Here is a 72,089-nt window from a genome sequence, read left to right on the forward strand (position 1 = left end):
GAATCTGGTGGTCGACCTAAAAATAAGACATCAGTTCACACCGGTAGAGTACCCTCTGGCCAATGGATAGGTTGAAGCTGCCAACAAAGTCGTACTGGTCAGGTTAAAGCATGAACTGCAAGTTACAAAAGGAGCCTAGGTTGACGAGCTCCCTCAAGTCTTGTAGGCATATCGGACTACCCCCCTTTCCACAATGGGGGAGTCACCCTTCAGACTAGCCTATGGTATAGAAGCTATGATTTCTATAGAAATTGCTGAAGAATCACTGAGAGTTATATTCTACAATGAAGGGGCCAACACTCAGACACAAAAAGAAGAGTTTGACCTTCTCCCCGAAGTCCGAGAAAGAGTTTAGATTAAGGAGAAAGTCCTAAAGCAAAGGATGGCTCTAAGGTATAACCAGAAGGTGATCAAAAAGAGCTTCGCCCCCAACGACCTCATTCTGATATAAAATGTCATCGAAGTGCAAAAATCAGGCGAAGGAAAGCTAGCTGCAAACTGGAAAGGACCTTACAAAATAATTGAGGTCTTAGGCAAAGGTTACTACAAAGTGTTCGATCTCCAAGGGCGGGCGCTTCCGAGGTCTTGGCACGCATGTAACCTAAATAAGTATTATAGCTAGATAGCAAACCTTGTGCACTGGTGTACTCTTTTTCCCCAATTTTAGGTTTTTTAACGAGCCACCAATACAAGGGCTAGGGATACTCAAGCCCCTAGTACTTAGGTTTGTACAAAGAAATTTCTTGACTATTAATAAAGATTCCTACTTCTTCCTTCGAAGGTTTCCTATGAAAAACGCATTAATTTAAGCTCGACAAACCGCGAAAATCATTGCCCGATCTAAAATAGTCGGCAGATGAAGCGACAAGGTACAAGTTAATGTAAGAAGTTATATAAACAACACGTGGAAAATGATCTCAGTTACTAGGTCGAGTGAAAAATGAGCTATAGAAGTAACTTAGTAAATGCCGACTACCAAAGTCGGAACTATGAAAGGAAACTCATAACTTAACAAAGTTGCTAAGATCAGTAATCAAGCAAACTATATTTAGCATCAAGGACTTAGCACTCGCTTAAAACGCAGAAAGGTTCTTCAAAATGAGCTAAAATTGAATACTACTTTATAGAGTTGTAAGAAAGCAGCTATAACAAAAGTAAAGTGTTCAAAAAAGCCACTAAACTATCATAAAATGAAAGTATCATAAGACCCAAAAGCCGGGTCATTTCAAGCATCTCAAATAAAACCAATAAAAATTCTAAGATTTCTTGCCAAGGAGCGGGTTGAGGTCCTCGCCGGTCTAAATGTCTTTACCTCTTATAAGAGGAGTCGGGGGATGCATAGAGACCGGGACCGCCGAGATAGGACCAGGAGGCGAGGAAGGAATTTTAACATTATCAACCTCAGCATGGACCTCGGGATTTTGAGGAGGTCGGCTACCCTGGGACTTCGGGTCAAGCTGAGGCTCTTCACCATCATCAGGAGCTGGAACAATCTTCCCGTCCAGAATGATATTGTCTTGAATAAACAAGGAAAGATCAAGTTCAAGAGCAAGGACTTGGATTTGAGCCTTTAAATTATTAAACATCTCATCCATCCCTCCGACCACGTGCTCCTGAAAAACAGCGTAACTCTCCCTGGCCCTCTGTTTCACCCCCTCAGCCATAGCCTCTATAGAATCAAGGAAGCTTTAAGTGGCACAAATAGGGGTTTTTCTTAGCTCATTAGCAAGAGAAATGCACACTCCCGCCATCCGAATACCGTTACGGGCTATATGGCTGAGATGATTTTGAATAGCCACATCATCCATGTTTATGTGGTTATATTGCACGATATTCTCACTCCAAGTCAACCCGTCAAATTCTTTATCGTTAATGCTCAACTCCCCAGTAATCTTTTGTTTTTTGGGAGGAGGCCCTGAAGGCAGGTCAGAAGAAATTAACCGAATGGAAGGGGTTGGGATGAACTTTCTCTAAGCTATGGGGCCAGGATCCGACTTCTTAGGGAACGGTCGGGAGGAAACACCTCCAGCCTCCTTATCCTGAAGGCCCTAAGCCACAACCTTTTTTCGAGTTTGGCGCAGATATTTCATGGATGAAGTCTTGGAAGCCATGGTCTCTGCAAAAACAAGAGGCATATTAAAACAACAAAATACAACTTAAGAAGTCATAAAGGCTAGAGGTCAGAAGACTACCTAGCTCGAACTGAAGTTGACCGGGATCACCTAAGAATCTTTTTGTATCTAAGTGAGGAGCTCGGCCCCAACACGCTTGCAACACGTCCACAAAACACTTCTCGACTTCATCTAGCTTATCTATAGTATATTTAGATATCACAGGCTCCTCTTGCCAATACAAGGAAAAGGAAGGCTCATTGTTCTCATCTAAATAGAAAGGTTGGACACCCTCTAAAGACCGAATTTTGAAGAAATAATTTTTGAAGTCATGAAAAGATTCATCAAAAATGGAGAAAACATTTCTGTCTCAGACAGTGCGAAAGAAAAACCAACAAGCTTTTCCTTTCGTCGTTCCAGATTTGGTCAAGACGAACAGGTGAAGGAAGACCTTGGTAGAAGGTCGGACATCAAGTTCTCAGCAGAGGAGCTTGAAAATCTTTAAAAAGGCCCAAGAATGCGGGTGAAGCTAAGAAGGGGGAAACATTGCAAACCCAAAGAACGTTTGACTCAAAAAAGAAAGGACGCTCTGAGATATCTAAGGGGGAAAAGCACACCATCTCTTGAGGATCAGGCACAACTAGCTTATAGTTCTTTTCGTCCTCTCTATTCTCATATATTTTATGGTGTCTACAAAATTTTTCACAATACTGTTTATCAACTATGGGGACACAAGAAAAAATAGATGTACCTACCCAATTATGGAGACTAGGAAGAACCTTAGTCGACATATTGAGGACAACAGAGCGTGACATAAAAGCTATACCTACAAATGCAAAGTGAAGAAGTCGTTACTAATAGAGCTCAGGGATCATCCAATACAAGTCGGGTAAAAACAAACAAACTAATCAACATAATTTTTTCAACTCTTCTACACACAGAAAGCCTCGAAATGGTGTCCCTCCTATTCTATGAGTACCTACAACATCACATGGCAGGGACACCATTAGGGGAAACATAAACGTAATTGATAAACCAAAATGATTACAGTTTTCAGCAATTTCATAAAAGCAATCCAAGTCAACAAAACGAAGCTTTTAACAACATTCCAACAAACAAAGAAAATTTTCAAGAAAGAAATAGCAAAGATCACCATCAAATCCAAGTATCGACAACAACCAATCAAACAACATTACTAAAACCATTCAAAATAAATGACAAGGCAGACAGAAACATGAAGCTACTGGTAACATAAATAGAAGTGCCAACCTTGATGGAAATGGAAAGAAAGAAAGGGCACGTCAAGTGAAAAAAACCACGAACGTTCCTCTCCTCGTTTGCAAGGCAATGCCTTCAGAGAATCCAAGAAGGAGAAATCTTGGGGCCGAAACTGACTGGAAAACAGAGGAAAGAAAAGAGAGTATTTCTTGCGAAAAAGAAAGCAAAAATCAAACAAAGACTTTTTCAGAAATGAGGAAAAATAAGAGAAGAAGAGTCGAAACCTTTTTATAAAAGACAATGGGCATTATGACTCCTTAACTCCTCGTAAACACGCACACATAATTTGAGGAAACATCCATGCCAATTTAGCCTCTCATTTAAAGGGAGGCAACATTCAAATTTTCAAACTCGTCGAGTACCCAACCTTCAGAAAGACGGGATATCCGACGTCTAAGCAGAAGCCACAAAATGCTTGAGGCCGACCTATAGAAGGCTCAAGACTCAAGCAGGGGCACTGTTCATATCCTGGCCCAATAAGCAAAGCCAGACCCAATAAGCAAAAAGGCCCACCAAGAAAGGTAGCCTTCGCAAACGTACCCGACCTTTTTAAAGAGGTCGGACCCTGCAAAGGAGTTCAACTTCTACTTGCCCAAGCAAAAGAAGTACCTCCGCGAATCTCTCCTGCTATCTTTATCTTCCCAAAAGGATAGGTGTCAATGAACTCCCAAGATAAAGGGAACGGTTATCCATCAAATAAAGATGTAACTACTCCAACAAAGGTGGTTATCAACTCTACTATAAAAACATTGACACCCCTCAAGTATAATTTACATTCCAATTTACAAAAAACTTGCCTAAAGTCCTTTCTAACTTAAGCATTGGAGTCTCTTGTAGGTACCACCCCCATCTCCTCAAGAGGAACTCGGTTAGGCGGCACCTCGACATCAACAAGTCGGCGTGCCATATAAAGGGATTTGGACCTCACGTTCAAGTCCAAATCAACGTTTCAGGTAACTCTCGGAACAACAACCATCCTAGTACCATATATGTAAGACCGTGAACTTTTGGGTATTTAGTTTTAAGTTGATTGGGATTAATTTTAATAATTCAAGAATCGTTAAAGTTAATTAAATTTGATAATTTAGGGTTTCAATCTAAATAAATTCAAATTATTGGAAAATAAGGAGAGTTAGGAATTTAAATTTAAATGTTTGGAGACTTACACTCAATTTTATAAATTAAATGAAACAAATCGAATTATTTGGATTGTAAAAAGGGAATAATTATTTGAGTTTGTGCAAGCCAATGAGTAAAATTATACACTATTTAATTAATTTCATTGAATTTATCAAAAGTCCTTCTTTGCCAAAGCCAATGTTTATACTATATAATTTTGAGGGGCATTAACTTGTGTTAAAGATCGGTTTAAAAATTTTTAAGTGTTGAAAGCTCAAATTTGCTATAGTTCCTAAACCAAAATTTAACCTTATCAAAGTTTGATAATAAAACATCACAATTAAAAACATTACCTTAGTTGTCAGAACCGAACAGTGATTAAATCGATCAAGCTATTGGTTTACTGGTTCAATCGATAAATTATTGGTTGAACCGAGAGAACCGGTCTTACATAAATAAAAATATGAGAAAAAGGACAAATAGGTCCTTGACCTTTTGATCCATGGACATTTAAGTCATCGAGAATTTAAAAATATATTTAGGTCCCTAACATTTTCAAAATCGAGACATATCAATCTCTCATGTTCACTTAGGTTTGTCAGACTCCACAGAAAAATCAAACGTGACTCCTGTTGTATTGACCTGATTGATACGGATGCACACGTGAGAGAGCGCTAGGGAAGCTATAAAAGGCGCTGGAGCATCGAAGACCTGCAGAATACTAACCCCACCGTAGGGCAGCCCGGTTTGCAGTTTGTAGTGAACCGGTCATTTTTGGCCGGTTCTCGATGGTTTGATCGCGCAAATGGTCCAAGCTTACAATCGAACCGACCATATTATCGGTTTACTGGTTTTTTGGTTGAACCGGCCAGTCTAGTTCGGTTTTACAACTATGACCAAGAGTTTTGATCTCGGGTCATCGTTTGTGAAATTTCAATGTAATGCATTGATATTGGTTAAGAAAGCAACTAGCCTAATGGCGTCGCATGTTGGTGTGTAGGTAGAGGACATGAGTTCCAATATATACTCCTGCACTTTTGAATATTTTTCAATATTCAAATATTCAAATGCTTGGGAGGCTACAAAAGGCGCTGGAGCACTGAAGTCCTGCAGAATACTGAGAACACCCTACCGTAGGTTTGTCCAGTTCACAGTTTGTAGTGAACCAGTCAATTTTGGCCGGTTCTCGACGGTTTGATCGCGCAAATGGTCTAAACTTTCATCCAAACCGATTAGATCATCGGTTCATTGATTTTTTGGTCGAACCGGCTAGTCTAGTTTGGTTTTTACAACTATGACAGGAGTTTTGATCCCAATTCATCGTTTGCGAAATCAGGAGTTTTGATCTCGGGTCATCGTTTGTGAAATCACAATGTAATGCATCAATATTGGTTATGAAAAGTCAGAATTTTTGCTAGCAATTAAGTTAAGAGGGCAAGCAATTGAAATATTGAATTGAAAGAAATTAAAATTACAATTAAAGAACTAAATGGCAAGAGGCTAAAGGCGGTTAAGAAAACTAAATATCAAACAAGTAGTAAATTACAACAATTTAGATAACAATTACACTGAGAAATAACTAAATTAAACTAAAAGTAATTAAGACAATCAACTAAAAAAAGAGATCAAATTCAAGTTCTAAAAAGCTTTGACTAGGATTGGGAGTTAATGATCATTATCCTTGTCATTAACCACAAATATAATTTTTAGGGGTCAAGCCAATTAGTTAAACTCTATAAATTGAGAAAAATGAATTAAGCTTAATTAATCTTAATTTACAAGTCCTGATCAACTTATTAATTGAATTTAATAAAAGATTAGCATTACGAAAAATAAGATTAATTAATAATTCTTAATTACCAATTCAATTGAACATTAATGATTTAAAATCACCCAAATTATCAATCCAAACCAAAACTGAAAATCTACGCCATACTTAGTTCAAACATTTTATCAAACGTATAGAATATATAAACATCATAAATTGAAATAAGAGTAAAAATACACCAGCTACTTCAAGAAATCAACAATAACAACTCAAACAGGCAACAATAGGACATAAAACATCATATTCATAAAACAATGAGTGTTATGAAGAATATGTATGATTCCTTCAAGTCTTGGCTTCGTATATGAGGGAGGAGAAGCTAAAATGGGCAAAAAATGAGTTAAAAATACGACTGCACATTCTCTTTTTAATGAGTTATGTGAATAGGGACTTGCGTACGCATGTGGGGCTGTGTATGCAGTTCAGAGTGCATACACAAGTGGAGCTGTGTCGTAGTCATAAACTTTTACTCCTTCATTTATTCATGAAATCTTCACTTTTTGATTTTTTTTTCCCATTTTTTCAAGCTATCTTTGCTTCCTTAACCTTAGATAACTTAAACAAACATATCAAGATATCAAATGGAATAAAAATAGAATTAATTTAAAAATTTTAAAGACCTAAAAATTATATTTTAATTAATTAAATTCAGCTAGAAGAAAATTCACAAGGTACATAATAACAAAAGAAAAATACAAGTTAAATTGATAAATCTCGTTCTTTCCATGCATAATGCCATGCATGGAAAAACTGCATCCGCAATCATTTATTCAAATGTTATAAATGATGCATCCTAGAAATTTTGCATTGCAAAATATTTCTAAAAAGGGTGTCCATTTTCCTTCTTATCGAGAGCTCTTATAAAAAAGTAAGTATAGGAAAAAAAAATTTGACTTCTTTCCACTTTAGCCTTAAAAAAAATGACAACAAAGATTATTTTGCTATTCTTGCTACAATATCCTCCTTTGTGCAAAATCAAAATGTGTGCATCTAAAAAAAAAGTGTTCACACAAGCATGCAAAAGGAAAGAAAATAAAATTCTTTGCGCAGTGTGCATATTATTTGTAACACCCTACCACACAAACTTTTATACTACAGTCGTAAGTCAAAGCTGGTGAGACATTACGACACAAAAAACATAAAAGTACGTACATAGTATTTGAAGAATAACGATATATTTAGGAGCCTGTGAAAAAAATATGACAAAACAAATAATCGCATCACAGTCAAACGTTGAAGATATAAAGCATCAATATATAGAAAATAGGAGAGATGGATACACACACATACAGGAATCCAAAGAAATACATAGTAAGCACTAGTCTCAACCTGTGAAGACAAGGCTGGCTAGAAGGTATAATACAATCCAGAAGTAAACAAAATACAACATGTTTCTCCATAAATCAACCTCTAAGAAGGATATACAAGTACGTGTTCAAAAACGGAGAATGTAAATACATTAAATACAAAATAAAATTCCCAAAAAAAGCAGTCTTTTCTTTCCATAGAGAGTCTGGCACACTCAAAGAGGTGCGTCATGTCCTGTATCTAAAAATAACAAAATTCGACAATGGATGAGAACCCGAAGGTTCCCAGTAGGGTAATAATTCTAAATAGAGACTATGTAGAAAGATATGAACCCACTAGGCAATCCTAAACTCCAATCAATACAAGGTTCAAGCCTAGGGTTCCACTAATCCCAACAGGGTGATCAGACTAAATCTCAGCTAAATTAGTGATTTTAGACTCTCAAACTCTACTCAATACAAATCATCTCATACTAGTGATCTGAATTCTCAACTCGAAACAAGTGGGACAAGGCCACAACCCTTACATCTACCCAAGCAACTCAAATATCAATCAAACTCATTTTCATCATCCAATCATTTAATCATTAACATCGCATCAAGAACAACCCTCAACATCTTCATTGCTAGCATAAAGGATCTATCAATTGTTCAAATACAAATAAAACAATACAGAGAATACACAAATAGAGAGAAGAGATAAAGCAAGTAGCTCAAATAGCATATAGATACAATTATTCAATAAGGCAAGCCAAATACAAGATGCACACCTAATCAATACACACAAATACAAATGATGCATGCCTGTCCTCCTGGTCATGAGCTCATGCGTTGGTTAAATTACCAGAACCTAACACATCTGGTAGCTTATCCGGATATGGAACACCATAACATAGAACAAGTGGGACTAAACCGTAACCCTTGCCTCTTACCCGCTTAACCTATAGCAAGTGGGAAAAACCTCAACCCTGCATCTTATCCAGGTGTCTCAAGTCTTAACGCAGAGCAAGTGGAACAAACATCAACCCTTAAGTCTTATCCAGGTGTCTCAAACCTTTACCTGGAGCAAGTGGGACAAATTACCACCCTTGCGTCTTACCCAGACAGGTGTTTAACCGCTTAACCCGGAGCAAGTAGGACAAAGCCACAACTGCTGCATCTTACCCAAGTGCCTCAAATATTAACCCGGAGTAAGTGGGACAAAGCAACAACCCTTGCATCTTACCTAGGTAATTAATCATATTCATATTCTTTAATCAAATTCACAAGCTATTAGATTTATTAGCCCCAATTCTTTACCAATTATTTTAATTCTATTAACTCGTGAGTGAGATGAAACCACCGTCCTTACCACGCGCGGGATAAAACCTCCGTCTCCAAAACTACACCGCAACCACGAAACAAGCGGGATGAGATCTCTGTCCTTGTCCAGTACAGGTGCCAAAGCAATAACAAAGAAGTATGCATGCGGAATAACATCCAGACCTTGCCAATCCAGCCATTTAGGACATAATCAATCATTATTAGTATTCTTAAGTAATTCATAAGTGATTTAACTCATTAATGCTAATTAGTTATCCATTTCATCAATTTGAATTTCGTAAACCCCAATCATGTATCAATTTTCTCGATTACAGGATAGAACCTCCATCCTCACCGTGGGTGGGACAAAACTACCATCCTCGCAACAATTTCATCTAGTGTACCAAGTGGTTATTTAGGAATCAATTAGTTAATCTCATTATATCACTTCCCAATGTATTCAAATTTTAATTATCGGTTATTCAACTCCATACGAAGGTTAGAGGGGTTTATAAATAGACTGAGGAGGCTAAACAGACAAAAACAGAGTTTTTGAAAAAATTAACACATTCATGCATACGTATAATTTTCAATTCAGGTTGGGGAATCATGTGTACGCATGACGTACGCATACACACAATTTCAATTTTGTTTCTACTTCATACATACGCACGCCCTATACATACGCGCAAGTCATTTTCATTCATTTTTGTTTTACCATTCATGCGTACGCATGACCCATGCATATGCACAAGTCCAATTTTTGCAATTCTGCATAATTCAATTTTTTATCCCTAAATTCAAACATCAATAACCTTTGCTACATTTATCAATTTCTATCCTTTCTTAAACTATTTTAAATATCTTTTCACTAGCTTTAATTTAAGATAAATTTCATACAAATCCAAGCTTCGAGCACCAAGTTATGACCTATCAAATTTGGTCAAAATTTTGTTTTTACCAATTAGCCAAATTGCCAATTTTCATTAAACTCAATCCAATTCAATTTCAAGCTACTCCAAAAATCATTCCATACATTCTCAATACTCATTTATCAACTCCTCCTTATTCGATACCAAATCAACAATTCTAACACAACAATCCAACTTCCCAAACTTCCATCAACAAATCAATCACACTACGTAAATCACCCAACCAAATCACATCGTTCCATAACCATATCAAAACATGACAATTATGTAAGTTAGCATAGCTTACCTCATATAGGATACCTCACCCTATCACAGTCTCTGACCCAAATTTTCACACCAATCATTATAATAACAACTATACCACAACATTTATATCCAATTTCAATCTTATCGTCATATAACATTCACCAAACACCCAATTCACATAATCATATTAAATCACAATTCATTTTCAACACACAACATTCAATGTTATCCTAGAGCAATTAACCTAAGTTTCACATAGTGTTACACAATATCTATCCGAAATCAAGACCCGTATTTTAATGACGGCAGTTTTCCACACTTGACTTTCCTCACCAAAAGGAATGGACCCAAGCTTGATCAATCCTCTCCAAACAAAAGCTTCACTAATTAAACAAAGCAATTCCTCTGCATCAACTCAATCCGAACAAACCCAACTTGCACAAAAAATCATCGAGCAACTCTACCCAAATCTAATTAAGCCAACATTACATATTTTTCAAGTTAGGGTTTCATACATAATTAGGGAAAATCAAAGAAAAAGAGTTTTCCTACCTTGTACCACGTGTTCATGGGTCAAAATCCGGCTAGAACTCAAGGTTAAGTTTTCAATAGTTGGGGGAAGCGCATATTTACATGCACTCTAATTTAAGGTTAGTTTTTGTTGGGCATGAGTCAACTTAGTTGGACTTATTTAGCAAAAAGGCTTGTATATATAGCAGGACTGGTATAAAAAATAGCTCTGATACACCTAGTTCCATTTCATGGGTGCTGCATTTGAAATGGTGACAAAATCCATTTTGCAGATGCTTTATGTGAATTAACTATACTTATTTTGGTAACATTTTTGCATTCTGTGTATTTAAGGAATTAAATTAGTTTATATATATATATATATATATAAATCCAAGAAAATTTTATTATAAAAATTCTAATATTAAAATCCTGTTTAACTGTAAAAAAAAAGCTTACTTTGACTGACTTTTGTTAATTTTTGGTGATAAAAAATAAATGTCAATAAAAATATTGTTAATAAAGCTAATAAAAATATTGTTAATAAAGCTTTTTAAACAATCAAATGGCTGTCAACAAGGTTGTGAGAACCGGATTGGTTATTGAATTGGTCAAGTGACTAATTCAATGGTTTAATGGTCTAACTAAAATTGAACCGTGGTTAAATCGGTTACACTAAAATTATATAAAAATTCAGTATATAATTTAAATATACCAAATTTTTCTTGCTCCCCTGGCCTGTTCCTCCAAAGGCTTCCTTTTTACTAATTTAATTGGTTAAGCTACATGCACAACTAAAATTTCCTTTTTTTATTTTAATTAAAGTTTCAAAATCAGATCAATTTCAGTACTGCACCATCCAAACAAAACAAAACAAAACAACACAATTTATATAAATTCAAACAAATCAACCTCCATAATTAATTAATCTCAATTCTCACAATAGTACAAAACACAAAATTACCCAAACTCCTTGTTAAGGCTGTTGGCGGTAGCATTAGTACCGGCCTTATCGGAGGCACCATATTTTGAAACAAAATCATCATTCACTCGCTCCAAAAGCGCAATAGGAACCTTACCTTCCAACAGATTCATCCGCAACAACACAGTAAGCTTAAAAAATGACAATACAGTATTTCAAATCACTCAAACACAATGAAAATTTCACCTAATAACCATCTGAGCAAAAATACATACATGTATACACAAAATTGAATAAGATGAAACAGATCTAGAGAGAAAAAAAGAGGAACCGAATGAAGCCATTATGGATGAGGAAGTTGAAGGTGTGATTGTCGCAGTTGTAGGTGAACTTGTTGGAGGAAGGAAGCTTCTGGAGGCACTGGAACGACGGAGAGGAGAACAAGCACGTTTGTGACGGCGAGAAGAACAAGGCTAAGTAGACGTTCACGATGCCAGAAGCTTCAGAGTTCAGAGTTCAAGACGATGACGCTGCTGGCAGCAGATTCAATCCGCGACAGTGGCAGCTGCTTCGATCCGCTGACAGAAGCTCTGATTTGGCGTCGATTGTGGTAGTGACGGTGGAGTTTGTTGGAGGAAGCTAAAAGAGGAAATTAGGGTTGAGGAGGTGAGGTGAGTGGTGATTGGAGAAGGTAGTTGCTAGAGTTTGTTTCAATTTGTTTATGAGGAAGGAAAGAGGTGAGGAGGCTATTGCGTCGTTTTGGGCTTTTCATTTTGTTTTTATTTTTGTTTTTGTTTTTTTTTTTTAAAACGCTGACGTTTTATGTTAAACAGTGAATCTGAGCTTGGAAAAATCGATCCGATTCATCCGGTTTATTAGTTATCTATCGGTTTGATCGATTTTTTATAAGTCGTTTTTAAAGATGATCGAATCGCCTAGAAAATCAATTTCTAATTAATCCAGTTGAATCTGTCGTCTAGTCCGGTTTTTAGAACTTTAACTGTCAAAGATACTTTTAAACATTTTTTTGACAATTATCGGCACAATTAGTCAAGAGTAATAAATATTTGTATGTTTAATAATTAAGTGGTTGTGAAAAAAATATGTACAGAATTTCTTGCATAATATTAATTTATAATAAAAATAAATACATTCTTTTAAAACAATAGTGACTCTTAAAATTGCTGGTTTTTGTTTTGGTGGTATACATAACAACAAAAATAGTGGGCTTTGTCTTTGTTGAAGATCATACCTTTGGCTAGCTATTAATTATAAGTTTTTATTTTGTTCTATTTCTTGTGTATCTAAAACCCAGACATTACACCTGTATTTATTTATACGTCAAGTCTATTACCAACAACTCCTATGACGAAAGTGTTCCGGCATTAGTGGTGGAATTGTTGTGGTGGCAAAAAAGAGTAAAAATGCATGCATGATTTACATTTGTCAAATTATTTCAGTTGCCATTTGCCAACGTTTTTGTAAAGACTGAAGTAAATGAGCATTCAATCCATCGATATGATAGAACAACCGCTTTCGCTTACTTTGATGGTAAGGCTAAGGCATAGCTAATATGTGGGATTTTTTATTTAAATAAATTAAATAAATATTTAGTTGCTGAAATAAATAATTTGTCTAAAAATTATTACGAAAATACACATCTTCCAGTCTTATCTCTAGAGAGTATATTAAAAATTTAAAAATTTTGTCAGTTAAAATTATGTCGCAATTAAAAATTTAATAAATAAATTATATCTCAATTAAAAATTTAAAATATTATTTAAATTGATTTAATGTAAATATTAAAAAATAAATCGTGGTGAATGAAAATCAATGAGTGAAAGAAGTAATAATGTTAACAGTAGAAATGACGTATTAATAATGGACAGATTAATGATATTATTTATGTGCTTTTATTTATTTTAACGGTTAGAAGAAGTAAATGTGTTATAGTGTTAACAATGAAAATTTTAAATTTAAATTGGTTTTTAAGAAAATAATATGCTGATTTTGAATAAACAATTTTAAATTACATGATACGTTTATCAATAAATTAGTTAAAACTAAATATGTTATTTTAAAATTGTTCATCTTTTTTATTATTTAAAATTGTCTATCTTTTTTAATATTTAATATTTTTTATTTTTAAGTGTTTGATTCCATTTAGATTATTAATATTTTTATTATTTTTAAAAATTATATTTTTATATTTATAAATACACATATTTCGTATATACTGTAAACGAGATAATTATAAATGGATCTCGTTTATACTGTAACGTATTTTTTCAAATTCTATATATCTAGTTTACAGTATAAACGAGATACATTTATAATACTATATAAATGTAAATGAGATAAAATCAAAAAGTATATTTTTGTAATAATTTTTATAATTATTTATTTTAATAAATAAAATATTTATTTAATTTATTTAAATAAAATTCCTAATAGTGTCATAGACTAATTTAAATGGAATGGGTTTAGTGGTGTAATTTTAGAAATAAATCTTTTTAATTGTTAAAAAAAATTAAAAATATAAAATATAATTTTTAATCTTTTATTTTTTTATTTATTTTTAATTTTATTTATAAAATTAATAGTGAGAGATTATATTTTATTTTTTTAATTATTAAAAAAATTGAGAAGATATATTTTCTATAATTTTAACGTTTATACGAAGTGAAATCTTTAGAAGTTAAGAATATTTATTTACTCTTATATAACAATTAAGATAGAAATTCTCATGAAAACAAACATATATAATTAATAACTTCAAATAAAAGTCAAAGCCTGAATATAAAGTAATTACATATAGACCATCATTATTGCTTGGGTCAAAATATGGCCTTTTTATTTAAATAAATAATTTATTAATTTTTAATTTGTATAAAGAGCAGATTATTATTTATGTTTTATACTATTAATTTCCTAAAAAGTATAATACGTGTGTAAGAATGCATTTTCATTATTTTAGAGACGATATATATAGAATGATAATTTTATTATATTTAAGGATTTAAATATTAAAAAAATTATGTTACGTCAGTCTTAGATATTAAAAAATCAAGAATTTGTCTCAAACTTGACAATACTCATATAAAGAAATGCACTAATTATTAGTCCAAAAAGAGAAGATAAGACTTATTAGCTAGCTAGGTTAAAGGAGGACAATAAAAAGTTCAAAATTTTTTTTTAAGTTTATTGAAAGGCATAAAATTTAAATTTATTTAATTAGAATTAAATTTCATATGTTGTTAGAATTTGTCTAAAAAAATTGATTTTATTTTTATTTGTTTGATAATATTTTTAAAAATTTAAAATTTAAATCAAATCTTATGTAATTTAATATGATCATATTTGATTTAAATTGATTATTATATCTTTAAGTATTTAATATTTAAAGTAAATCTAATCTAATACGATTAAATCCGATTTAAATTATATAGTTAGCGTTAATTTTAGAATCATATTTTTTATTTAATTTTAGATTTTATAATTTTATTTTAAGAAGATTTGATTCACTTTTAGATTAATTATTAGAAGTCTATTTAAGTTAATTTGTATGATATTATGCAGTTTTGATAAACAAATTTTATGAATGCATGTTTTATATATAAATTTTCTATGTATATCCAGTAGAAGTAGGTGATTTGTTTTGTTTATTGTTTGAAGAAATTAAAGAATGGAGCCTAAGGTAATTTTTATTGTTAATTACTTTTAGTTTTATCCCTTAATTCTATATTGTCAAGAATTTGTAATTTTTATTGTTAATTCTTTTAGTTTTATCCTTTTATTCTACATTGTCAAGAATAAATTTTTTGAAGATCTAATAAAAAAAACTCTCTTGATAATCTAAATTACTAAAAATAAATTTTTTAAAAATCTAATAAAAAAATCACTAACCAATTATTTTCTTATTTCTTTTATCTTTATCTTTTTGTTTTGGGTGCATCTTTTATTTTTTGTAAGTTATTTTTTTCTTATCAAATTACTTCATAAGAATTATAAAATTAAGAAAGAAAAACATAGTTCACAGGCTGTGCCTATGAAACAAGTAACTAATAATAAACTGTAGTCATATTGCATTGGCAATGCCTGCAAAACATGAATAAATCAATTATAGAGTCTAAGTGTTCGTAGTGCGGTTTGGTTCGGTTTTTGAAGGAAAAGTCATCCGATCTGATCGTTTAATTAAGTTGTGGTTCGGTTTGGTTCTGTTTTTTTTAAGATAATCCGAACCAAACCAAACCGATTAAAATCGGTTTGGTTTGGTTCGATTTGTTCAGTTTTTTCAATCAAATAAAAAAAATTGTACCATACTATTATGCAATGTCATAAGATTGAAATCAACAAGCCAAAATACACAATAGCTAACAAAGTCTTGATCTAATAAAATATAATGACAATAGAATTCAAATACGACAATTAAAGAAGTTTAATAGCTCAACAGTCAACACAACTGAAAATAAAAATAAATTGTGTTTAATAGCAAAGTTATGGTGTCTTCTCCAACAAAATAGCTAAAACTTCATAATGCATTGCAAATCAATCTGAAATAAAAAAAAAACAGTTACATAATAAGAACAACAAGAACAACAACAACAATAATAATTATAATAATAATAATAATATAAGGAGACAATTCATACCATAAAACTTAACAAGATGTACTTTAATCAGAATCAACACCAGAATCTTTTTCATTGGGATCACGAGTGGGTGCAACTTCTACAAAATATATAAAACAAGAAACAATCATAACAAATAATATATATATTAATAAAAACTAGATTAAAATAAAGAAAATTATAAGTAGAAACTTAACCATACCTAATTCTAACTTCTTCAATTCCTCGATGAGTTCCTCAAGGACAAGTTTTGGAGAGTTTCAGAGCCAATTTTGGGTACAAATTAACGCTTCAGCTGTCATCGGAGTTAGAGAACTCCTATAATTATTCAACACCCTTCAACAACGGGAGCTTCTTCAACAGCCCGCCTTTTCCCTCGACCTCTACTAGCAAGCTTCCTTGTGTTTCGATGAGGAGCTGGCACAGGAGGCAAAGCAGTCAGAGATCTAATGCTTGTTGATTCATTCGGAATAGGAACTAGAGGCAATCCAGTGTCGCCCATATTCTCACTTGAACTGACGTCAAACTACATAAACAAGCAATAACCATTAACCAGCAATAAACAAGCAATAAACAAAACATAACAAAACTTGATAATCTGAACTAGCAACAAACAAGCAATAACCAGCAATAAACAGGCAATAAACAAGCAATAACCAGCAATAAACAGCAATAAACAAAACAGAACAAAACTTGATAATCTGAACAAACAATGAACAATTAAACCAGCAATAAAAAAGCAATAACCACCAATAAACAGCAATAAACAAAATAGAACAAAATTTGATAATCTGAACAAGCAATGAACAATTAAACCAGCAATAAACAAAACAATCACCAGCAATAAACAAGTAATGAACCAGCAATAAACCAAACAGAACAAAACTTCATAATTTGAATAAGCAATGAACAAAGCCAGCAATAAATAAGCAATAACCAGCAATAAACAAGCAATGAACCAGCAATAAACCAGCAATAAACAAGCAATAAACAAGCAATAAACTGACTGATAATTTAGAAAATTAAATCAAGGACAGAAACCAGCAACTAAAGTTTAAATCAATAACCAGCAATAAACAATAAACTAATAACCCTAAACTGAACAATAAATCAGCAAGACCAAAATTACTAACAATAGACTGAATACATGGTAAACACTAAACAGTAATACCAACAATAACCCTAACCTGAATAAACTGAACAATAACCAATTAACCAGCAAGCAGCAATACCAACAAGGAAACAATGCATCAGTAAAGTTTACCTAAATAGATGGCTCGGGCTCCATATGCACTTGAATCGGTGGCTGGGTGGGAGACTTTCTGGGTGGAGGAGGCAAGGTCGGAGGTGGTGAGGTGACCCTACAGAACCCAGAAACGCTGCTGGGTGGAGGCTTTCTGGGTGGAGGCGGTGAGATCGGAGGTGGTGAGGTGACCCTACAGAACCCAGAAACGCTGCTGGGTGGAGGCTTTCTGGGTGGAGGCGGCAAGGTCGGAGGTGGTGAGGTTGGAGGTCCTGTGTTGGTTGTCGCCCGTGGCTGTGCTACCCTGTGGCTCTTGGGTCAGTGGGTGACTGGGTCTTCGTCTTCGTCTTCGCGGTGGGTGGGTGGCTCAGGCTGGCTTCGACTTCGAGTATCAAGGAGTGAAGGAGGTGAGATTTGGAGGAAGAGGAAGGCTTCGAGTATCAAGGAGGTGGGTGGCTCAGGCTGGCTCCGTGGGGGGTCTGGCCGTCTGGGTGAGTGGGCGAGATGTGGTGGCTCCGATCTGGGATTTGGGAGGGGTTAGGTTTCCATGGGGGGAGGGACTCGCGCAGCACGGCAACAGTAGGTAACGCGTTTGTGGGGGTGGGGTGGGGTAGGTAGTTTTAATTTTTAGGGTTTGGGAAGAATTGGTTCAGTTCGGTTCGGTTAGGGTTTTGGTGGTAAGAATCGAAAATCGAACCGAACCGCAGAAAAATAGCAAAACATCACTTTTTCGGTTGTTTTGGTTTTCGGTTATTTCAGTTTTTGGTTTTTTCAGTTCGGTTCATCGGTTTAGTTCGATCCGGATCGGTTTTGAACACCCCTAATAGAGTCTCTTCTCTTCAATTACTTATTTTTTTTATGTACGGACAGTTGCACGGTCACAAGACACTCTAATATGCAAATTTTAAAATTTTATAAAATATGAAAACATGCATATAAAGTATTTTTTAAATAATTGTAATTATATTTTAATATTTTATTGATATTAAAATATAAATTAATTTTAGTGTCTTATTTTAATTAAATATTTAAAATATTTTTTGTTTTAATAAATAATAATATATATTATATCTAAATTTATTTTAAAAATATATGTTAAGAATAAGATTGGACATGTTTCACGTAATAATATCTAGGTGTGTCTAAACATGTTTGAAATTTTTTTTTTATTTTTTATTAAAAACAGTTGGACACAGCAAACATACATATCGAACGAGTGTCAATGAACGTCGTGTCTAAAATGTGTCTGATACAAAAATACGGCAACTCAGCGAAGTGTCTGTATTTCATAACTTATTTTCTACTTTTTCAATTAATAAAAAAATTTTAAGTATAAATATTAATAAAATAATATTCTCATTTGAACTCAAATAAAATATGTATAAAATTAAAGATAAAACTAATATAAATAAAAAATATTTTATTTTAATTCAAATTTTAAAATATATTTATTTTTATAAATTTATAAATTTAAAAAAAATCGACATTTTTTTAAATTTATTAAAGATCATCATTTGATTTATTGATATATAAAGAATTATTGTAAGAACTTTTGATATTGAAAGAGTGAATATAACATGTAGCCCTGGCCTCTAGAGTGGTATAGAAATTTAGTTAGATTTTTCCAAAATTTGATACTAATAATACGATCAGGACGATTGTTATACATTATTTATTTCACAAAGTTAAATAATAATATGATTGATATAATATTTTAATTATTTTTTAGATATAATATTTTAATTATTTTTTAAGTTATATATTGTATATATTTGTTTATTCGCTTTATATTTTTTATTACGATTATCTATCACTATCTTCGAAATATTCTTTTCCCCTTAATTTTGCCTTTTGTTCCTACAAAATAGCCCTACCTGCAAAATTAACCGACAATACACAAAAACATTAAATAAAATCTAATTTTTACACAAATTGAAAATTAATGAATTTTTTTTTATAAAAAACCGTCAATATATTATGAATATAATAATGCTGCTAAATTTTTTCCCACGTTACTTTATCCAAACCATAGTCAGTTAGTCACCTTAAATAAATGTTCATTGACTCAATTTAATTTTCAACTAACCTTTGACGATTTTTCCAGTAATTAATTTAAACAAAAAGACAAAAAAAAAAAAAGAAACATTACCCAAGTTCACTGTACAGCTATATATGTACATATATGCATGTATTTGTTGTATGCGAAGAAGTAATAAAAGGAGACAAAAACAAGATTCAAATTAAACAAGAGAGGAAATTACAAAGAAAGGGGTTGAGTGTGAAATTCAGCGATGCTCTCTGAAACGAAGAAGCCTACGAAGAAGAGTGGGAGGCACATTCTGAAACTTGCCTCGTTTCTTATTAAACGCACTCTCTCCAATGTAAAACGCATGCAGGTAATCAATTAATCACACTACCGTAATTAATCACACTGGCAAATTTCATCTGCTTTAAAAAAATTTAGAAAAAAGAAGATATATTTTTTATAAAAATGCTCAACGATGACAAAAAAAAATTAGTTACTACATCTTTGTAAATTATAAGTAGGAGCCACTTCCATAAAAATGTCTAAAACATTTTTTTTTAAATAATTAAAATTTAATATATAATCGATTAAATTGTTTTTTTTGTTAAATTAAGTCAAATAAATTAATTTGATAAAAAAATAGTGAATAAAATTTTGAATTGATCTAAATTAATATTATTTTTTATAAAAAATAATTACAATACTCTTATTATAGAAAATAATTAAAATATTCTTATTATATATATTAATTTTGAGAATTCTAAATTCTAGTCATTTTCTTCTCTGTCGTCGTAGAATTAGAATTTAGAATTTTTCAAAATTAATATATAGGGATATTTTAGTCTTTTTTATAAAATATTAATTTAGACCGATTTAAAATTTAATTTATTAATTTTTTTATTAAACTGATTTGTCTGGTCTAATTTTAATAAAAATAATATAGTTTAATTAATTATATGTGTTAAATTTTAATTATTAAAAAATATCTTTAAAAAAATATTTTTGACATCTTTATTTAAGTGGCTCCTTTTTACATACGTGTTACATAATTTTTTAATAAAATAATTAAATTTTTATAATGGAATAACAAAAAATTATAACGCAAAATTAAACTTTTTATAAATATCAAATATGTATATATATCGATAGTTAGTTAGTGGTTGATTTTTTATATTTATGTAGCATAATATTGTAATCTTTGTAAGTTTAGGTAGTCATTTGTTTATAAAAAAATATCCATAAAAACTAAGTTTTAAAACATCACTCTATATTTATACATATTATTTTAATTTATTTTACAAAATAATAAGTTATTGAAATAATCAATTTAATAATTAAATATTTTTATAGCATAATAATCAAAGTTTTTTTTTATCAACATCAATTATATATTCTTAGAGAAGTACTAGAAAATAGCTAATAAGTTTTGTGATTCGTAGTTATTAATTAATTATTATTGATATTTTTAATAGTATAAAATTTTATCTAATAATATAAAATTACTCACTTTTTTTTTGTTAATTAAGTGTTGTCTAAATTTTAATAAAAATACTGACTTCTTAAACTTTCTCTTATTCTTATACGGTAGTTGATTTTTAATATTTATGTAATATAATGATAATTTTTATAAATATAGATAGTTATCGTTTTATAAAAAATACTCCATAAACACAATATATATATATATATATATATATATATATATATATATATATTAGAATAGTCAAACTTGTGCACAGTGACATAATTAAATTTTTTCGTAGATACTATATATATATATATATATATATATATATATATATATATATATATATATATATATATATATATATATATATATTTTGTGTGATGACAAATTAATGAATAATTTTTAATATTAATTGAATATAATTATTTATTTCTTTGACCACACTGAATCACTAATTTCTCAATAAATTTTAAATACTTCAATAGATCATAGGACAGAAAAAAGTTAATAATTTTTATTCAACAACAACAACAAAGTCTTGTCCCACTAAGTGGGGTTGGCTATATCAATTAAACGATAATAGTGTGTTCTGTCATGTATCATGTTAAAAGAGAGACCATTTACATATAAATCTCGTTTGACCACTTTATGGATGGTCTTCTTAAGTCTTCCTCTGCCTTTCGCCCCTTGTCTATATTCCATCTCATCCACTCTCCTAACTGGATATTCTATCGGTCTTCTTCTCACATGTCCAAACCACCTGAGACGCGATTCAACCATCTTTTCCACAATTGGTGGTACTCCAATTCTCTCCCTTGTATCTTCGTTCCCTATTTTATCTAATCGCGTATGACCACTTATCAATCTCAACATATTTATCTCTGCCACACTCACCTTATGTTGGTGCTCCCCTTTAGCCGCCCGACACTCTGTACCATAAAGCATAGCCGGTCTTATAGCGGTGCGATAGAATTTACCTTTAAGTTTTAAAGGTACTTTTTTGTCGCATATAAAACTAGATGCACTCCGCCATTTTGACCAACCTGCTTGCATCCTATGATTTACATCATGTTCAATCTCTCCATTATCCTGTATGATGCACCCAAAATACTTAAAACTTTTAATTTTTCGTAGGATGTTTTCTCCAATCTTCACCTCTATATTAGAGTTTTTCTTTCTCGGACTGAACTTACATTCCATATATTCCGTCTTGCTACAGCTTAGGCGCAGACCATATACTTATAGAGCTTCTCTCCATAACTCTAACTTCTTATTTAGGTCTTCCAGTGACTCTCCCATAAGGACGATATCATCTGCAAAAAGCATGTACCATGACACAGGCTCTTGGATGTGCTACTTCCAAGGCTGACGTGAAAATGTATGGACTTAAAGATGATCCCTGGTGTAATCCTATACAGAAAATTTCTCTGTCACACCACTTTGAGTCTTCACACTAATTGTGGTCCCATCATACATATTTTTAATTGCACGAATATATGCGATCCTTACTCTACTCTTTAAAAAGTTAATAATTTTTATAAATAGAAAATAATTTTTACGAAAAGAGTAGTAACTTTAAAATTTATAAACAAAAATCTGAACCAAAAAATTGTTTATGCATGTATTAATAGATAATAGATTATAAATTATAAAAAATACCACGAAAAAGTTTTTTTTTTTTTACATTTTTAAGTTTGCATGAACCCAACAAAGTGTAAAAATAGAAGTTGTCCACGAGAATCTGCGAGAAAGGGACATTCATACACATAAAAGCAGAAAGCAAAAAGAAATTGGTGCAGAGAGGGTAATAGGGTTGGTAATATATACATATCCTCTCTTTGATCATCAACAGAAAATTAAGAGTGTAGAGAGAATATAATTTTCTTTTTTTTTTCTCATTTATATTTGAATCCTATTACCAAGAATCATAGGATATGGTTAAGGATTCATAAGTATCGTTTTCAACATGGTTTGACTTAAAGTCAAGAACAAATAACCATATAGTATATCCTTTAATACAAAGAGTAGTTTTATATATATTTGTGTGTGTTTTGGAAGAAATTAAAGAAAAAAGAGAGATGATGATGATGATGATGCAGGGTGAAAGATTGATGGAAGAAGTAGCAATCATTGGAGGGTTGATTGGTGTGCAGTTTATGGCGGCAGGGAACGCTGTTTTGATGAGCTTTGTTATGTCTTTGGGACTCAAATCTCTCACCATTGTTACATTCATGTCCCCTGCTACATCTCTTTTGCTCTCCCCTCTTGCCTTCTACTCTGAAAGGTTCTCCCTTTTTTCTCTCCCTTTTAATTTTCTCAAAATATTGTTATCATTTTGGAGATTTATTATTGTTATTAACTGCTACAGGAGCCTGTGGCCCAAGAAATTCAGTTCCAAGTTGATTTTGCGGTTGATCTTGCTTTCCTTGGGAGGGTTAGTAAAAAGATCTTTAATCCTTTAATTATGATTCATGGGTTACTCATTTTGATCTTCTACTTCTTTTTTCATTTAGTTTTATTATTTTATCCATACGGAAATTTTATGATCAGAGATACGTCATTAGTTTCATGTTTTATTGTCATACTTTATTAATTATTCTTGATTCCCTACCTTTTTTTTTTTCTTCCTTTTTCATAAGAAAGGGATTTGGGCGTGATAATAGTTGTTGAATTTGTAGAATCTTTATGTCTTACCAGTGAAATAAGTAAGGAATTTAACTAAACAAGCCAGATCTGAAAGAAAATTTAGAACCCTGCTAAAGTTGAAAAAGAGGGTTTTTCTGTGTGGGGGATAAGAATTAATTAAGACTAATTTTAGGAAGTTGCTGAAGGTGGATAGATTATGATGGGGTTTAGGGGAATATTTGATCCCCAGAATCTCTACAAATTAAATATTTGGGTATTACATCCTTAATTTGTGCGTATCCACTATTGATTTAGAGTACCAATGAGGTATGGGTTTAGGATAACAATAATACTCATCATATTAATTATGTAAAAGTGGTGGATCCTTTACATAGTGTCCGATAAGATAGGTCAAGACAAAAATGTGGTGAAGAAAAAGTGGAGACCCAACAATAACTATTCTTCTGTTTTATTTAACACCAATACAGATTAGAATGAGACAAAAAAATAAAAATTATAAATAGACATTATTATTTTTGTCCACCATCATAAATCGCCACCTTTTTCAACAGAAAAAGCTACGTCGGACAGAAAATTAACAGGTCAGCAGTCACCTAATTAATCAAACAGAAATATTTAGAAAAGAATAAAAACTAGCTCAATTTGAAGTTATCTTATTTTATATTTATTAATTAATTTTAAAATAAATATATAATTTCAAATGTTAATATATAGAATAAATAATTAAATTAGTTTTTTAAAAATCATAAAATTTTTAAATTAGTCCTCGTTGGTCCCAATTGGTGATTTTTAAATATTTTCGAATAATTAAATTTAGAAAATTAGAGTATTGTTAGAGCCATTTTTTACGTCGTTGGTCTCAATTGGTGATTTTAGAACTTAATGTGTATGGTGCGTTTGCAAGTTACTTCGTTGTTGCTGGATGGCTCGTCGACGAGGATCGTGGAGATTCTTTTACATGTTTTCAGTTTAACTCTGTAATATGTATAAATAAATTGAGAGTTATTTGATGGTATGCAGGACAACATTCCAGGTTTTGATGCTGAAAGGAATGAATCTAACCTCACCAGCAATGGGGACTGCCATGCCAAATGTTGCCCCTGGACTTATCTTCATCATTGCTTGGATCTTTCGGTAATAATATTTAGTTTTGCTAATATGCACACTCTGCAAAATTATTTTATTACCTTAGTCATTTGGGGCGGAGCCAGATTAACTTGTAGGGAGGGATTAAAATTTTTTTTACAATTAACAAAAAATAAAATAAAAATTATAAAAAAGATTAAATTAAAATTTATGCATAACTTATAAGAAAAATTTCCTTATTTTGTATGAGGCTCCGTTTCTATAGTCATTTCAAAAAAACAAAACAAACAGAGAAAACGGAGATTTCATTTGCATTACTTGTTATTTTTAAATTTTTTATACTAAAAAGTTATATATAATTAAATAATAAGCTTAATTTTGATGTCTTATAATATAAGACTGTATTATACTTCCATGCATCGAATTAATCTCGAAAATTGAATTTCACATCATCATATAGGCTTGAATAAATACTTAAATTAGTTCTTAACGAATTTTAGATAAAAAACTTTGGTCTCCAACTTATTTGCAAAAAAAAAAAAAAGAATGACAGAAGTAGTATATATTCCCATTTGCTAATTGAGAGAATTTTGATGTGAAGCAGGTTGGAAAAAGTGAACATAAAATCGACATATAGTAGAGTAAAAATCATGGGGACAATGCTTTGTGTGGTAGGGGCTTTTGCAATGAGCATAATGCAAAGCATGTCCACCAACGCAGCCAAAGAAGATGCAACATTAGTTCATTATATATCAGATCCAACAGCAGGTGATGTCTTTGACAAACAGAAGATATTGGGTTGCATCTATCTTCTACTCGCAATCTCTTTATTGTCAAGTTCCCTAGTCTTGCAGGTACATACTATTCTTTCACTTTTTAAATATAATTTAAATCATTTTTTAAAATTTATACCACTCCCCTCGCTTCATCCTCATTACTAGGGGCGGAGCCAGGTGGTAGGAAAAGGACATAGTCTCCTAATTTTAATTATTTACATGTAAATTATATGTAAATTTCAGTTTAATCCTTATTTAAAATTTTATTTTAATCTTAGTTTATTATATAAATATTTTACAATTGAAGTCTAAGCATTGCTTTTAACATTAAATTAATCTAAATAATCTAAATATATTTTAAATTATTTATTTCTTAATTTTGCATGCTTTTATTTATATAAAAAGAATAAAAAATAAAGTACTGGTTTAGTCTGAAATATTTGGGTTAAGTTCTAATTTTGTTACTAATATTTTGAAGCGTTTTATTTTTATTCCAAATATCTTATTTTGTCTTATTTTAATTCTTTAGTCAAAATAATTTTTTTTAAATTATTCTTTTTTCTTCTTAATTTTTTTTAGATAACGGTAAAAATCTTATAGTGGTCATAGTCGTGATTCTAGTTAATTGATAGTAAAAGTGACCAAAAAAATAATAGATGAAAATAATATATTTAGAAAAAAAGTTTAATTTTACCATAGAAAAAAAAGAACAAAATAAAAAGTTTAAGATAAAAATATGATGTTTTAAACGTTATAAACAAAATTAAAATTTAATTAAGATTTTAAGAATTAAAATAATATTTTATCTAATAAAAAATCAACATATTTATAGGAGAGAACAACAACTTCGTCAAATTCAAAAGAAATGTGTTATTTAATTAGTGCTCTCAAAAATAACCATGTAGTGCTTTTATTACACTATATATATATATTTAGAGTATGTTTAGTGATTCATTTGTCAATAGAGTACACCTATTACCATATTGCTACTGTGATTGTTGTGAATTGCTATTAATGTTTGTAGTGCCTGTTAATTAGTTTGAGAATAAAACTATGTACCAATTCACTAAAATTATTATGTAGCGTAAGTATATAAAACATTTCTTGCAGGCTTTTATTTTTAGAGATTTTCCGGCACCCATATCGATGTGCGTGATCACATCCTTTTTGGGCACGTTCATAACAGCAGCATTTCAATTCATTGAAGATCACGAAATCAAAACTGGTTTGGACGTTTTTAGTGCCCGAAACCTCATCATGTATTTTCTTCTGGTAATTTCCAATGTACTTTCTTTCCGATCATGTATTTGATATTGCAATTGGGTTATTAAAGTGATGAGAAATGCTACATGGCACAGGAAGGTGCAGTAAATGGAGTGTGCATAAGCTTCAGTAGTTGGGCAATAAAGAAGAAAGGACCAGTTTTGGTGTCCATGTTCAGCCCCATTGGCACCGTTTGCTCTGCCATTTTCTCTGTTGTTACCATAGGAGTCACCATCAGTGTTGGAAGGTACCTTCATCACATACATTATTATTATGAAAAATACTAGAGAATCAGTAGAATTTATTATTTTTGACTTGTAATTAGTTAACAATATTTAAAAATATAAACTAAAAATATATTGTTAGATTATTATATTAAAAAAATTGAAATGATAGTTAAAAATACTGACAAAATATAATAAATTCTGCTAGTTATTAAATTTTTTTTCTATTAGTGTTTTTATTTATTTTTAAATAATACAAAAATATTATTTATATATAAAAGATAATTATTAAATTAGTCACTATATATTTATATATAAATATATGTATTTAATTATTTTTATTTATATTTTGTATTTTAATTTAGTAACTAATTTTAGGCGTAACTCTTAATATGATTGCAAGTAATTCTAATGTGCCAACAAGAGTATCTAATACTTATTGAGTACAATTCTGCTATATTTGCAGCTACGGGGGAATGTTTATAATGTTCACTGGGCTTTACTTTTTCCTTTGGGCTAAAGGAAAAGAAGAAGACATCGAAGGCAGTGGTGGCAAACAAGGTGAACATGATATTGAGAAGCCTCTCTTAGAATGATGTACTGTACTAGGTTTAGCTTGCATTTCTAATTAATAAAGTATACTGTTAAAAAAAAGGTATACTGTAAAAAAGGACGAAAATAATGTATTGTAGGTGTTACATTCCTTGGAGAAACAGAAAAAAATAAAAGTCAAGACCATAGGGAAATATAGTCATCTAGGAATCTGTGATAGTATACTTATAAAAATCTTAATCTTTAATGGGCATGATAGAGTTTTATCCTTAATGGGTTTGATGGAGTTTTTGAATAGTGATCCAAAATATAGATTAGTTTTTTTTTTTTGTCAAAATTAATTTGCGTTGTTCGAGTGATCAGCTCAATTATCATCCATTTAAAGGTTTAAATTTTGATTTGTTTATACAATAATTTATTGGCTAACAACAAATTTTTAAATAAAAATTTAGATTCTAAGATAAATATTGTGAACAATTCAAAAAAAAAAAACTCCTGTTAGAATAGATGGTAACCAAAAATATATAAATAAAAAAGAATAAATATACATTAAATAAATAAATAAACCAACTTACACACACAGGGACGGAAGAGTGGAGGAGCCGAAAATTAAAATATTGTATAATCAAATATAATGTTATATATTTTTAATTAGTTTTCAATTAAAAAATTAATAAATATTTGTCAAATAAAAAAATTATTCCAATTTTTATAATTTTTTATGCTTTTACATCTAATAAAATATAAAATCATCTATTTTTAAATATTTTGTTAATTAATTTATTTTATTAAGTATTTATATGATAATACATTATATTTTTATGTTTTATATAATTAAAAAATATGACATAAAATAATACAAGTTAATTGCAACAACAATTTTGTTATATGAATTTAAAATATATTAAAATATTTTTATATAATAATAGGAGTAAAAATTAATTAAAAAATAAACAACTAAATAAAATTAGAAAAAAATAAAATTATTATAAATGATATTAAAGTATTTTTTATATGATTATAAATGTTAAAATTAATCTTAATAATAGAAATGTAAAAAAGATTTAAATTAAATAAAAAATACAAATAATATAAATATATGTAAAAAAATTTAAACCTTAATACATAAAGAATAGTAATTTTTTTTGCTATCACTACACTATTAAATTTTACTCTATACAATACATATATTATAATAGTATATGAGTTTTTAAAATTTGTTGGGGAGGCTAAGGCCACTACTTGCCGCCCTTTGAATCCATCCCTGTATATATATGACTTCTTATACAAATAACTTACAAATATACTAGACATACATAACATTACCAAATCATGGCTCCTATCATTTTTACAAAAATATATAACAAGATGAGGGAAAAACTATAACTAAGATATATATATATATATAACACAATCAGATGTGCAAAAAAAATTCCTTAAACACCTCGTCTGTCCTGAAAAAAAAAAATCTGTAGGGTGTGAAAATCTAACCATACGGTCTCACCAAAGAAGTTTCAGGATTGTCATAAGAAGATATATAAAAAAAAGAAAAGGACAAATTAGTCCCTGACCTTTTAACCCGCGGACATTTTCATCCGTGACCATTGAAAAATACTTTTAAATCCCTGACGTTCCTAACAATTAGACCGATCAGTCCCTCCGTCCATGAGCCACCATCAGATCGGACGAAAAAGGCTAACTTGGCGCCTCCTATGCTTACTTGGCTCAACGACGTTCCTATGTGGCACGTTAGTGGGATGAAGGTTTTGAAAATGGGACACATAAGTCCCTCTCACTCAAAACGACGTCGTTTTGAGTGCTGCCCTAATACTAAAATTCGTTTGGGTCGTTCCTTCATGGTGGTGGCTAGTGGTGAGGAGAAGACTTGTTCAGATTTCAGTAATGACTACGAAGGGGGCATCATCAACCTCAAGAAGAAGTGTTAGTGGAGTAAGAGAAGAAAATTCTGTTTCAAGCTCAATTCCATGTGGTGTTCATGCTGACCATCCAAACGACGCCGTCGCCCCAAGGTGTTTTTGTGGAGTTTATGCAATAATGTATATGTCAAGGACCAGCAGCAACTCTAACAGAATCTTCTTGGGTTGTCCATTCTATAAGGTAAGTTCAAAAATTCTGGCTTTGGTTTGACCTGAGATGGATACGGGCAGTAGATGATTTTGGTAATTTTGACAGGGAAAGGAACCTCATTGCAAATTTTTTGTTTGGATCGATGAGCATCTTGCCAGAATAGGAAGCAATTGTTGCATCTGTGACAGCAGACATTTGGTTGAGAAACATGTTGAAGTTGTAGAAGAGGAAGAAGAAAAAGAAGATGAATTGGATCATAGAATGGCTATTTTGGAGGAGAAGATTATTGCTTTGAAGAAGAAGAAAAACCCATTAGTCTTGTGTTTTTCTGTAATTATATTTGCTGTTGTTGTTGTTGCCTTTTATGTAGCTATTGCTTGAGAGATGAACTATAACAATCATGATAGAGAATGGTATGTTGTAGTTTTATCTTGTGTATTGAAACATGCCATTTTGGCAAGTTATGAGTACTGTAATTTAAATGGAACTGGAGTTATAATATCAGTATGTTGAACTTATGTTTTGAATATCTAAATAAACATGGAAACATTGAGGAATTAGAGGCAGTGGTTGCATACATAATTTAGAAAGAGGATGTTATATTGCTAAACAAGTTTTTCATAGCCATTGTTTACTAAATCTTCCCAAAATGAACAAGTCTTATAAACTGAACAGTTTGATGAAGCTTAACATGTCAAAAGTAAGCCTCAAACACAAAATACAAGGCATAAGCCAAACTGTGCAGAAATAGGTATAAAGTTAAATTGCAAAATTAACATAACTAAAAGCTACAAAGTTCTTCACTTCTTTGGCACAATGGTAGGCGGATTAGGGATGAATTTGAACAATCTGGTTGTGGCCGTGCTTACTGCCGCTAATGTCTCCTGAGTAGCTGCTGCACTTGTTCCTGGTAAAACTTGAGGTGGTTGTGGACCAGCGGAGTTTGGTTGACTTTGAGGGGGTTGTGGACTGGGGCATAGTAGAGCTGGTGGCCTGAATATCTTCTGCTTGGGCCTCATCTTCGGTGGAGTTGCTTGACTTTTTTGGGCCGCTATAGATGGAACTTAGAGTGGAGGTCGAAACGATGTCCTTCTGGTTACTGGTCCTGGCCTGACTTGGGGTGCTATTGGTGTTGCTGCCACAGGGTTGGAAGGACCTGGGATGACACCACTTGAGACCTGTGTTGAGAGCTGGGTTGACAAACATTGTAATTAGTCATACAAATTAGACAAAGTAGTCATTAATTAATCAATGATGCACATCGAACAGTTAGTAACTTACAGTAGGTGTGGATTGCAAACTAGGTATGTCATGATCATGACCAGATGGAGCATCTTGACTAGGTGGAGCATCCTGACCAAAATAGATAAGAAATCAAACAGATTACTCCTAATCATATAAGACAGCTTAGTAAATAAACATTCAAGTAAACACATAAACTCCTAGCATAGTTAAGAAATCAAACAGATTACTCCTAAAGCAAATTACTTACACTATCATTTGGAGCTGACTGTGACAGTGGGATGACTGCCATTGACTGAGATATAGAAGCTTTCTTGAGCTTCTTTGTCTTAGGTTTCCAATTGGGATCAGCTGGAGCGCCCTTGCATGTCTTGTAGTTATGTCCCGTTGAACCACACTTACTACAAGTGACTTTGAATGACCTATTAAAATTTTCTCCTTGTTGCATTATTGGCTCAGCTGGATCCTTCTGTCTATTATGCACTTTTGGCCTGCCAATTGGTCTCTTTATGATAGGAGGATCCGGCCTTGAATACTTAGTCCTTGTCCAGAACTCCTCACTTGGCACATGCTGAATACAATGAGCATATGTCTTGTGTATTGACTCCATGCATAACTATGGATGCACATAATCCTCTGGATGATTATGCCTCTTCCTTATTGCTGCTATGGCATGGATACATGGCATGCCTAACACTGAAGACAACATCATGAACCAGCAACTTAAAACATCATTCAGCCACATCATTGAATGAACCAGAAAACATCATTCAGCCAGCAACTTAAAATATCGAAAACCATATATTAAAACATCATTCAGCAAGCAACTTAAAATATTGAAAACCTATATTTAAACATCAATCAGCCAGAAACTTAAACCATATATTCGACATGTATTGAAATAATGCGTTAGAATAAATTAGAACTAACCAGTCAGCTGCTATTTGTTGCAGGAGCAGGTCTGCCTGATGAGATCAACGTCTACCTTTGTAGCTTTACGAGTAATTTCGAAACGCTTGCGTGCATCATCACCTGTCCAGTCTACACGTCATTTATTGCTAGGCCTTATTAGACGCTCCATCCTCTTCTGCTGAACTGGTGCGAGCTTTCCGTATAATCACTAAGTAGCTCTTTATGCTTAACCATTCTCCGCATCAGATAGCACCTAATTTCTTCACACATTGTGAGGATAGGCTTGCTTCTATAGTTGACTATCTTTGAGTTGAATACCTCACACATGTTATTTGTGAGGTTGTCCACTTTTGGCCCGTGGGAGAAATACGCCTTCACCCAAGTAGCTAGCTCAAACTTGGAAAGATATTTGACGAGCAAACTTTTGTATGGCCTAGAATTCACAAATAACTCTCGTTGCTAGTATATGTTCTAAACCAACAAAGAATCCTTTCGTACAAAAGTTTTGGTTATCACAAGTAACAAATCCCTAATAAATAATAACCGAAGTATTTAAACCTCGGGTCGTCTCTCAAGGAATTGTAGGAAGGTGTGCTTATAATTGGTTATGGAAAAGTATATTTTTGGGGTTTTGAATAAGGAACAAGAAAAGTAAATGGCAAGAAAATAAACTAATAACTAGAAAAGCTCTTGCAAGGTATGTGAACTGGAAGTCCTATCCTAGCTATCCTTATCAATTGTGATGAGAATTGTTCGTTGCTCCCACTAAGTTAACCCTCAATGAATGAAGGAAAGTCAAGTGGTCTAATCAATTTGATTCCTCAAGTCCTAGTCAACTCCCAAGGAAAGACTAGCTTTAGAGGGATCAAAATCAACCAGCAACCTTCAATTAACAATCAACAAAGGAGTTTGATAGCTCAAGTGTCACCAATTACTCAATCGAGATCAAGAGGGTGAAAATCTAAATTAAAATCCTCCTAAGCATTTTATCAAGCACTTGGAAGGCACAACATAAAAACATAGAAAACTATCAAGGAAAAATCAAAACAACCAATTGTAAACATCAATCAATAACAAATAATAGAAGAAGTAATAAGTCTGAAATACCTCAAATTGTATTAAAAGGAAAATCAAATCTAACATGAGAATTCATAAACTAAAGTAATTAACAAGGGAAATCAATAAACTAGAATACCAAGACAAATAAAAGTAGAAGAGAAATCCTAAATCCTAAAACCTAAGAGAGAGGAGAGAGCCTCTCTCTCTAAAAACTACATCTAAACCTAAAATTGTGTAAATGAAAAATGAATGATGAATGAATGGATTCTCCCACTCTGTAGCCTCTAATATGTGTTTTCTGGGTCGAAAACTGGGTCAAAAACAGCCCAGCGATTTTTGATACGTACAGGTCGTGGCTCTGTCACGCATATGCATCGTCCACGTGTATGCGTCACTTGTCTGCGGCACAATCCACGCGTACGCGTGCTTCACGCGTGCGCGTCACCTAACAGCAAGGCAACTATGGTAAATTATATATTGTTGCGAAGCCCCGGATGTTAGCTTTCCAACGCAACTAGAACCGCCTCATTTGGACCTTTGTAGCTCAAGCTATGACCATTTGAGTGCGTAGAGGTTAGGGCTGACAGCTTTCCAGTTCCTTCAATTTCTTGTATTCCTTCCACTTTTGCATGCTTCCTTTCCATCCTGTAAGCCATTCCTGCCCTGTGATCTTTAAAAAAACTTAACACACATATAAAGGCATCAAATGGTAATAAGAGAGGATTAAACATAGCAAAATTAAGACCAAAGAAGCATGTTTTCAATCATAGCACAAAATCAGGAAGGGAGATGTAAAACATGCGATTTCTATGAATAAGTATGAGAATAGTGGATAAAATCCACTCAACTAAGTACAAGATGTACCACAAGATAGTGGTGCATCAAATCTCCCCATACTTAAACATTAGCATGTCCTCATGCTAAGCTCAAGAGAAGCTATAAGAGTAAAGAGGAATGGTAGAAAGTATGAGATGCAACTTATAAATGCAGCTATATGCTAAGATATTTCTGTCTACTTGGTTAAAAGTAAATAAGCTCTTCAAGACAAACATAAATCAGATTTCACTAATTCAAATTATATAATAAAAGACAAGTAAACTTGTAAGAAGATAGCTCATGAAAGCAGGGAACATAGAATCAAGCATTGAACCCTCACAGGAAGTGTATATGCACTCTAATCTTTCAAGTGTCTAGGGTCAATCACTCTACTCTTCTCTAATCATGCTTTCTAAAACTTTGTTCTTCATCTAACCAATCAACAAGTATTTAGTATACCAATGCAAACATCATGAGGTCTTTTCAAGGTTGTAATGGGGCTAGGGTAAGGGTGAGGATATATGTATGGCCAAGTAAGCTAAAATATGAATCTTTGATTAACCTAAGCTTTCACCTAACACACATACACACTTTACGTAACTCTAAAGTCATGCCTAACTACCCAAAATTTCCACTTTTGCATTACATACTCATGTACCAAATTATCTTTAATTTTATCACATATGCATTGATCGTTTATTAAACTTAACATTGGGGTAATTTTGTCCCCTTATTCACTTATTCACTTAATTATTTGAATATTTTTGGTTTTTCTCTTTTTTTTTCTGAAGCAAACATAACATATCAATGCATGTGTGTTTTTAATTTTTCTGGTCTCACATGAGTAAGTACCCAAATTCCCAATATTTTGTCAATGAAACACTGTATACTTTCATCAACCCAAGTTTCTATAGTTTCCCCCACTTAATTGTCACACAATCTCTAACTTAAGCTAACCAAAGATTCATTTGGGGCTAATTAATTATTTTTCTGCTTAAGTCTAGTGATGTGGTAAAATATAGAACAAACGGGGATTAAAAGGCTCAAGGTGGCAAACAAAGGTGATTGAAAGGGTAGGCTATTTAGGATAAGTGAGCTAACAACAAATGATGGCCTCAATCATATACAAGCATGTAAATACACTAAACAATAGACATATAGAATGGAACAAAATATAGATTACAATCATAGAGAAGAAAATACACAAGAATAAAAATTTATGGCTAAATAATGTAACCATGTAATTAAGCTCAAATCTCACAGGTTGTGTGTTCTTAGCTATAATTCATGTTCCAAATTACAATCCTCAAACAAGTTAAAATTGTTTTTTCAATTTAAATTAGTGAAATATTATAAAAAGGGTCTTGAAAAGAAACTCATTATTTTAACCATCCAAGACATACATGCAAACAAACATGCAAATGCAACAACTAACAAGGAAAATAAATGATTAGTGTTGAAAAGAAGGTAACTAACCCACGGAAGTCGGTATCGACCTCCCCACACTTAAGATTGCACCGTCCTCGGTGCATGCTAAGATGTGCAAGTAGACGGGTTGCTCTAACTGACGCTTGTAGATGGAGGCGCCTTAGCTGGAGGTCTCGTGGTTCCTTTCCGTGCCGGTGTCTTGTCAGTGGCCTTCTCTTTTCCTTTCTTGGTACCCATGTCTAAAGAAGAAAGAAAAGGAAGAGTGTGAAATATAGACAACTAAGACCGGAAGGGAAAAAAATTCTAAGTGATAATGAATGCCAAAGGAAAGATGTTAGCCCAACTACATGGTAGCTACAACATGTATGTAAGACATCAATACGGATCAAAAAGGCAATTCATAAAATTAGATGCAAGATGGTAAAAGCATGCAAGTAATGGGCATGAGAAGCATAATTCAAGCATCAATTATTAAATGTGCCAAATTAAAGAGCATATGTAATGAAGACAATTGTGAATAATAATCTCAAATACATGTGGAATCCAAGTGTTGTGAAAAAGAGGCATACAAGTAAACAAGTAAAAGAAAATAGGATTCAAAGTGCCATAAAGCTTTTTCACAAACACGTGGTGTGCAAGATATAATTGGAATAAAAATAATGTAATCCAAATATATAAGAGAGCCAAATTAAAATATCAATTGTCAAATCACTCCTCATAAAATCCACAAGCTCAAAATAATAAAATAGTACCTAAATAAAATTCCAACACCAACATAAAAATGCATGAGAAGAAACCATAGATAACTAAGGCAACATGAAATAAATAAATGCAATAATGGGAAGAAGGGGGACAGAGTAGAAGGGGGAAGGAAAAGAAGGAGAAACGAGAGAAGAAAGGAGAAGGATATGAAAAATGGGACGCGACGCGTAAGCCTGTGATGAGCGGATAATTTATACGCTTTTTGGCATTGTTTTTAGGTAGTTTTTAGTAGGATCTAGCTACTTTTTAGTATATTTTTATTAGTTTTTAAGCAAAATTCACATTTCTGGACTTTACTATGAGTTTGTGTATTTTTCTATGATTTCAGGTATTTTCTGGCTGAAATTTAGGGACTTGAGCAAAAATCTGATTCAGAGGCTGAAAAAGGACTGCTGATGTTGTTGGATTCTGACCTTCCTGCACTCGAAATGAATTTTCTGGAGCTACATAAGCCCAAATGGCGTGCTCTCAATTGAGTTGGAAAGTAGACATCCAGGGCGTTCCAGCAATAGATAATAGTCCATACTTTATCCGAGTTTTGACAACGCAAACTGGCGTTCAAACGCCAACTTCTTGCCCTATTCTAGCATTAAACGCCAAAAACAGGATAAAAGCCGGAGTTAAACGCCCAAAATGGCATAAAAGTTGGCATTTAACTCCAAGAAAAGTCTCTACACATGAAAGCTTCAATGCTCAGCCCAAGCACACACCAAGTGGGCCCGAAAGTGAATTTCTTCATCATTTACTTATTTCTGTAAACCCTAGTAACTAGTCTAGTATAAATAGGACCTTTTACTATTGTATTTACATCTTTGGGTTATCCTTATATCATCTCGATCAGTTTTATGCTATCTTAGACTTTTATGGGGGCTGGCCATTCGGCCATGCCTGGACCTTTATCACTTATGTATTTTTAACGGTGGAGTTTCTACACTTCATAGATTAAGGTGTGGAGCTTTGCTGTTCCTCGAGTATTAATGCAAAGTACTATTGTCCTTCTATTCAATTCAAGCTTATTATTATTCCAAGATATTCATTCGAACACAAGAACATGATGAATGTGATGATCAAGTGACACTCATCACCATTCTCACTTATGAATGAGTGCCTGACAAACACTTCCGTTCTACATGAAAACAAGCTTGAATGCATATCTTTTGGGACTCTAATCAACGATTTACATCATTTTCCCTCTAACAATGGGGCATCTGAATCTGAGATTAGAATCTTCATGGTATAGACTAGAAACAATTGGCAGCATTCATGAGATCTAGAAAGTTTGAACCTTGTCTTTGGTATTCTGAGTAGGATCTGGGAAGGGATGACTGTGACGAGATTCAAACTCACGACTATGAGCTGCAGTGACAGTGCGCAAAAGGATCATTGGATCTTATTCTGACATGATCGAGAACTGACAGCTGATTAGCCATGTGCTAGCTGTGCCTGGTATTTTTCATCCGAGACGAGAAATTCGACAGTTGATTAGCCGTACAGAAACCGTAGAGGACCATTTTCACTGAGAGGACGGGAGGTAGCCATTGACAACGGTGATCCCCAACATACAACTTGCCATGAAAAGGAGTATGAATGATTGAATGAAGACAGTAGGAAAGCAGAGATTCAGAAGGAATAACGCATCTCCATACGCTTATTTGAAATTTCCACCAATGAATTACATAAGTACCTATATCTTTATTTTATGTTTATTTATCTTTTAATTATCAAAACTCCATAACCATTTGAATTCGCCTGACTGAGATTTACAAGATCACCATAGCTTGCTTTAAGCCGACAACCTCCGTAGGATCGATCCTTACTCACGTAAGGTATTACTTGGACGACCCAGTGCACTTGCTGGTTAGTTGTGCGGAATTGTGAGGAAAGTGTTGAGATTACGATCGTGTGTACCAAGTTTTTGGTGCCGTTGTCAGAGATCACAATTTCGTGCACTAAGTTTTTGGCGCCGTTGCCGGGGATTGTTCGAGTTTGGACAACTGACGGTTCATCTTGTTGCTCAGATTAGGTAACTTTCTTTTCTTTTTATTTTCAAAAAATCTTTCAAAACTTTCCTACTGTTTTCGAAAAATTCTTCAAAATTTTTAAGAATAAATTCTAGAGTTTCAGATGATACTTTCATCATCACAAGAGCCTTTTTTATTCCCATCAATTTGGCTGTTGTATGTGATGTTTTGCTGAAGATTGGCTAGCCATGTCTAATCTTTTTAGACTGAAGCTTTAGACTAACAATGCATGATTCCTGGAATTCTTATTAAAAATTATGAATTTCTTATTTTCTTTTTCCTAAATAATTCTCAAAAAAAATTTAATAAAATCATAAAAACCAAAAAAAATATTTTGTGTTTCTTGTTTGAGTCTAGTGTCAATTTTTAAGTTTGGTGTCAATTGCATGTTTTAATTTTTCTAATTTTTTTTTGAAAATTCATGCATTGCATTCTTCATGATCTTCAAGTTGTTCTTAATGAGTCTCCTTGTTTGATCTTTATATTTTCTTGTTTTGTGTCTTTTGTTGTTTTTCATATGCATTTTTGAATTCATAGTGTCTAAACATGAAAAATCTCTAAGTTTGGTGTCTTTCATATTTTTCTTTTCTTGAAATTTTTTCAAAAATAAGTTCTTGATGTTCATCATGATCTTCAAAGTGTTCTTGATGTTCATCTTGACATTCATAGTGTTCTTGCATGCATCATTTGTTTTGATCTAAAATTTTCATGTTTTGAGTCATTTTTGTGTTTTTCTCTCTTCTCATTAAAAATTCAAAAATAAAAAATATATTTCCCTTATTTCTCACATAAATTTCAAAATTTTGGGCTGACTGTGTCAAAAAATTTTAAAATTTAGTTGTTTCTTGTTAGTCAAGTCAAAATTTCAATTTAAAAAAATCCTATCTTTTCAATACTTTTTCAAAAATCAAATCTTTTTCATTTTTATGTTTTTCGAAAAAAATTTTAAAAATTGATTTTCAAAATCTTTTTCTTATTTTTATTTCATATTTTCGAAAACCTTGCTAACAATTACGGATTTGATTCAAAAAATTTTAAGTTTGTTACTTTCTTGTTAAGAAATGTTCAATCTTTAAATTTTAGAATCATATCTTTTAGTTTCTTTTTAGTCAAGTCATCAACTTTAATTTCAAAAATCAAATTTTTTTAATTTCTTTTTCAATAATATTTTTTCAATCATATCTTTTTCAAATCATATCTTTTTCAAATTTTAATTTCAAACTCTTTTTCTAACTTCTTATCTTTTCAAAATTTACTATTTCTTATCTTTTTCAAAACCACCTAACCACTTTCTCACTTTTGATTTTCGAAAACCATTAACCATTTTTCAAAAATCTTTTTAATTAACTAATTGTTTTAAATTTTATCTTATTTCTTTTAATAATTTCGAATTCTAAATTAAAATAAAAACAAAAATATTTTTCCTTTCTTTTAACTAATTTTCGAATTCTCTCTCCCCCATTTTCTCCTTCTATTTATTTTATTTATTTACTAACACTTCTCCTCCGCTCATTAAAAATTCGAACCTTCTTCCTCTCTCTGAGTTCGAATTTTTCCTCCTCTATTCTTCTTCTCTTCTACTCACATAAAGGAATCTCTATACTGTGACATAGAGGATTCCTCCTCTTTTCTGTCCTCTTCTTTTTCATATGAGTAGGAGCAAGGATAAGGACATTCTTGTTGAAGCAGACCTTGAATCTGAAAGGACTCTGAAGAAGAAGCTAAGAGAAGATAAAGCACAACAATCTAAAGAAAACCTTACAGAGAATCTCGAAAAAGAAGTAATGGCCGAACCCAACAACAATAACAATGTAAGGAAGGTGCTTGGTGATTTTACAACACCAACTTCCAACTTTCATGGAAGAAGCATCTCAATCCCTGCCATTGGACAAATAATTTTGAGCTGAAGCCTCAATTAGTTTCTCTGATGCAACAGAATTGCAAATTCTATGGACTTTTATCAGAAGATCCTTTTCAGTTCTTAACTGAATTCTCGCAGATCTGGGATACTGTTAAGACCAATGGAGTTGATCCCGAGATCTACAAGCTTATACTTTTCCCTTTTGCCGTAAGAGACAAAGCTAGAATATGGTTGGACTCTCAACCTAGAGATAGCCTGAACTCTTGGGATAAGCTGGTCACGACTTTCTTAGCCAAATTCTTTCCTTCTCAAAAGCTGAGTAAGCTTAGAGTGGATGTTCAAACCTTCAGGCAGAAAGAAGGTGAATCCTTCTATGAAGCTTGGAAAAGATACAAGCAACTGACCAAAAAGTGTCCTTCTGACATGCTCTCAGAATGGACCATCCTGGATATATTCTATGATGGTCTGTCTGAATTGTCTAAATGTCATTGGACCATTCTGCAGGTGGATCTATTCACCTGAAGAAAACGCCTGCAAAAGCTCAGGAACTCATTGAAATGATTGCAAATAACCAGTTCATGTACACCTCTGAAAGGAATCCTGTGAATAATTGGACACCTCAGAAGAAAGGAGTTCTTGAAATTGATGCTCTGAACGCCATATTGGCTCATAACAAAATATTGACTCAGCAAGTCAATATGATTTCTCAGAGTCTGAATGGATTGCAAGATGCATCCAACAGTACTAAAGAAGCATCTTCTGAATAAGAAGCTTATGATCTTGAGAATCCTGCAATGGCAAATGTGAATTACATGGGTGAAGCCTATGGAAACACATATGATCCCTCATGGAGAAATCATTCAAATTTCTCATGGAAGGATCAACAAAAGCCTCAATAAGGCTTTAATAATAATAATGGTGGAAGAAACAGGTTTAGCAATAGCAAACCTTTTCCATCATCCTCTCAGCAACAGACAGAGAATTTTGAGCAGAGATCCTCTAGCTTAGCAAACATAGTCTCTGATCTATCTTAGGCCACTCTCAGTTTCATGAATGAGGCACGATCCTCTATCAAAAATTTGGAGGCACAAGTAGGTCAGTTGAGTAAAAGAATTACTAAAACTCCTCCTAGCACTCTCCCAAGCAATACAGAAGAAAATTCCAAGAGAGAGTGCAAGGCCATAACCTTACTTGGTGTGGCCGAACCTGGAGAGAGTGAAAAGGCAGTGATTCCCAGTGAGGAAGATCTCAGGGAACGTCCAATGGCCATTAAGGAGTACCCCAATGAGGTATCAGAGGAATCTGAAACTCATACATAGACCATAGAGATTCCATTGAACTTCCTTTACCATTCATGAGCTCTGATAACTATTCATCTTCTGAAGAGGATGAAGACATTGCTGAAGGGCAAGTTGCCCAGTATTTAGGAGCAATCATGAAGCTGAATGCCAAGCTATTCGGTAATGAGACTTGGGAGGATGAACCTCCATTGCTCATTAATGAACTGAATACCTGGGTTCAGCAAACTTTACCTCAAAAGAAACAAGATCCTGGTAAATTCTTAATACCCTGTACCATAGGCACCATGCCCTTTGAGAAGGCTCTATGTGACCTAGGGTCAGGTATTAACCTCATGCCACTCTTTGTAATGGAGAAACTAGGGATCTTTGAGGTACAAGCTGTAAGAATCTCACTAGAGATGGCAGACAAATCAATGAAACAGGCTTATGGACTAGTAGAGGACATGCTAGTGAAGGTTGATGGCCTTTACATCCCTGCTGATTTCATAATCCTAGACACTGAGAAGGATGAGGATGAATCCATCATCCTTGGCAGACCTTTCCTAGCCACAACAATTGCTGTGATTGATGTTGACAGAGGAGAGTTGGTCCTTCAATTGAATGAGGACTACATTGTATTCAAGACTCAAGGTTCTCCTTCTATACACATGGAGAAGAAGCATGAAAAGCTTCTCTCAATACAGAGTCAAACAAAGCCCCCACATTCAAACTCTAAGTTTGGTGTTGTGCGGCCACAACGATGCTCTGATTATCTGTGAGGCTCAATAAGAGCTCACTATCAAGCTATTGACATTAAAGAAGCGCTTATTGGGAGGCAACCCAATTTTATTTATCTATGTTATTCTATGTTTTCTTTAGGTTGATGATCATGTGGAGTCACAAAAACAACTGCAAAAATTAAAGCAAAATAAAAAATAGCATTAAAAATAGCACACCCCGGAGGAAGAGTTTACTGGCGTTTAAACGCCAGTAAGAGTAGCAGAATGAGTGTTAAACGCCTAATCTAGCACCATTCTGGGCGTTTAACGCCAGAAATGGGCACCAGACTGGCGTTTAACGCCAGAACAGGGCACCAAGCTGGCGTTAAATGCCAAAAAGGGAAGAAAAGCTGGCGTAAAACGCCAGAAACAAGTAGCAACCTGGCGTTTAACACCAGAAGTGCACTCTAAGGGCATTTTGCATGCCTAAATGGAGCAGGAATGAGAAATCCTTGACCTCTCACGATCTGTGAACCCCACAGGATCCCCACCAACCTCAACTTACTCTCTCTTCTTTACACCTTTTCATAACACTCTTCCCCAATACCCTTCACCAATCACCTCATTTACTCTTCCCCAACAAAACCCCCTACCTTCAAATTCAAAACCCTTTTCCTCCCTAACCCAACCCCTAATACACGAACCCTACCCTCTCTTTCCACTCCTATATAAACACCTCAACACTCCTTCATTTTCATACATCTTATACACTTTTCCCCTACTTGGCCGAACCACTAAACCCCCTCCATCTCCTCCATTTCTTCTTCTTCTCCACCCTTCTTTCTTCCTTTGCTCGAGGACGAGCAAACATTTTAAGTTTGGTGTAGTAAAAGCGTTGCTTTTTATTTTTCCACAATTATTTATGGCACCTAAGGCCGGAGAAACCTCTAGAAAGAGGAAAGGAAAGGCAAAAGATTCCACCTCTGAGTAATGGGAGATGGAGAGATTCATCTCAAAGGTCCATCAAGATCACTTCTATGAAGTTGTGGCCAAGAAAAAGGTGATCCCTATGCAATTCAACTGGAATTGTCATAGAGGAAGACATCCTCATTGAAGAGGACATGCCCATCACTAAAAAGAGGATGGAGCAAATAAGAGAGCCCACTCAAGGACCTCAACAAGAGCATAAGGAAGTCCCTCATCAAGAAATTCCTGAGATGCCTCAAGGGATGCATTTTCCTCCACACAACTATTGGGAGCAACTCAACACCTCTTTGGGAGATTTGAGTCCCAATAAGGAGCAACAAAGGCAAGGAAGAGACATTGAGGAGCTCAAGCACTCCATAGGATTTTCAAGAAGGAGAACTAGCCGCCATCACTAAGGTGGACCCGTTCTTTAATTTCCTTGTTCTTATTTTTCTATTTTTTTATTTCTATGCTTGATATTTTATCTATGTTTGTGTCTTCATTACATGATCATTAGTGTCTAGTATCTATGTCTTAAAGCTTTGAATAACTCTATGAATCCTTCACCTCTCTTAAATGAAAAATGTGCCTAATTACAAAAGAACAAGAAGTACTTGGATTTTAAATTTTATCTTAAAATTAGTTTAATTATTTTGATGTGGTGGCAATACTTTTTGTTTTCTGAATGAATGCTTGAACAATGCATATTTTTTATAGTGAAGTTTATGAATGTTAAAATTGTTGGCTCTTGAAAGAATGATGAACAAAGAGAAATGTTATTGATAATCAGAAAAATCATGAAATTGATTCTTGAAGCAAGAAAAAGTAGTGAAAAAGAAAAAAGTAGCGAAAAAAATGGCAAAAAAAAAGAAAACGAAAGAAAAAGAAAAAGCAAGCAGAAAAAGCCAATAGCCCTTTAAACCAAAAGGCAAGGGTAAAAGAGATCCAAGGCTTTGAGCATTAATGGATAAGAGGGCTTAAAGGAATAAAATCCTGGCCTAAGCGGCTAAATCAAGCTGTCCCTAACCATGTGCTTCTGTCATGAAGGTCCAAGTGAAAAGCTTGGGACTGAGTGGTTAAAGTCGTGATCCAAAGCAAAAGAGTGTGCTTAAGAACTCTGGACACGCCTAACTGGGGATTTTAGCAAAGTTGAGTCACAATCTGAAAAGGTTCACCGAGTTATGTGTTTGTGGCATTTATGTATCCGGTGGTAATATTGGAAAATAAAGTGCTTAGGGCCACGGCCAAGACTCATAAAGTAGCTGTGTTCAAGAATCAACATACTGAACTAGGAGAATCAATAACACTATCAAAAATTCTGAGTTCCTATAGATGCCAATCATTCTGAATTTCAACGGATAAAGTGAGATGCCAAAACTGTTCAGAAGCAAAAAGCTACTAACCCCGCTCATCTAATTAGGACTAAGTTTCATTGATATTGTGAGATTCATTGTATATTCTCTTCTTTTTATCCTATTTTGTTTTTAGTTGCTTGGAGACAAGTAATAATTTAAGTTTGGTGTTGTGATGAGCGGATAATTTATACGCTTTTTGGCATTGTTTTTAGGTAGTTTTTAGTAGGATCTAGCTACTTTTTAGTATATTTTTATTAGTTTTTATGCAAAATTTACATTTCTGGACTTTACTATGAGTTTGTCTATTTTTCTGTGATTTTAGGTATTTTATGGCTGAAATTGAGGGACCTGAGCAAAAATCTAATTCAGAGGCTGAAAAAGGACTGCTGATGCTGTTGGATTCTGACCTCCCTGCACTCAAAATGGATTTTTTGGAGATACAGAAGCTTAAATGGCGTGCTCTTAATTGCGTTGGAAAGTAGACATCCAGAGATTTCCAGCAATATATAATAGTCTATACTTTGTTCGTGTTTTGACGACGCAAACTGGCGTTCAAACGCCAACTTCCTGCCCTATTCTGGCGTTAAATGCCAGAAACAGGATACAAGCTAGAGTTAAACGCCCAAACTGGCATAAAAGCTGGCGTTTAACTCCAAGAAAAGTCTTTACACATGAAAACTTCAATGCTCAGCCCAAGCACACACCAAGTGGACCCGGAAGTAGATTTCTGCATCATTTACTTATTTCTGTAAACCCTAGTAACTAGTCTAGTATAAATAGGACCTTTTACTATTGTATTTACATCTTTGGATTATCCTTAGATCATCTTCGATAAGTTTTATGCTATCTGGGAAGGGATGACTGTGACGAGTTTCAAAATCGCGACTGTGAGGTGCAGTGACAGTGCGCAAAAGGATCATTGGATCTTATTCCGACACGATCGAGAACTGACAACTGATTAGCCATGCGGTAGTTGTGCCTGGTATTTTTCATCCGAGACGAGAAATTCGACAGTTGATTAGCCGTACAGAAACCGTAGAGGACCATTTTCACTGAGAGGACGGGAGGTAGCCATTGACAACGGTGACCCCCAACATACAGCTTGCTATAGAAAGGAGTATGAATGATTGAATGAAGACAGTAGGAAAGCAGAGATTCAGAAGGAATAACGCATCTCCATACGCTTGTCTGAAATTCTCACCAATGAATTACATAAGTATCTCTATCTTTATTTTATGTTTATTTATCTTTTAATTATCAAAACTCCATAACCAATTGAATCCGCCTGACTGAGATTTACAAGATGACCATAGCTTGCTTCAAGCCGACAATCTCCATGGGATCGACCCTTACTCACGTAAGGTATTACTTGGAGGACCCAGTGTACTTGCTGGTTAGTTGTGAGGAATTGTGAGGAAAGTGTTGAGATTACGATTGCGTCTACCAAGTTTTTGGTGCCGTTGTCAGAGATCACAATTTCGTGCACCAGCCTACATCATGCGTACGCGTGAGTGGTCTGAAAGCAAAAGGACGCGTACGCATCAGGGACGCATACGCGTGGGTGATTTTGTGCATCTAGCACAGTGCCAGCATCAGACCATCACAACTCCCTGTTGGGCACGCTTTTATGCCAATTTTTCATGGTCACGCATGCGCGTCAGGGACGCGTACGCGTGGAGGGCTGAAATCTCAAGCGACGCGTATGCGTGAGGGACGCGTATGCGTGGTCTTGCTTGTGCGCCAGGCACGTGTCTAGCACCACTCCTGCCCAACCTTTTGTTCAATTCTTTTGTTGCACACACACACATATGACGCGTACGCGTCAGCGATGCTTGCGCGTCGTGTCATTTTTTTCATATATATATATATATATATATATATAATCAGAATGCAGAATGCAGATGAATATGCAAAAATTATGAATGAACACTAATAAATATAAAATAGAATAAAACTAAGAAGGAAAATGGACGATCATACCATGGTGGGTTGTCTCCCACCTAGCACCTTTAGCTAAAGTCCTTAAGTTGGACATGTGGTGAGCTCCTTGTCATGGCGGCTTGTGCTTGAACTCGTCCAGGAATCTCCACCAATGCTTGCAATTCCAATAGCCTCCGGGATCCCAAACTAGGTGCATATAGTCGTCAAGCAATCTAAAGTAAGTAACAAGGCCCCAAGAGTGTTGACAGCTAGAATAAATTCTGGGGTCCCAAACATTGCTTCTGTACCCGTCTTCTCGTTGATCATCGTTGTCCCAATCGGGTGGCAAGCAATCTGAATTCTCACTGAAGCGGCCAAACAACTTTCTAGACCCATTCAATCGAGCTCCACACCAACCTTCACATTTGAACTTGGAGCATACAACCATATTGAACCTTGCATGATAACTCTTACCACTAACTATCTCCCTCTTACTCTTAAAGCCACAGAGAGCGCTAAGTTGACCATCCGTCTCCAGTAGCCCATATTCAAGTGGGAAAGTAAAGGTCAAGGATAATAATTTTACCCACTTGAACGTTGTGTTGGACGGTAATGGCCTTAGGAGAGGTGTTTCTAATGATCTTGCAAGCTCCACTCCCTTGTGCTCTTCTTTGAATTCTTCCACCTCTTTGCAAGCTTCTTCAATTTCAATATCTTCCTCTTGATAGATTTCTTCCAATTCAATCTCCTCTTTATTACTTTCCAAGGGCATGGGAGGTTGTGCTTCTTCTTCTTTAATCTCCATATCAAGTCCAATGGGAGAGGATTTAATTGTAGATAAGGATTCATTAATGATTTGAGTCCATCTCTTGATCAACCTCTTCAAAGCCTTCAACCAGGTTATGCCTTGGAGGTTGTACACCCTCTTTAACATCAATTTCAAATGTCTTTGAAGGAGGCTCTATAACTTGACTTTCCCATGGAGGTTCAACATCTCCTAAATCTTCAACCACTTCTTCCTCTTCAATAATTACGGCTTCCTCCAGTTATTTTAGCATAAAATCATACTCCTCCTTGATGATTTTCTTTCTGTGACAACTCCCTTCAACTACTCCTTAATCTTCAGGGGTCTCTCCTTTATCCCCCGGCAACGGTGCCATTTTGACGAGTGGATTCTTGCGTGGTCTAGAATTCACAAATAACTCTCGTTACTAGTATAGCTTCTAAACCAGTAAAGAATCCTTTCGTGCAAAAGTTTTGGTTGTCACAAGTAACAAATCCATAATAAATAATAACCGAAGTATTTAAACCTCGGCTCGTCTCTTAAGGAATTGCAGGGAGGTGTGCTTATAATTGGTTATGGAAAAGTATCTTTTTGGGGTTTTGAATAAGGAACAAGAAAAGTAAATGGCAAGAAAATAAACTAATAACTAGAAAAGCTCTTGGCAAGGTATGAGAACTGGAAGTCCTATCCTAGCTATTCTTATCAACTGTGATGAGAATTGTTCGTTGCTCCCACTTAGTTAACCCTCAACGAATGAAGGAAAGTCAAGTGGACTAATCAATTTGATTCCTCAAGTCTTAGTCAACTCCCAAGGAAAGACTAGCTTTAGAGGGATCCAAATCAACCAGCAACCTTCAATTAACAATCAACAAAGGAGTTTGATAGCTCAAGTGTCACCAATTACTCAACCGAGATCAAGAGGGTGAAAATCTAAATTAAAATCCTCCTAAGTATTTTATCAAACACTTGGAAGGCATAACATAAAAACATAGAAAACTAGCAAGGAATATTAAATCCAAACAACCAATTGTAAACATCAATCAATAACAAATAATAGAAAAAGCAATAAGTCTGAAATACCTCAAATTGTATTAAAAGGAAAATCAAATCTAACATGAGAATTCATAAACTAAAGTAATTAACAAAGGAAACAAATAAACTAGAATACCAAGACAAATAAAAGTAGAAGAGAAATCCAAAATCCTAAAACCTAAGAGAGAGGAGAGAGCCTCTCTCTAAAAACTACATCTAAACCTAAAATTGTGTGAATGAAAAATGAATGATGAATGAATGGATTCCCCCACTCTATAGCCTCAAATCTGTATTTTTTGGGCTGAAAACGGGGTCAAAAATAGCCCAGAAATCGCCCCCAGTGATTTCTGATATATACAGGTCGCGGCTCTGTCACGTGTACGCGTCGTCCACGCGTACGCGTTAGTTGTCTGAGGCACAATCCACGCCTACACGTGCTTTACATGTGCGTGTCATTTAACAGCAAGAAAATTATGATAAATTATATATCGTTGTGAAGTCTTGGATGTTAGCTTTCGAACGCAACTGGAACCAGCTCATTTGGACTTCTGTAGCTCAAGTTATGACCGTTTGAGTGTGAAGAGGTTAGGACTGACAGCTTTGCAGTTCCTTCAATTTCTTGTATTCCTTCCACTTTTGCATGCTTCCTTTCTATCCTCTAAGCCATTCCTGTCCTGTGATATCTGAAAACACTTAACACACATATCAAGGCATCGAATGGTAATAAGAGAGGATTAAACATATCAAAATTAAGACCAAAGAAGTATGTTTTCAATCATAGCACAAAATTAGGAAGGAAGATGAAAACATGCGATTTCTATGAATAAGTGTGAGAATAGTGGATAAAATCCACTCAATTAAATATAAGATGTACCACGAAATAGTGGTGCATCAATATTTCCATGCCCCCTTGATTAATGCCTTTGAGCTTCTCCACCTGTTCTTTGAATTCGGGTATGGTGGTGCACCTAGCACAATCCCAAACTACCTCCCGAATATACAAATCCTTAAATCGGTTTATGAAGTTTTTCCAAATATGCATCACACAGTTTCGGTGATGTGCATTTGACATCACTTCTTTCAAAGCAGGCAGCAATCCCTAACACAGTACACAAAGGTTTCACCATTAAACATGACTAGTAAATTCCGAACAACTGCATTATTAAACTAAGCATAACAATGAATAAATATTTAACTGCAATAGAATTCAGATTGAAATAATTGAACCATTATCAAGTTTATAAAGAGTTGTGAATGTTACCTTCTGTTGGTCGGACATGAAATTCCAACCATGAGTCTGCACATCCCCCAAATCCTCTTGAAGTAGAGTAAGAAACCATTTCCAAGAGTCCTTGGTTTCAGACCTTGCAACTCCATAAACAATAACATAAAATTGATTATTCGCATCTTGTGCCATGATAAACCACTATTTTATGGTTTATATTGTATTTAATTGAGTGGTTTTAACAAGCTTTTCACCCACTTATTCATATGATTTGCATGATTTTACAATTCCTTCCTAGTTTAGTTCTATGATTGAAAACATGCTTCTTTGGTCTTAATTTAGCTAATCTTAATCCTCTCCTATTACCATTCGATGCCTTGATCTGTGTGTTAAGTGTTTCAGGCTTCATAGGGCAGGAACGGCTTAGAGAATAAAGAGGAAGCGTGCAAAAATGGAAGGAACAGAAGGAATTAAGGAGATGACCAGCGAGAAGTCACGCGGTCGCAAAGCTCACGCGACCGCGCGAAATGGAAGAAATCAGAGTGACACGTTCGCATGCCTGACGCGACCGCGCGGATTGGAAGCTGCATGAATGATGCGAATGCGTGGACGACGCGCACGCGTGATACGAAAAAGCTGAGTGACGCAATCGCGTGGACAACGCGGACGCGTGATGTGTGCGATCTGCAGAATTACAAAAGTCGCTGGCAGAGATTCCGGGCCGCATTTCAACCCAAATTTTGGCCCAGAAACACAGATTAAAGTCAGAGAACATGCAGAGACTCAGGAGGCTAATCATTACTCACAATTTTAGGTTTTAGATGTAGTTTTAGAGAGAGAGGTTCTCTCCTCTCTCTTAGGATTTAGGATTAGGATTTCTATTAGGATTATGATTGTTTCTTCATATCAGGTTCAATAATTTATGTTTCTCTTCTATTTTTGTTTACTCTGAAGCTTTTATTTGTGTTTGATTTATGTTGCCTAATTGGCTTATGAATATTTTCCATGTTAGAATTGACATCTCCATTCAGTTTAATTTGAGATATTCCAGTTATTTATGATATTTATCTAGCTTTTTATATTCTTGGCTTTAATTGATTAACTTGTAACTCTTGAGTTGTCAAACTCATTGTCGACTGAAAATTGGAATTCTTCAAGAATTAACTTGAGTTCCAATAACTCTAGCCTTTTCCAGGGAAAGACTAGGACCTGAGAAACCAAACTTGTTCCATCCACTTGACTTACCTTCATAGTTAGAGGTTAACTTAGTGGGAGAAAAATCCAATTTTCATCACAATTGATAAGGATAACTGGGATAGGACTTCCAGTTTTCATACCTTGCCAAGAGTTTTATTAGTTAATAATTTCTAATTATTGCAATCTATTTCTCTTGCTTAAAACCTTTTTCAAATCCAAACACTGTTTTTCCATAACCAATAATAAATCATACTTCCCTGCAATTCCTTGAGAAGACGACCCGAGGTTTGAATACTTCGGTTTATAAATTTGTTGGGTTTTGTTACTTGTGACAACCAAATATTTGTAAAAAAGGTTGATTGCTTGGTTTAGAAACTATACTTGCAACGAGAATTTATTTTAATTTCTAAACCATCAATCTTTAGTTCTTCAAAATGGCGCCGTTGCCGGAGAATTGCAAACGTGTGCCTTATTATTGGTTATTGTAAATATTTTTTTTCAAAAAAAAAATTCAGATTTTTATTTAAAATTTTTTTTATCTTATCTTATCTTATTTTTCAAAGTTCAAATTTTTTCAAAAATTATATCTTTTTTCAAAATATTTTCTTTTTGTTAGTTTTTGTTTTTATTTTCTTCTACTACTATGAACTCTCACCCCTTTGGCTATAAGTCTGGTTACAACTATATTGCAGGAAGAGGAAGCTATAATAGGAATATGCATCAAGGTCAAAGCAATCAAAGATGGACGGAGCCAAGAGGATCTGATAAACCCTTTAGGCAACAACACCTTCCAGGATATCATGGACAAAGACCATTCTACAATGCATACCAAAATTATAGATATGGTGGACCCCCTTGTAGTTACCAACAAGACCCACCATATGCCCATAAACCCCCTCCTGCTCAATATAGTTTTGAACCACCAGACTCACAAGCCCCTTACCACCAAGCACCCCCATATGACCCTAACCCTTATCCACCACACCAACCACCATATGAACCATATATAGAACCACCCCAATTCCAACCTAGTTACTCCCAAGAATCACCACCTCAATATACACCATCTCCATATCCATCAATCCAAGAGCACTATGATCCTACTTATGATAGCCGAGCGCAACAAGAATCAATGGATCGTCTCAAGGAAACAGTAGATCAATTTCACGCAATCCTTCATCAATTGAATCAAGCGATAAATCAATTAGCTTCTCGACGTTCGAACACTCAACAAGAAGACGGGTGCAAAAGCAAGATTTGGGACCCCAAAATTCAATCTCGAAATCAATACTCTTGGGGCCTTGTCACTTACTTTAGTTTGCTTGAAGGCTTTCTGCGCCTAGTTTGGGATCCCGAAGGCCGTGGAAATTCCAAACACTGGTGGAGATTCTTGGATGAATACAAGCACAAGCCACCATAACAAGGAGCTCACCAGAATGTCCAACTTAAGGACTTTAACTAAAAGTGCTAGGTGGGAGACAACCTACCATGGTATTATCATTCCTCTTTCAGTTTTAATTCTAGTCTGTTTTGTTTGTTTTTGAGTTTTGATTGAACCTAGAATCATGCATACTTGCATAGCATTCATATTAAGCATTGCATTCTGCATTATAAAAAAAATTCGCATGCGACGCGACAGCGTTGCTGACGCGTCTGCGACGCAGGTGCTTTAGGGAGAAACGAAAAGTGAACAGAGAGTCACGCGAGAGCGTGGCAGGAGGCGTGCCTTTGGCACAAATTGATCCACGCGACTGCGTCGCTGACGCGTCCGCGTCATGTGGGAAAAAATGCCTCCCACGCGTCCGCGTTACCCACTCGAACGCGTGCCTTAAATTCAACGTAAAAAGGGTGTATGGCCGAAAGTTGAGCTGGAATTGGGCTGGACTCGTGCTAGCAGCACCAGCCCTACCACGCGAACGCGTGCCCCACGCGTCCGCGTCAATCCACATAATATGGCCTATCACACGATCGCGTCCCTCACGCGACCGCGTCATCCAATATTTTGGAAAAATGAGTTTCAAACAGAAAGTTGCGCGAGCGCCCGGCTGCCCTCGCGCTAGTAGCACGAATTCACTCACGCGGCTGCGTGCCCCACACGGTCGCGTCACTTGACAATAGCGCCACCCGTGCGAACGCGTCACCCACGCGTCCGTGTCACAAGCGCCGCACAGCTTATCCAAATCAGCCAAATATCTTACCTTTTTCTTCCTCAAATCTAAATCTTTTCTTTTCCTTCGTATTTCTTTCTTCCTTCCTTTCTTTTTCTTTTTTTTTTCTTTCAATTGGTGTTAGCAATTTATTTGGGTCATTATTTTGCTTGTGGATTGTTACGAAATTGGTTGACAATTATATATTATTTTTTTAAGGGTGCTTGCATGTTCAATTTAACACTTTCCATACCTTATTTAATATGCATGCTTTGTGTTTGTGAAAACGCCCGTATGGCATTGTGCATTCTTAATTTTTCTATCCTTTTAATCTAATGCCTGTTTTTCACAAAACCCTTTTCAATATTTAATTAATTAAATATAATTGTCAATACAAATGTTATTGTTAGTTTCTCACGACTAATAATATATTAAGGCTTTTAATGCTTGATTTACACTACTCATGCCTTTGCCAGTATGCCAATAAACATCTTGCATTTAATTGCCTTAATTTATCATGCCCTGTTTCCATTGCTGTCCTAATTTCATGGAGTCGCGACCATGAGTTAACGACATTCTTCTTTATTTTGGCATGATTCTTACTAGTACTGCCCTCTCCCTTGCTCTATCCCTTTGATTTCATGCCCCTTTCTCTTATCCCTTTTTCAGGCTGGCCACCAGGAAGAGTAAAGAGAAAGACTCTACAACGAGCACTGGCTGAGGAACCACAACCCCCGCCACCTGCACATCTTTGCATGCACCGAGGACGGTTCAATCTTTAAGTGTGGGGAGGTCGATACCGATCTCCACGGGTAAGTTAGTCCCTTCTTAACACCAATTTTTTGTTTTTCATTGTTGTATTTGCATGTTTGATTGCATGTTTGTAATATTTTGTGCATATTTTACCACTTGGTTGAAGTAATATTTTCTTTTTCAAAGAAACCTTTTATAGTATTTCACTAATTTGAACAAAACCTTTTGAAAACCTTGTATGAAGAAATATTATTTTGGAACATAGTTTAGAGCTCGAACACACAAAATCAGTGAGATTTTGAGCCTATTTGATTGGTTGCATTTTATCAACCAATATATTTTATTTTTGTGTGTTTTTCTCTCTAAAATTGTGATCTTTGTCTTGCTTAATTCTATATTTCTACTGTTTGATGTATGCATGCACTTATATGATTGAGGCCTTGTTTCACTAAGCTTACATACCCATATGGCCTTACCCTTCCATTATCCTTTGCAAACCAATTTGAGCCTACTTTACCCATTTGTTCTTTACTTTAGCTCATTACTAACTCTAAGCGAAAAACAATAATGTCCTTAATTTGAATCCTTAATTAGCTTAGACTAGTAAACATGCTCATGATTTAAGTGTGAGGAAGTTGGATTTGAAAATATTTGGTTTGAATAATTGGGTATTGTATATTTTAGTGAAAATGTGCAAAATAATAGTTGAGCACATATTATTGCATTCAATACTTTAATCATATGCATTGAGAAAAATAAAAGAAAAAAAAAAGAGAAGAGAAAAATAAAAAGAAAAAATGAAAAAAAAACAAATAATAAAAGGGGACAAAATGCCCCAAAGTAAGTGTTGGTATCAATGCATATGTACTGAACTCAAATTTAGGATGCATGAATATGTGGAAAACACAGTTAATGGGAAGTTAGATTTTGTATTTTAATTAAATGGATTGTCTTAAGTTAAGTGGAAAGTTTATGTTAATTAAGAATTTAGATTTTAGTCCACTTGGCCAAATACAATCCTACCTTGACCCTAACCCCATTACAACCCTTAAAAGACCTCTTGATTTGTGTATTGGTGCATTAAATTTTTGTTGATTCTTAGATGAAGAGCAAGCTATAGAAAGCATGATTAGTAGAGAATTGAGAGAATTGACCCTAGACACTTGAGAGTTAGAATGATATACACTACCAAGTAAGGGTTCATTGCTTAATTCTATGTTCCCTGCTTTCATGAGCTATCTTCTTCTTGCAAGTTATTTGTATTGTATTTTATGATTTGAATTAGTGAAATCCAGTTCATATTTATTCTTGAAAGATTTATTTACTTTTTTACCAAGTAGGTAGAATCATTTTAGCATGTAGTTGCATTCACATTCATAGGTTGTATTGCATGAGTCTTGCCTTTCCCTACTCATTTATTTGGTCTCCTTGAGTTTAGCATGAGGACATGCTAATGTTTAAGTGTGGGGAGGTTGATAAACCACTATTTTATGGTTTATATTGTATTTAATTGAGTGGTTTTATCAAGCTTTTCACCCATTTATTCATATGATTTGCATGATTTTACTATTCCTTCCTAGTTTAGTTCTATGATTGAAAACATGCTTCTTTGGTCTTAATTTAGTTAATCTTAATCCTCTCCTATTACCATTCGATGCCTTGATCTGTGTGTTAAGTGTTTCAGGCTTCATAGGGCAGGAATGACTTAGAGAATAAAGAGGAAGCGTGCAAAAATGGAAGGAACACAAGGAATTGAGGAGATGACCAGCGAGAAGTCAGGCGGTCGCATAGCTCACGCAATCGCGCAAAATGGAAGAAATCAGAGTGACGCATTCGCGTGCCTGACGCGATCGCGCAGATTGGAAGTTGCACGAGTGATGCGAATGCGTGGACGACGCACACGCGTGATACAAAAAAGCTGAGTGACGCGATCGCGTGGACGACGCGGACGCGTGACGTGCGCAATCTACGGAATTACAAAAGTCACTGGCAGGGATTCTGGGCCGCATTTCATCCCAGTTTTCGGCTCAGAAACACAGATTAAAGTCAGGGAACATGCAGAGACTCAGGAGGCTAATCATTACTCACAATTTTAGGTTTTAGATGTAGTTTTTAGAGAGAGAGGTTCTCTCCTCTCTCTTAGGATTTAGGATTAAGATTTTTATTAGGATTATGATTGTTTCTTCATACCAGGTTCAATAATTTATGTTTCTCTTCTATTTTTGTTTACTCTGAAGCTTTTATTTGTGTTTGATTTATGTTGCCCAATTGGCTTATGAATATTTTTCATGTTAGAATTGACATCTCCATTCAGTTTAATTTGAGATATTCCAATTATTTATGATTTTTATCTAGCTTTTTATATTCTTGGCTTTAATTGATTAATTGGTAACTCTTGAGTTGTCAAACTCATTGTCGACTAAAAATTGGAATTCTTCAAGAATTAACTTGAGTTCCAATAACTCTAGCCTTTTCTAAGGAAAGACTAGGACCTGAGGAACCAAACTTATTCCATCCACTTGACTTACCTTCATAGTTAGAGGTTAACTTAGTGGGAGAAAAATCTAATTTTCATCACAATTGATAAGGATAACTAGGATAGGACTTCCAATTTTCATACCTTGCCAAGAGTTTTATTAGTTATTAATTTCTAATTCTTGCAATCTATTTCTCTTTCTTAAAACCTTTTTCAAACCCAAACACTGTTTTTCCATAACCAATAATAAATCATACTTCCCTGCAATTCCTTGAGAAGACGACCCGAGGTTTGAATACTTCGGTTTATAAATTTATTGGGTTTTGTTACTTGTGACAACCAAATGCTTGTAAGAAAGGTTGATTGCTTGGTTTAGAAACTATACTTGCAACGAGAATTTATTATAATTTCTAAACCATCAATCTTCAGTTCTTCATGCCACTGCAGTTAGGAGTTGTCCACCATAGTATGTTTTCAGGAAGCAACCATCAAGGTGGATTAGAGGCCTACATCCACTCTTGAACCCCTGCTTGCATGCCTCTAACCCTATATACAGCTTATCAAACACAGGAGGGCTTGAGGAATTGGAGTTACACACAGCTCTGCCCTGGGCCCAGGGTCGCTTCTTAGAATCTCAAACAAGTAATCCCTCACATTATTGTACTACTCCCTCTCATTGCCCATTATCTTCTCCCTTGCCTCCTTAACTGCTCTATAGACCATTTTTGGATGTGCAGTGAGTGAGAACTCCTCTCTCAGAAAGTCAACGACTTCATTTGTTCTCATGTGAGGGTGTGAACTCATTCTCTTCTCCACCTTCTTACTAATCTAATGTTGATCAGTAGCGTTACTTCCTAGGTCCCTTGCACATGTGTGATCGTTTTTGTAAGTCTTCACCTGATAGCATTGCAGTGATTTGTTGTATGACAAATGAACTAACCACGGGCAGTCATCATCCATGCATCCTACCCTAACTCTCTCCCTATCATTCTTAATCCACCTAAGCTCTCTACCCTCAGCAATGAAAGAGTCTTTCATAACTTCTTTAAATCTCTCTATGGTTGCAAACCTTGTCCCTAACTCAAACCTTCCCTCTCCAAAAGCATAATCATTATCAAATTCAGGAAATGTGTACTTGCTGGACTCATCATCTGATGAGTTAGGAGTGTGTAAATATTTAGAATGGTAATCATATATGGGGTCATCATCATCATCATCTTGGACTGCACTGACATAGAATCTCACAGTTGGATCTCTGTTAGGCTGTTGCTCATTGGGCCCAGAATTGACCTGCTGTTGTATATTGGGTTCACTCCTGGCCTGCTGCCTTCTATTCATATTAGATGTCCCCATTCCACTACTTTGTCCCTTCTTTAACCAACTTCTCCTATTCCTATTCACACCTGTCTTCTTTGCAGCTGGCATCTTGGCACATGGCTTCTTTGCAGATGGCTTTCTTGGAGGCAGAATTTTTTCCTTTCCCTTACTAACTCTCTTCCTCTTGTGTGCTCTGTCCTCAGCACTATTATCACCATCATCACTGTCAGTTTGATATCCGGGTGGTGGAGGTTTGTTGGGCTCATCCTTCGTACTCTCATACCCATTATCTGAAGATGAACTCTGAATCTCTTCTAACACAGGACTCTTGTCTTTGTTTCCAACATCCTCCATAATCTCAGGCTCATCAATAGGGTGGTCAACGTATAGGTAAAACTCATTTGTCTTTGTATTATTTATTTTGTTCTCTCGCATGGCATTGATCCCTGCATCCCCTGTCAAACTGTGCAGCCCCAACTCAATGTCATCACTCATTGGATCATACCAATAAATTGTCCTGTATGACTGGTACCCCAAGCCTTTAAAAAATGTGATCAAGTCCCCAAAATTCACAAAATCCAGGTCCATTTCGGGAAATTTCTCTACCTTTTCATTTTGATAAACAAAGGAACCATTACTGTTTCTGACAAAACTACCTCCATGGTGGAAAACTGGCACCACAAACAAATCTACCATCTGGAGGAAAAAAAATAGAAATCAACGGTCAACTAACCATACACTCATACATCAATCTCGTACAAAAAATAGAAACAGAAATCAACCAAGAACTTTCCTTTGCCCTAACATTGAATCAAATTCACTGTTACAACGCACATACAATTTTTACCATTACTATCACCATGCACGTACAACAGTTCATACTTCATAACTATTGAACTACACAATCGACTCACTAAGCAATGCAACTAATTCTTACCTTCAGTGACAAAGATGGCAAATCAGATTGGATTCACACCGAATGCACACCGAAAACTTCTCAGTCTGGACGGTGGTTTTTTTGGAGGGAGAAACAGAGTATTCCTACGTTTGATCTTTGGTCTTCCTTAGGGTTTTATGTAATTCTGTAAAAGCTCTGTGGGTGTAATAGGGATTGTTCACAAGAAAAGGGACGAGAGTGTATATAAGGGGCAGCACTCATAACGACATCATTTTGAGTGAGAGGGACTTATGTGTCCCGTTTTCAAAACCTCCATCCCACTAACGTGCCACGTGGGAACGCCGTTGAGCCAGGTAAGCATAGGGGGAGCCAGGTCAGCCTTTTTCGTCCGGTCTGACGGTGGCTCATGGACGGAGTGAATGATCGGTTTAATTTTTAAGAACGTCAGGGATTTAAAAGTATTTTTCAATGGTCAGGGACAAAAATGTTCGCGAGTTAAAAGTTCAGGGACTAATTTGTCCTTTTCTCTAAAAAAAGTATTTTCAACCGCAGTGATTGGTGCACGAAATTGTGATCTCAATGGCGCCAACATCTTGGTACGCATAATTGTAATATCACTCTTTTTCACAACTTCGCACAACTAACCAGCAAGTGCACTGGGTCGTCCAAGTAATACCTTACGTGAGTAAGGGTCGATCCCACGGAGATTGTTGGTATGAAGCAAGCTATGGTCATCTTGTAAATCTCAGTCAGGCGGATTCAAATGGTTATAATAGTTTTCGAATATAAAGATAAATAAAGCATAAAATAAAGATAGAGATACTTATGTAATTCATTGGTAGGAATTTTAGATAAGCGCATGAAGATATTGTGTTCCTTCTGAATCTCTGCTTTCCTACTGCTTCCATCCAATCATTCTTATTCCCTTCCATGGCAAGTTGTATGTTGGGTTTCACCGGCGTCAATGGCTACCTCCCGTCCTCTCAGTGAAAATGGTCCAAATGCTTTGTCACAGTACGGCTAATCATCTATCGGTTCTCGATCATGTCGGAATAGAATCCAGTGATTCTTTTGCGTCTGTCACTATGCCCAACACTCGTGAGTTTGAAGCTCGTCACAGTCATCCCATCTCAGATCCTACTCAGAATACCACAGACAAGGTTTAGACTTTTCGGATCTTAGGAATGGACGCTTTCATAGGTGAGAATGATGATGAGTGTCACGGATCATCACATTCATCATGTTGAAGTGCAGCGAATATCTTAGAATAAGAATAAGCTGAATTGAATAGAAGAATAATAGTAATTGCATTAATACTCGAGGAACAGCAGAGCTCCACACCTTAATCTATGGTGTGTAGAAACTTCACCGTTGAAAATACAAAAGTGCAAGGTCAAGGCATTGCCGAATGGCCAGCCCCTAAAGTCTAAGAACTAAACGTCCAAAGATAGATACCAAGATGTCTAATACAATAGTAAAAAGTTCTATTTATATTAAACTAGTTACTAGGGTTTACAAAAATAAGTTTTAGTGCAGAAATTCAATTTCGGGGCCCACTTTGGTGTGTGCTTGGGCTGAGCTTGAGATTTATACGTGCAGAGGCTTCTCTTGGGGTTAAACGCCAAGTTGTAACATGTTTTTGGCGTTTAACTCTGGTTTGTGACGTGTTTCTGGCGTTTTACTCCAGAATGCAGCATGGAACTGGCGTTGAACGCCAGTTTGCGTCATCTAAACTCGAATAAAGTATGGACTATTATATATTTCTGGAAAGTCCTAAATATTTACTTTCCAACGCAGTTGAGAGCACGCCATTTGGAGTTCTGTAGCTCCAGAAAATCCATTTCGAGTGCAGGGAGGTCAGAATCCAACAACATCTGCAGTCCTTTTTCAGCCTGAATCAGATTTTTGCTCAGGTCCCTCAATTTCAGCTAGAAAATACCTGAAATCACAGAAAAACACACAAACTCATAGTAAAGTCCAGAAATGTGAATTTAGCATAAAAACTAATAAAAACAACCCTAAAAGTAGCTAGATCCTACTAAAAACTACCTAAAAACAATGACAAAAAGCGTATAAATTATCCGCTCATCACAACACCAAACTTAAATTGTTGCTTGTCCCCAAGCAACTGAAAATCAAATAAGATAAAAAGAAGAAAATATACTATAAATATCAAAATATCGATGAATATTAGTTCTAATTAGATGAGCGAGACTAGTATCTTTTTGTTTCTGAACAGTTTTGGCATCTCACTTTATCCTTTGAAGTTTAGAATGATGGCATCCATAGGAACTCAGAGTTCAGATAGTGTTGTTGATTCTCCTAGTTAAGTATGTTGATTCTTGAACACATCTACTTTTATGAGTCTTGGCCGTGGCCCTAAGCACTTTGTTTTCCAGTATTACCACCAGATACATAAATGCCACAGACACATGACTGGGTGAACCTTTTCAGATTGTGACTCAGCTTTGCTGAAATCCCCAGTTAGAGGTGTCCAGAGCTCTTAAGCACACTCTTTTTGCTTTGGATCACGACTTTAACTACTCAGTCTCAAGCTTTTCACTTGCACCTACATGCCACAAGCACATGGTTAGGGACAGCTTGATTTAGCCGCTTAGACCTGGATTTTATTTTCTTGGGCCCTCCTATCCATTGATGCTCAAAGCCTTGGATCCTTTTTACCCTTGCTTTTTAGTTTTAAGGGTTATTGGCTTTTTCTGCTTGCTTTTTTTTCTTTTATAATTTTTTTGCCATTTTTTTTTCGCAAGCTTTGTTCTTCATTGCTTTTTCTTGCTTCAAGAATCAATTTTATGATTTTTTAGATCATCAATAACATTTCTCTTTGTTCATCATTCTTTCAAGAGCCAACAATTTTAACATTCATAAACAACAAGATAAAAAATATGCACTGTTTAAGCATTCATTCAGAAAACAAAAAGTATTGTCACCACATCAATATAATTAAACTAATTTCAAGGATGAATTCGAAACTCATGTACTTCTTGTTCTTTTGTATTAAAAACATTTTTCATTTAAAAAAGGTGAAGGATTCATGGAATTATTCATAGCCTTAAGACATAGTTACTAAATACTAAGGATCATGTAGTAAAGACTCAAAACATAGACAAACATATAGCATAAAACTGAAAAACAGAGAGATAAGAACAAGGAAGTCAAGGAATGAGTCCACCTTAGTGATGGTGGCGCCTTCTTCTTGAAGGACCAATGGTGTTCTTGAGCTCCTCTATGTCTCTTCCTTGCCTTTGTTGTTCCTCCATCATAGCTCTTTGATCTTCTCTAATCTCACTGAGAATGATGGAGTGCTCTTGGTGTTCCACCCTTAATTGGTTCATGTTATGACTCAATCCTTCTAGAGAAGTGTTGAGTTGTTCCCAATAGTTTTTTGGAGGAAAATGCATCCCTTGAGGCATCTCAGGGATTTCTTGATGATGAGCTTCCTCATGCGTCTATTGAGATCCATGAATGGGCTCTCTTGTTTGCTCCATCCTCTTCTTAGTGATGGGCTTATCCTCTTCAATGAGGATGTCTCCTTCTATGACAACTCCAGTTAAGTTGCATAGATGGCAAATGAGATGAGGAAAAGCTAGCCTTGCCAAGGTAGAGGACTTTTCGGCTACTTTGTAGAATTCAAGAGAGATGACTTAATGAACTTCTACTTCCTCTCCAATCATGATGCTATAGATCATGATGGCCCGATCCACAGTCATTTCAGATCGGTTGCTTGTGGGGATGATGGAGCGTTGGATGAACTCCAACCATCCTCTAGCCACAAGCTTAAGGTCCAGTCTTCTTAATTGAACATGCTTGCCTTTTGAGTCTCTTTTCCATTGAGCTCCTTCCACACATATGTCCATGAGGACTTGGTCCAACCTTTGATCAAAGTTGACCCTTCTAGTGTAGGGGTGTGCGTCTTCTTGCATCATAGGCAAGTTGAACGCCAACCTTACGTTCTCTGGACTGAAATCTAAGCATTTTCCCTAACCATTGTAAGCCAATTCTTTGGGTTTGGGTTCATGCTTTGATCATGGTTCCTAGTTATCCATGCATTTGCATAGAACTCTTGAACCATTAAGATTCCGACTTATTGAATGGGGTTGGTAAGAACTTCCCAACCTTTTCTTTGGATTTCATGTCAGATCTCCGGATACTCATTTTTCTTGAGCATGAAAGAGACCTCAGGGATCACCTTCTTTTTGGCCACAACTTCATAGAAGTGGTCTTCATGGACCTTTGAGATGAATCTCTCCATCTCCCATGACTCAAAGGTGGAAGCTTTTGTCTTCTCTTTCCTCTTTCTAAAGGTTTCTCCGGCCTTAGGTGCCATAAATGGTTATGGAAAAACAAAAAAAAGCTATGCTTTTACCACACCAAACTTAGAATGTTACTCGCCCTCGAGCAAAAGAAAAAATAGATGAAGAAGAAGAAGATACGGAGGAGACGGAGAGAGATGTGTATTCGACCAAGCGGGAGAAGAGAGGGTTGTGTTGTGTGAAAATGAAGAAGGATGGAGGGATTTATATAGTGGAGGGAGAAGGGTTGGGTTCGGTAATTTAGGGTGGCTTTGGGTGGGAAAGAGATTTTGAATTTGAAGGTAGGTGGGGTTTATGGGGAAGAGTGGATAGATGTGATTGGTGAAGGGTTAATGGGGAAGAGAGATTGAGGTGATTGGTGAAGGGTATAGTGTTATTGGATTGTGTGAAGAAGAGAGAAGTGGGGTAGGTGGGGATCCTGTGGGGTCCACAGATCCTGAGGTGTCAAGGATTTCTCATCCCTGTACCTTTTAGGCGTGTAAAATGCCCTTGTATGCAATCCTGCATTTAACGTCAGACTGATGCTTGTTTCTGGCGTTAAACGCCCAAAGGTAGCTTATTTCTGGTGTTTAACGCCAGCCTGATGCTTGTTTCTGGCGTTAAACGCCAGCTTGGTGCTTGTTTCTGGCGTTAAACGCCAGACAGATGCTTGTTTCTGGCGTTTAAACGCCAGACAACTCTTCCTCCAAGGTGTGCTTTTTCTTCTGCTATTTTTGATTCTGTTTTTAATTTTTGCAATTGTTTTGTGACTCCACATGATTATAAACCTAATAAAATATACAAGAACAATAGAAATATAGATAAATAAAAATTGGGTTACCTCCCAATAAGCGCTTCTTTAATGTCAATAGCTTGACAGTGAGCTCTCATGGAGCTTCACAGATGTTTAGAGCTTTGTTGGAACCTCCCAACACCAAACTTAGAGTTTGAATGTGGGGGTTCAACACCAAACTTAGAGTTTGGTTGTGGCCTTCCAACACCAAACTTAGAGTTTGATTGTGGGGACTTTGTTTGACTCTGTATTGAGAGAAGCTTTTCATACTTCCTCTCCATGGTTGCAGAGGAAGATCTTTGAGCTTTAAACACAAGGTAGTCCCCATTCAATTGAAGGACTAGCTCTCCTCTGTCAACATCAATCACAGCTCCTAATGTGGCTAGGAAGGGTCTTCGAAGGATGATGTATTCATCCTCATCCTTCCCAGTGTCTAAGATTATGAAATCAGCAAGGATGTAAAGGCCTTTAACCTTCACTAACACGTCCTCTACCAATCCATAAGCTTGTTATATTGACTTGACTACCATCTCTAATGAGATTCTTGCAGCTTTATACTTGACATAAAGAGTGGCATAAGATTTATACTTGACCCCAGGTCACACAGAGCCTTCTCAAAGGTCATGGTGCCTATGGTACATGGTATTAAGAATTTACCAGGATCTTATTTTTTTTGAGGTAAAGTTTACTGAACCCATGTATTTAGTTCACTAATGAGCAAGGGAGGTTCATCTTTCCAAGTCTCATTACCAAATAACTTGGCATTCAGCTTCATGATGGCTCCTAGATATTGAGCAACTTGCTCTTCAGTTACATCTTCTTCTTCTTCAGAGGAAGAATAGTTTTCAGAGCTCGTGAATGGAAAAAGGAGGTTCAATGGAATCTCTATGGTCTCTAGGTGAGCCTCAGAATCCTTAGGTTCCTCAGTTTGGAAATCTTTTTTGTTCAAAGGACGTCCCAGGAGGTCTTCCTCACTGGGATTCACGTCCTTCTCCTCCTTTGTGCATTCGTCCATATTGATTATATCAATGGCCTTGCACTCTCTTTTTGGATTCTCTTCTATATTGCTTGGGAGAGTACTAGGAGGAGTTTCAGTAATTTTCTTACTCAGCTGACCCACTTGTGCCTCCAAATTTCTAATGGAGGACCTTGTTTCACTCATGAAACTTAAAGTGGCCTTAGATAGATCAGAGACTATGTTTGCTAAACTAGAGGGACTCTGCTCAGAATTCTCCGTCTGTTGTTGAGAAGATGATGAAAAAGGCTTGCTATTGCTAAACCTGTTTCTTCCACCATTATTAAAGCCTTGTTGAGGCTTTTGTTGATCCTTGCATGAGAAATTTGGATGAATTCTCCATGAGGGATTATAGGTGTTTCCACAGGCTTCACCCATGTAATTCACCTCTGCCATTGCAGGGTTCTCAAGATCATAAGCTTCTTCTTCAGAAGATGCCTCTTTAGTACTGTTGGATGCATATTGCAATCCATTCAGACTCTGAGAAATCATGTTGACTTGCTGAGTCAACATTTTGTTCTAAGCCAATATGGCATTCAGAGTATCAATTTCAATAACTCCCTTCCTCTGAGGCGTCCCATTACTCACAGGATTCCTCTCAGAGGTGTACATGAATTGGTTATTTGCAACCATGTCAATGAGTTCTTGAGCTTCTGCAGGCATTTTCTTTAAGTGAATGCATCCACCTACAGAATGGTCCAGTGACATCTTAGAAAGCTCAAATAGACCATCATAGAATATATCCAAAATGGTCCACTCTGAAAGCATGCCAGAAGGATACTTTTTGGTCAACTGCTTGTATCTTTCCCAAGCTTCATAGAGGGATTCACCATCTTTTTGTTTGAAGGTCTGAACATCCACTCTAAGCTTGCTCAGCTTTTGAGGAGGAAAGAACTTGGCCAAGAAGGCCGTGACCAGCTTATCCCAAGAGTCCAGGCTATCTTTAGGTTGTGAGTCCAACCATATTCTAGCTCTGTCTCTTACAGCAAAAAGGAAAAGCATGAGCCTGTAGACTTCACGATCTACTCCATTAGTCTTAACAGTATCACAGATCTGCAAAAATTCAGTTAAAAAATGATAGGAATCTTCTGATGGAAGTCCATGAAACTTGCAGTTCTGTTGCATTAGAGCAACTAGTTGAGGCTTCAGCTCAAAATTGTTTGCTCCAATGACATGGATTGAGATGCTTCTTCCATAAAAATTGGAAGTAGGTGTAGTATAATCACCAAGCATCCTCCTTGCGCCTCCACCATTGTTATTGGGTTCGGCCATGTCCCTTTCTTTTTCGAGATTCTCTGTAAGGTTTTCTCTGGATTGTTGTGCTTTAGCTTCTCTTAGCTTCTTCTTTAGAGTCTTTTCAGGTTCAGGATCTGCTTCAACAAGAATGTCCTTGTCCTTGCTCCTGCTCATATGAAAAAGAAGAGAACAAAAAAAGAAGAGGAATCCTCTATGTCACAGTATAGAGATTCTTAACAAGAAAGTAACAAACTTCAAATTTTTGAATCAATCACATTAATTGTTAGTAAAATTTTCGAAAATTATGAAATAAAATTAAGAAAAAGATTTTGAAAATCAATTTTTAAAAATTTTCAAAAATAATAATAAAAAATAAAAAAAGATTTGATTTTTGAAAAAGTTTTGAAAAGATAGGATTTTTTAAAATTGAAATCTTGACTTGACTAACAAGAAACAACTTATTTTAAAATTTTTTGACTAAGTCAACCCAAAGATTTTGAAATTTATGAGGAAAATAAGGAAAATATATTTGTTTTTTATTTTTGAATTTTTAATGATGAGAGAGAAAAACACAAAAATGACTCAAAACATAAAAAAAATATGAATCAAAACACATGATGCATGCAAGAATACTATGAATGTCAAGATGAACACCAAGAACACTTTGAAGATCAAGATGAACATCAAGACTTATTTTTGAAAAATTTTCAAGAAAAGAAAAATATGCAAGACATCAAACTTAGAAAATTTTCATGTTTAGACACTATGAATGCAAAAATGCATATGAAAAACAACAAAAGACGCAAAACAAGAAAATATGAAGATCAAACAAGAAGACTTATCAAGAACAACTTGAAGATCATGAAGAACACCATGCATGAATTTTTCGAAAAAATGCATAATTTTTAAAAACATGCAATTGACACCAAACTTAAAAATTGACACTAGACTCAAATAAGAAACACAAAATATTTTTGGTTTTATATGATTTTATTATTTTTTTGTATTTTTTTTCGAAAGTTATTTTTTTTTGAAAAATGAAAACAAAGAAAAAAAATTTTTGAAAAAATTTTTGAAAACTTTTTTTGGAAAACAAGATAAGAAGAAAATTACCTAATCTGAGCAACAAGATGAACCGTCAGTTGTCCAAACTCGAACAATCCCCAACAACGGCGCCAAAAACTTGGTGCACGAAATTGTGATCTCAATGGCACCAACATCTTGGTACGCACAATTGTAATATCACTCTTTTTCACAACTTCGCACAACTAACCAGCAAGTGCACTGGGTCGTCCAAGTAATACCTTACGTGAGTAAGGGTCGATCCCATGGAGATTGTTGGTATGAAGCAAGCTATGGTCATCTTGCAAATCTCAGTCAGGCGAATTCAAATGGTTATAATGGTTTTCGAATATAAAGATAAATAAAGCATAAAATAAAGATAGAGATACTTATGTAATTCATTGGTGGAAATTTCAGATAAGTGCATGGAGATACTGTGTTCCTTCTGAATCTCTGCTTTCCTACTGCTTCCATCCAATCATACTTATTCCCTTCCATGGCAAGTTATATGTTGGGTTTCACTGGCGTCAATGGCTACCTCCAGTCCTCTCAGTGAAAATGGTCCAAATGCTTTGTCACAGTACGACTAATCATCTGTCGGTTCTCGATCATGTCGGAATAGAATCCAGTGATTCTTTTGCGTCTGTCACTACGCCCAACACTCGCGAGTTTGAAGCTTGTCACAGTCATCCCATCTCAGATCTTACTCGGAATACCAAATACAAGGTTTAGACTTTCCGGATCTTAGGAATGGCCGCCAATAATTCTAGCTTATACCATGAAGACTTCGATCTTTCGGAATGGAGGCTAAGAGATACGCGCTCGATCTAAGGTAGAACGGAAGTGGTTGTTAGGCATGCGTTCATAGGTGAGAATGATGATGAGTGTCACGGATCATCACATTCATCATGTTGAAGTGTAGCGAATATCTTAGAATAAGAATAAGCTGAATTGAATAGAAGAATAATAGTAATTGCATTAATACTCGAGAAACAGTAGAGCTCCACACCTTAATCTATAGTGTGTAGAAACTCCACCGTTGAAAATACATAAGTGCAAGGTCTAGGCATGGCCGAATGGCCAGCCCCCAAAGTCTAAGAACTAAACGTCCAAAGATAGATACCAAGATGTCTAATACAATAGTAAAAAATTCCATTTATATTAAACTAGTTACTAGGGTTTACAGAAATAAGTCTTAGTGCAGAAATCCACTTCCGGGGCCCACTTTGGTGTGTACTTGGGCTGAGCTTGAGATTTACACGTGCAGAGGCTTCTCTTGGGGTTAAACACCAAGTTGTAACATGTTTTTGGCGTTTAACTCTAGTTTGTGACGTGTTTCTGGCGTTTTACTCCAGAATGCAGCATGGAACTGGCGTTGAACACCAATTTGCATTGTCTAAACTCGAATAAAATATGGACTATAATATATTGCTAGAAAGCCCTGAATATTTACTTTCCAACGCAGTTAAGAGCACGGCCATTTAGAGTTCTGTAGCTCCAGAAAATCCTTTTCGAGTGCAGGGAGATTAGAATCCAACAGCATCAGCAGTTCTTTTTCAGCCTGAATCAGATTTTTGCTCAGGTCCCTCAATTTCAGCCAGAAAATACCTGAAATCACAGAAAAACACACAAACTCATAGTAAAGTCCAGAAATGTGAATTTTGCATAAAAACTAATAAAAGCATCCCTAAAAGTAGCTAGATCCTACTAAACCCTACCTAAAAACAATGCCAAAAAGCGTATAAATTATCCGTTCATCAGTGATCATCACTTGCCTTATGAATTCTTTCAAAAAATCAATAGTTAACTATCTAAGATCCAAATTCTTATATTTTAGTCCATAACTCCAACAATTATGAGATTTTTAGGGTACTAACTAGACATTCTAAAGTTTTACCTAAACTTGGTTGAACACAAATTTTATTTCTGGATCAATACCAGTAAATCAAACAAGTTGCTAGCTTTGACATACATTCTGCAGAATTTTATTTAGCCAAGTCAAAGAACTGATTAGTTTGTAAACCTCATAACTTTTGATCTACACACTATATGACTCTAAAAATTTAACTCATCACTATAGACATCTCTATCTTCTATTATCCTTTGGAAGTAACTCAAAAATAATTTTGGAATTAAAGTTATCTAAAGTGAAAGTTTATGTTTTAAAACTGAAAATCTGGTTTGATAGCTTTGAAGAACAAAATCTAAACCTTTATAACTTCTAATCCACAATTCCAAAAATCATAAAATTTGGATGCAAAGAAATAGACATCTCAAAGTTTTGTAAAAATTATTTTCACAAATTTTGAAGGTCTAGAGAGAGAAGCAGCCTCGGGAAGTCATTGCCTGTGCTGGAGGCAATTCTGCAGAATCTGATTTATTCTCCTAACTCACCTTTTGGTTCACTTTAAGCTTCTAGCCTTTCTTTTACCTAATTAATCACTCTAACACTTGCATATGGTGTACATAAACTTGTTTATAAGCCCCAAGAGCCAAGATAATTATTATCTCATTAAATCACTTTCTCACCTAAATAATTTATCACTTAAACTAAAAAATAACAACATGGCAATTCACATTATCTCAAAATAGAATCATATATACATCACTAATATCAATCATTCGTCAATTTACAAACATGATTCATCATCAAAGTCAGTCACATATCATCATTTAACACAACAACTAAGCATCTAATGTTTCTAACCGTTACCTCTTTGAAGTTCACTCTTTTTAACGCTTTTTTTTTACTCCCTTTTCGGCTTGAGCTCCTAGTCCATCATCAAAATCAGTTTTCCATCAACAAGGCCATAAGGCTAAATTCATGATCATCACAAGAAGGAGGTTCTCATCCTCTCAAGCTGTAAGTCTCAGTTAGTTAAGCTAGAAGAAGAATCAAATGAGACATGCATCAAGAAGAAGGCTTATACCGAAGCAATGAGAGGGAAGTTATGAGGTTCTCACCTAGTCTGCTTGTTGGCCTTTTCATGACCAAGAAGGCTTGTGCAACTGATTCTTTCTCCTTCTATTTTCAGGAATGGATGGCTCTTCACTCTCTCTTTGCTTTACTTATTAACTCAAGAATGGTAGTGATGAGATGAAGAGAAAGTGATGAAATGGAAGAGAATATGTTCTTTCTCTCACTCTCAGCTTCCTTACTCACTCACTCTTTTGATGGTTCTCCCCCTCTCTTACTCTTCTCTTAGCATTCTTCTATTGAGAATGATCAAATTGTATGAATTTAAAGAGAATTGAATGCATTTTTTAGTGCCAACAAACCAAGGAAAATAACATATGTTAGTTTATTTGCATGATTTTCTTCATTTAATTGCTCACTAATGACTCATTATCCTTGACTATCATTTGGATAAGATGCCAGAAAGAAGAGAAGAGAGAGAGAGAGAGATTTAATTGTGGTTAAGTGGGTTAATCTAGAGAGAGTGATTAGGTTAAAGGAGAGATAAAGAGTAATTAAAAAGTGTGGTCATGTGTTAACTTGTTTTGATGATGTATCTAGAAATTTTTTTAATTAATTCATCACTTAATAAATTAATTTTATGATGATTATTCTAAACAAATGATTAAACTTGTGTTGAGATTAATCTAGAGAGAGATAGACTAACTATGGTTAAAATTTTAAGCACCGGTTCTCGCCGTTAGAATTTGAAACAAAGACAATTACTAGCACGGTGAAAACATCATCACAAAACCCTTCATATCTAAAAACATATCCAACTGATATATACATATATTTATAGAAAAAAAGTTTGGTAATAAAAAATTTTCAGCCATAATTAGTCAAAAGTTTCTATAATTTATTTCATTTATATCACTTAATAACAGTTTTATTTTTTATCTCACTCTCTTATCATTTCACTTATCATATTCTTGTCAACTCTACTTATTAATGATATTAATTATAATATCATATTTCTCACTATTAGGCATTTGTTCGATATCACGAGATCCCAGGTGCTCGAGGGGTTGGGTGCTGATGGGAGAGAATGGTCGAGACCCTGAGTCGACCTGGAACTGAAGGAGGTGCGGATGGCAAGTTGGGGACGCCAGAGGTGATGTGATGAGGGGGGTGGCCACCTGCAAGGACACTCTGACGATCAAGTTAGAGTTCGTACGAAGTAATGGCCAAATTAGGTAAAATGTGATATACCTCGGGGGGGAGTGCTTACCTCCCCCTTATATACTGTACTGGGCGGGCCCAAAAGTGACCTAGCCCACTGGCCAGGATGCTCATGAGCTGTCCCTGTCCACGTGGAAGAAGTGGGTCATTTTCGTATTTTGAGTCGGGGCTTCAGGTGCTGCCCCGAGAAGCCCGACCTGACCGGTTTGCTAGGCGTGGTGTACTGGGTCGTACAGGGTGTAGAGTCGGACGTCGATCGGGTCGGGTACTTGGAGCCGACCCGTTGGATTTCCTTTGTGAGGGATAGTTTGGGCCTGGGTCAGGGGTGGCGCCCCAACCCGGCTTCTAGTTGGACTGGACCTGTGATGGTCCGTAACAGCATTCTTGTAATCAATACTTAATATTCCTTTTATAATTTAATTTTTATATTTAAGAATATATTAAATAATAATAATAATAATAATAGGAATGGACGGTAATGATAATATACATTAATTGAGTTAATTACACTTGATTCTTTGTTTCTCTTAAGGCATTTAATATCAATCAATGAAAATACAAAAAAATCATTAATTCTTTGTTTCTGTTAAGGCACTTACTTGCACTTGATTCTTTGTAATATATACCTTCCATTAATTTAATTATGATCATTCAAAAATCACGAGTATAATACCATTGCAAGCAAAATAGTGTATAAGTCAAGAAATATTACAAGAAATTGCGTTTATCGTTGCAAATAGTATGGCATTTGAATTCGACCTTAATACGGTACCTATGGTAGAAGGTACTGATGAAGAATTTGAACAACAGACGGACTCACCTGATGAGGTTGTTGTCAGTCAACCAATTCTCGAGAATATGAAAAATCACATTAGCTTTGATGAGGTATGGTAATAAACTGATTTATTTTTTTTGTGCATTTATAATTATATTGTATACTAACTAAGTTCATACACATAACATTCATACGTACATATACATAACATCCATAATTATATACAACTAATATCTAAAAATTAAATTCATGTTTATTAGATATTACATCCATACACATATCATTTTTTAGTTATTGCATATATAAATATAAAGTTAACACAGATGTTTTTTTAAATTTTATCATAATTGAATTTAAAAAAATATCAAATTTTTAAATTAATTTATTCAATTGATAAATTTACACATAATATTTATAAATTTATACACATAACATCCATAATTTCATGTTAATAACATCCATAATTTGTATTCATAATATTTATAATTTCATACCTATAATGTTTATAATTAATAAATTTTTATAATTAATATTATCAAATTTTAAACCATACGTCTTATTGTATTTTTCAAATTATCTCATATGTACACTAATAGGCTATGATTTTAATTATTTTAATATTTTTATTTAATATTCATATGTATGCTTATTTATTGATTTTAATATGACGAGTTAATAATTATTTTAAAAAATATTTTTTAATTTTTGTTTATATTTTATATTTTATTTTTTATTTTTTAATAGTCTATATGTAAAATATAAGTTGTATAGTAGAAGTTGTTAAAACTTTTTAATTTAATTTCCATATTTTTTTGCAGAGAATTATTGCATTTTAATGGATAATAATGTGATTGAGAGATGTTAGAAATTTGATTTAGAAGAAACTGAAATTAATTTTGGAAAGAACATTAATGACTCCAAACATACAGCAAAATAGTAGGTGATAAGGAAGATAAGTGATAAGGAGGTGTATGTCACTTGCGTATCAAGAGAATATGAATTTTTATGTAATATTCCTATATTGTAATTATT

At 34.7% G+C, this 72,089-nt stretch overlaps 1 protein-coding gene and 1 non-coding gene across 5 annotated transcripts; both read left to right on the forward strand.

Annotated features, from left to right (window-relative positions):
* The first annotated feature begins 19,644 nt into the window (after positions 1-19,644).
* LOC112802633 (WAT1-related protein At5g47470) lies at positions 19,645-27,743 on the forward strand. Of its 4 annotated transcripts, none has more exons than XM_025845935.3 (8): positions 19,645-19,825; positions 23,023-23,207; positions 23,292-23,357; positions 24,590-24,703; positions 25,260-25,509; positions 26,542-26,703; positions 26,790-26,941; positions 27,385-27,743. In XM_025845935.3, the coding sequence occupies exons 1-8, from the start codon at positions 19,721-19,723 to the stop codon at positions 27,512-27,514; spliced, it is 1,164 nt and encodes a 387-aa protein (XP_025701720.1). In that variant the 5' UTR covers positions 19,645-19,720; the 3' UTR covers positions 27,515-27,743. The 4 variants fall into 4 exon arrangements, with proteins under 4 accessions (XP_025701720.1, XP_025701748.1, XP_072053953.1 ...); XM_025845963.3 differs by lacking the exon at positions 19,645-19,825 and adding an exon at positions 22,608-22,739; XM_072197852.1 differs by lacking the exon at positions 19,645-19,825 and adding an exon at positions 22,657-22,735.
* Positions 27,744-64,612: 36,869 nt separating this feature from the next.
* LOC112715396 (small nucleolar RNA R71) lies at positions 64,613-64,716 on the forward strand. The gene has a single exon (XR_003159669.1). It is a non-coding gene; the product is annotated as a small nucleolar RNA R71 (small nucleolar RNA).
* Positions 64,717-72,089: the final 7,373 nt, after the last annotated feature.

Source organism: Arachis hypogaea, chromosome 1, assembly GCF_003086295.3.
Source record: "Arachis hypogaea cultivar Tifrunner chromosome 1, arahy.Tifrunner.gnm2.J5K5, whole genome shotgun sequence".
NCBI classification, from domain to species: domain Eukaryota; kingdom Viridiplantae; phylum Streptophyta; class Magnoliopsida; order Fabales; family Fabaceae; genus Arachis; species Arachis hypogaea.

Bases quoted from the DNA above. Each gene is read 5' to 3' on its own strand.
- LOC112802633 (XM_025845935.3), top strand. From the start codon at position 19,721: ATGCTCTCTGAAACGAAGAAGCCTACGAAGAAGAGTGGGAGGCACATT. The intron at 25,510-26,541 runs GTACATACTATT...CATTTCTTGCAG, and splicing joins CAAGTTCCCTAGTCTTGCAG to GCTTTTATTTTTAGAGATTT. The intron at 26,704-26,789 runs GTAATTTCCAAT...TACATGGCACAG, and splicing joins TCATCATGTATTTTCTTCTG to GAAGGTGCAGTAAATGGAGT.